Source organism: Clarias gariepinus, chromosome 25 (assembly GCF_024256425.1).
Source record: "Clarias gariepinus isolate MV-2021 ecotype Netherlands chromosome 25, CGAR_prim_01v2, whole genome shotgun sequence".
Taxonomy (NCBI): domain Eukaryota; kingdom Metazoa; phylum Chordata; class Actinopteri; order Siluriformes; family Clariidae; genus Clarias; species Clarias gariepinus.
The window spans coordinates 12,113,306-12,185,394 of NC_071124.1; the positions used below are offsets into that span (position 1 = coordinate 12,113,306).

Genomic DNA, 72,089 nt, shown 5'->3' on the forward strand with positions numbered 1-72,089 from the left:
AACCACCTACTATCTTCATCTTGTGAGTTATATTTTTTGTGACGACATTCTCATATTTCATTTTTTTTTATAATACCTGGTATTCCATTTATTTGTTACACCATGTTGGTGTAAAAAAAAAAAAAAAAAAAGTCCAATTATCTATATTGCAATCCTGTTTTTTTTTTATTACTTTAAATAAACCATACACGATACACAAAGTGTGAATTTGTAATAAAATTAGTTTTGAATAAATGTACCCTTCATGTATTCATGCATCAAATATACAAGGGACTTAATTCAAAGGCAGCATTTCACTTAATGTGGAACCCCAAACAAATTCAGTTTAATGAGGTCTCTGTACGATGCTTCTAGCATGCCTTTAACATTAATCAAGAGTATCACCAAACATTTTGTTTACATCTCTATTGCCCCAGCTTTAACTATTTAGGCTTTGGAGTTTAGACATTTTGCCCCCACATCGTGTCCACAAATTTGCTACATTTTGGACACATTGCAAAGCTTATCTTTGTGAACTTGTCTATTATTTTTGCTTCATTTAAAGACATGGGGGTCATAAAACTCAGCAGAGTCCTAAACTATCAAAAACACCACCAAAAATTAGAACTGTATTGTTTTAGAGAAGAGGTAGGCTCACTGAAATACTGTAAATAAGAAGTTGGAGAAAGCAGCGGCTTGGTTTAAATCTGATTTCTACAGAGTTAAAGACGACAAAGAAAACTGATTTTGACTTGCAAAAGTGCTGACAATGGATTAGATAATAAACCGGCTAAAATGATAACTATCTGAATTATAACCTCAAAGATCTGCCTAGATCTTGAATCAAATACCTATTTACAATGATTAATAGCTTTATCGTTATGGGACAGTTTCCACAGTGAGGATAAGAACCAATCAACCTCAATTCAGACAAACACTAAGTCAAATAAAGGCAAAGGTGACATCAAAAATATTAACTTACAACTAGGGCTGCAACTAACGATTATTTTGATAATCGATTAGTTGGGCGATTATATTTTCGATTAATCGGATAAAACCTAACCGCTTCTTTCATTAGATATTTCGCTTATAACTATTTTAAAAAAACATAAATCAGGGTATTATTTATGTATAAAAATAAACTTTAAAAAATGCAAAAGCCACATATAGAGTTAATAATGTTTAATTTGGACATTTTAAACCTTAAATGAAATGTAGTATATAATATATACAGTATATATATATATATATATATATATATATATATATAGTTAAAAAATACACTGATATATTCAGTTGATAAGACAAACAGCTAAAATAATGTAATTTTGTATAATAAAATAATGTATGCATAAGTAAAACCACAGCAAATTACAAGTTAACTTTGTAGTGGACTATAAAAAAAACTGTATAAATGCAAAAAGCTAATAGTCACAAATGTACTATTATTTGCATTCGCTGAAAATCACAACAATCACTAAATGTAATATTCTACTGTTATTCACACCGTGTAAATTAAGCTGATCTAAAATAGCGCCATGTAACTAATCACTATTGCTCGTGAGGTGATTGCGCAATGTAATGCTCGCGAGTAGCGCGTGAACAGATCTAGCGCGACTGTCCCGAAGTTAGCAAACAGTTTAAACTAAAAGCACTTAAACTATACAACTTTTACACGATAGACATAGTTTTTACTGACCCTGCTGACGTTTCGCTATCCGTAACACCAACACGTTTTCTCTTTAAGTGTTAGTGCATGACATGCCGTGACAGCTCGGTCTTGCATAGCGTGCAGGTTACCGTCTTCTTAGAGGCGTTTAATGTAAATCACTCCCAGACCCTGGAGGACTCGGGGCGCGCGCTTTTTCCTGCCGGCGTTTCTGTAACCTCCATCGCGCGAGCGGCTGTGTGTATTTGTGCATCTTGGGGTCGCGCTTCTCAGTAACGTGCGCAGCCCAACTAATCGATAACGGCATTCGTTGACAACGAATTTCATTATCGATAATTATCGATTTTATCGATTAGTTGTTGCAGCCCTACTTACAACTTAAGGTAATTTTCCTTCTTAAGAACATCCCAAGGTCATACAACAGAATGTGCATTTAAAAGTTAGGACCCCAAATCAAAAGACATTCATGTATATACTGCATTAGGAATGCCTTACTGACGTTTAGCAAAACAGATTTGAGTTTAAAAAAAAAGACCTAAACAACACTGCCATCTGAAACAATATCATTTAGCAGCTTATGCTTCTATATATTTGATGTAAAAGAAAACAAATTATTACCCGTGGCGACATACCTCCTCATCATCTAGGAAGGGTTCAAACCACTCGATCAGGTCCGCAGGGGGTTGTGTGTATCTGCAAAAGATGATACAGATCTGCATTACATAATAAAACATCATAACATGAACTATCTAATACAAACCATATATGAAAGTGTTGCATTCACATGTTCACTCATTTACTTGACAACAATCCCAGATGATGGATCAGTCACACTCATTGGTCACACTTGCACAGTGTAAAGCAAAACCAATTCACCAATCAGACCAGAAATAAGCAAATGATTCAGTCATAAAACTTAATCACTTGTCCCATCTCTCAGCTGTTTAAACTTTTTTAAAAAATTGAGTAATTAAATGTAGCCCATTCCTAACATTAGTTCTCATTCATTCACTCACTCATCTAATGTTGCACCAAGTTTACATTTATTAATTAGAACTTCTACAGGTTAATTATTCAACTTGCCGAAGTTCCCAAAAGCAACGCACATTTTGGAAATCGTTTTACAGAATCCCTCACCCACAAATTGGCAAAAAATACATGTATCCAATAAATTTTAACTTTCATTTATCGTGTCATCTGGTGTTCTGTAACCAACTACTGCCTTCTCCCAAAGTAACTTGCCAAAAGTAATGTAAAGAGAGTAGACTCTTACCGTATATACATGAAGCCAAGTGCTCGGATGTACGGGGAGTCTGTGTGTGTAATGAGACCCATCACCTGTTTTCGGGTCAACTTTAGTGTGAACAGCTTATACAGCAGACAAAAAGCTGTGGAGACTATTCCGCCTGTGCCTACACCTCGTACCTGCAAAAACAATTTGCAAAACACTCAAGAGATCTGTTGAATTGATCATACCATGAGAGATTTAAAAAAAAAAAAAGGTCACAAATATTCTTGAGACAAATATCAGGAAATGTATCCAACAATTTTTCCTCATATTTTTTTTTAACCTTAGAGGGCTCCAGACGAACAAAATTCTTTAAATCCTTAAAGGTTTTAGGAAATTCACTTCACCAACTGCTTATCGGCACGTGCATGCCTGATAGTACAGAAGAGCTGTGTTCAATGACAAAGGTGCTTGCAAAACTTTAACAAATGAACAACAGTTAAAAGGTTTAAATGCAGGAGAGGAGAGTGTATCACAGGTCGCTGTAGCCTTTTTGATATTTTTTTCTGAGAAACTGTTAGCTGTCTGAATAAAGACTAAATAAAATGAGTAAAAAATTTGGAACACTGGCAAAAATTATCATCTGGAGCTCTGAATTATTTTTCTGTGAAAAGGGATCAGCACTATCCTTCCATAAACACAGTAAATTCTGTTAATTTTGAATGAAAATTTGACTAACGACTTGAATTTAAGTATTTGAGAATTGACTATCCATCTGCTCTATGACATCTTGAAAAAAGTTGTGGACAACTCATAAGACCATTTCAAGCTAGTGACAACAACTAACAATTAGACTGTAATAAATCTATACACTGTCTTGTTATTTTGAGAACAGAGAGCCCAAGAATGTGTTGATGTTTGCAAGTTGCAGTTGAACTGTTGTGGGAGGCCACTTTCTGTTTAACACAGCATGCAGAGAAATTCCCACAGTTTTTATAATTGGGTTCAGTTGTTTTAGAATAAAGTCTCATTTTAAGCAAGTACCCCCATAACCCGAGATAAATGTACATATCAGATATAAATGTGGGACAGATCAGATATAGAAATCAATGTGTTTTTCCTATAGAGTTAAGGACTACAAAGAAATGGGTTTTGCAAAACTGTTGACAATTATCTGAATTATAGCCTGAAAGATCTGCCTAGACCAGTGCTATTTACAATTATTAATATCTTTATCGTTATGGGACATAACCAATCAACATAAGTTATGTCAACCTACCATTCCAGCCCTAATTTTATTACTTGTGAACATCTCTGCCCCGAACACCATGTGAACTTCTTAAGAAATAAGAGGTAACTTGTTGATATGATAAAAGGTTTAAAATGAACACCTTGCAATAGGTTTTTCATTTCATATTTTGGTAAGAGTTTTCCTTTATTGCAAATGGTAAAGGAGGTACAAAAGCACATACTTCTACTTACCCCTCCGCACATTCCAGTCTGCCCTGCTGTCTTCCTACTGCCTTTTTCCCACGGCTCCGCATGGGTTACCTGAGTAAAAAATAGACAAAACAACTGTATCACACACTCCAGCGGTATGTTATTGCAGAGAAAAACAAAAACTTATAGAAACCTTTCAAAGATGTACAAACTAATAGATTCTATTACTATGCTGCTTTGAAAAGCTACCTCATTGAATTTATTCTCCTCATTACCGAGCAATGAAGGGTACAAGTACTATATTCCACAGTTTAAATATAACTAATGTAATGTTATAAAGGGCTTATATAGTCGATGTTTAAGACTGTCGGAATAAAGCTACAGTGTGGAATTCCTCTTCCAGCTGTGTTTTTGACACTCTAAAGTAAATTGATATGTGTATGCTAACTACAGGCACTAGCTCAGAGGTTTGCTTGACATTCAAATTCAAAGTTTTAATATCAGGTTTAGCTCAGCGTGAACCAATCCAATGGGAAAATAACCCGACAACACTCATTCATGTCATATAAAAATGTAAAAACGTTAATCATAAGGTGTTCTAAACAAGACGGAGACAAGTACAGAAAGTCTTGATTTATTAGAATACATGCAGTCTTGTAAAAGAGAAATTGCAATGTGCAGCCTGTTGGCATGTCAAAATAAACAGTGTTTTAAATAGGTTGCTAAATTAATTATAGGCAGCAAACATTTTTTTCTTCTGGGTAACTCTGTTTGGTTGTGAAACCTCCCATGAAATTGTAAAAATCCCTAGAACACACAGATATTTTCAACCACAGTCATGCAGACAAGACGCTGCTGAAAGAAAGCCGTGGCCCATACAAATCAGCACCACTCTGTAGCACACTAATGGAAATGTTCAATTTTTTTTTTTTTTTTTTTTTGTGTTGTGCAAGAAATAAATGACCAAATGCTTCAGTGTGTGCACGGAAAACCTCCACCATCCTATTGCCACCATGCCTGAAAATGTTTCTAGGGGAGACACTGGCCTGCAAATGGTATTCCTGGCAACTTCAAACCGTCTGGTGATGCCTACCAGTGTTGCGCCAAGTTAAAGCATTCTGATAGACCTCTACTAGCATTGTCTATAAACTATGTATAATAATGTAAAAACAAAATGCATGTTTTCTTTACTTTTGATACCAAGCCATGTCAGCTGAACATAATTACACATCAAATTCCTTGCATGTGCACAGCTTCCCATAGATACAGTCGCATTACTCTGGCAACACAAAACTCTCGGTTGCTAACCAATACACACAGATGTGTAAAAGCATGTGCTTTAATTACTACTGCTTTCAGTTTCTGAAAACACTTTAAAACAACAAAACTCATGTTTTCGAACAAAAACACTCGTAGTTTGGCTTCTGCTATAAAAATCTTGAGTATATATTTATTTTAAAACTAGAAAGCGAACATATCAGGTATATATATATACACACACACAAGTTACAAATAATCCCTTATATAACTGCTTGGAACCCTAATGCTAACTGATCCCGATAGAGAGTGAACTCAGTTAATCGTGCTGCTCTACCGCTAACAGTTCGCGTGTTCAGGCTAACACTCGAGGCTGCGGTATCGCGGGCCCGCTAGCTAATTAGCGTTAGCTGTGTTACCTTGAAATAGATCTCGTCCACAACCTCATGGTATGTCTTCAGCTCATACAACTGAACCTTAAAATACGGAGATGATAACACGTTTGTGAGAATCATAGGGTTTAGGTTCATGGTCTTCTCATTGCCCCACAGAGGTAAAACGTTGCCGTGTTTTCCTGAAGGAGGTTTGCTCACGGCCTGCTGCTGCGGATTCCCCGCCATAGCGCCCGGATGCGGCAAAAAAGCTGCTTAGCTAGTTGCTTTACACAACCAGTTTTAGCACTAACTATAGTGGCATTAAAACTAGATTTACTTCCAATGTCGTAAAAAACAAGTATTACACGCTATCAAACGCAGTTTGTTTAAAATTTAAAACAGTATTTGTCCAAAATAAACGATATTTTTTTATCAACGATGGATAAACACAAAACAAGATAGCTAACGTTACCAGAGACGAAGCGGAAACGGAATTTCGTCTTTTTCCTTTTTGGTTTTTTTTTTTGGCGGCCGGCAGCCGACTTATAGGTTTATTACTGCCACCTGCTGGACTGGAGTGTGGACCATCAGATTGGAAGCGACACAAAAACATAATACACAGTATATTAAAAATAATATTTCATCAAGCTAGCTAGTATTTAATCAGGCTACTATACTATATTTTCCAGGTCATCCTTCCCAGGATATTTTCTGTTGTAATTTCTATACAAGTTTCTTGCATGCTTTCTCTAAGATTTTGTCTTTCCTTGCAATTTTGCAGTTTATCAGTGTATGTTTATTACTCTTAACACGTCTCCAATTGTCCACAAAATTCACATTCTCCAGTTTGGTATTTGCCACCTACTTACTTTTTCTTATTTTCTAATGTCGGTAGGCAACCAGAATAGTAGGAGGTTGGTGCAAATGTAAGTCAGTGTTCATATTTTTACCCATTATGTCTGTCCCAAATTCTAATAAAATTTGACTCAGACCACTCGTCAATTAAATTAAACAGTCTGAAATTAGCCCTTCTTCTCTTCTTTGTCTTTCGGCTGTTCCCTTTCAGGGGTCGCAACAGCGAATCATCTGCCTCCATCTAACCCTATCCTCTGCATCCTCTTCTCTCACACCAACCAACTTAATGTCCTCTCTCACTGCATCTATTAATCTCCTCTTTGGTCTTCCTCTAGACCTCCTGCCTGGCAGTTCCAACTTCTACCGATATATTCACCATCTCTCCTCAGAACACGTCCAAACCACCTCAATCTGGCCTCTCTGACATAATCCCCCCCCCCCCAAAAAATAGCCCTTCTAAGTTGTTCCTACATTTGCTGGCTTTCCTGTTCATATTCATGATAGTAACATGTTACTGACTCCTCTGACTTTGCTCACATAATCATGTTGGGTGTTCGCATGCTTTTGAATGTTTCCCATTCATCCAATGCTTTCTTTTTGTACTCTAGGTTGTTCCCAGCAGTACTAAATTATACTTTAGTTGGGTGTTGCTTTAATGTTATATGTCCCTTAGGTTAGCACAGTATTTTGTCATCAACTGCTTACCTTTAATTAATAGCCAGAACTTGCAGGGTTTGGAAAGGAGTTCTATAGCATTGCCATAGGTCTTGTGCTTGAATCATAATAAGCTTTTCCAAGTGAGTTTTTGACACTAAACCATAAACCACACTTCCATAGTCAAGAGCGTAATAATGCTATATAAATCACTTTAAAGCAGAGAAATATGTAACTAGTCTATGAAAACCCAGCTTACTGTAAGTCATTTTTTGTGATTTTTTGTTGTCTACATAAATCCATTCTACATATGATTTTATGAATGAAACAACGCACAAAAAATAAAAAGCTTGGTTTACAGACTCTGGGTCACATATGCTTTCAATTCAGTCCCATTTAGGTACTTCACTTTTTAACAATTTCCTGAAATTGAAAGGCTCAGTCCATGTTAGTTGGACTAAGTTTTTTTTTTTAGTTGAAAATTTCAAGCCCCTTTCTCTGCCTGTATGAAGTATCTTTCTCTGCCTGTATAAAATATGTTGTGTTCAATATTAATCACAGACAAATATGGGTAACCTAAATGGGGCCTTATTTACATGGATTTTAATGAAACAGCTTCATGGACTTTAACATTTAACATGCTCAGTAAGGCTGTAGGGTCTGAGATGTAGCTTTAGGATTTTTGCTCTAGGAGCATTGACCATCTGACCTTGGTGTAAACTGGAGCAGTGGCGATTTCTTTAAGACTGCAAGGGAAGCTCAGCTTCCCCTATAATTTCACAAAATTAATGGTCAAATTATGTACTATTGTATTAACATTTTATTGACTAAAAATGCGTTAGAAAACGTTCATCTCAAAGACGAGTTCGTTCAGAATCAGTTAGATATAGCAGGTCGGCTGACTTGATTTTCTTCTCATACATTCCCGTAGCGTCACAGTGCATTTCCCCATTGAAGCCCAGCGTCCATTGACTTCAATGCGGCTGCTTTGAACGTTTTTTTTTTTCAGTGCTTTGAAACTAGACGGTCATTGGATAAACGCTGCGATTATGTCCCGCCCACGGACGCTCAGCGTCTCTGGTGGTGAATGAGGAGCAATGAGGAGTGGGCTGGCCTGGACTGATTGGTGGAGCTGTTTAAAGGGCGGAACCCCTTTTTTTGATTGACAGCATGTCTTAAGTATACATCAGCGCTACAGAGATTCTAGTTCAGTCCCAGTGTCAGGTTATAGTACAACCTTTCGGGTGGCTCCCGCACTTAAATCCAACTAAAAAGTGCTGAAAAGAAAACAAAACTCAGGCTTTATATCCCAGCTTACATCTCGCATTCGCGTTCAACCTCACACACACCGGACTGCATTACCCACAATGCATCTCCCGCACTGGACTACACTGCTACACTCGCACTGGACTACACTACTACACTCGCTCTCTCGCAACAACACGCTCTTTGTCGGCGGCGCCTGTGCGATCGACGCACTCATTCATATGAGTAGAAAAAAGATGCGATATTATGGTTTCCGTCATTTTTATATATTTGCGTACTGACTGGGCCGGTCCACACTGGCCAGCGGCCACCGGGAAAACTCCCGCTACTCCAGATGGCCAGTCCGCCACTGCACATGCGGACTCGCAGGTGAAGTGCTACGATGAACTGCTGCACTCTGTATTGTTTGCTGGTGATATAAACCATTTCTGTTTGTCCAAATCATTCTTTAAATAATTTTAAAAAACATATTATAGCCTTCTTGACTTTGCTCATTGTTTCAGCATTGTAAAGTTAGTTCGTTCATATAATTAAAGTAGCTCGTGGAAGGGGAAACTAGCCAGAATTTACGTACAAATAACGTAATGAATTTTATGATGAAGTCCTAATATGAGCTTCCCCTGTTTCAAAAGCTAGCAGCCGCCACTGAACTGGAGTGATTGCCAACTGTCTTGAATGCTTTCCACTTGTTTATTATCTTTCTCACTGTAAAAAAATCTAAATTGTTTGGAAATTATTTGGTTTTATAACCTTTTCCATAATGATGTGCAATAACAATTGGATCTCTAAGGACATTGCTTACTGTATGCCTTCCCTTTTGGCATTGTGTTAACCACAATGCTTCCGACCACCAAAGTGCCAAAAGTTCACGCCTGCTGATGATAAATTGATCAAGGGCTGATGATGAGCAGGATATGGCTACTACTTACCCTTTTAAATCCTGTAGAAGCAATAAGGATTGCTCATAGCATTTATTTTCGTTTCATTTCCTTTTTTAATAATTAAAATTATTTGAAGAACTAAAATGAATAATTTTAATAAGAATTAAAATAAGGGGGTACTAACTTTTGAACATGGCTAATGACTGTATGTAGAACCAGATTCCACTATCTTTCATCTTCTCCAATAGCTCCACTATGCAATCTGCTCATGTGTATGGAAGCTGAAACAATGCAATGCACTGTCAGGCATAGAAGCACTGAGCCAGGTTTCAGTGCAACAGAGGGAAGCAAAATGCACAAAGTCTTTGTTTGTCCCATTGAGAAAGAGCAGCTTATCTATTTTGTTTGGCAAGGAGCAGAGATTTGTCAGGTGAATCAAATGAAGTGCTTCCCCATCTGCATCTCCTCCAAGTCACACAAAGAGATGTTCCTCTGACTAGGATCCCCCCAAAAAATCTGGGGTTGTAAAAACCAGGGACAATATCTAGCGTGAACTGCCTGATATTAAGCAGTTCTTCTCTAGTGAATGTAAATGTATTTGGGTAGCCGAATGCACAAATAGACAAAAGCAAAGAAAGTTTGAAAGAGCATTGTACACAGACTGTCATCCATGGTGTTTATAATGTAGACGCATGTGTAATTTATGTTGTAACAAATATGGATTAAATAACTGCACAGGTTATACAGTATTTAACACAACATCAAAGAAAGTATCTTCAGTCCAACCAAAACCCCCTAAATCCCTGGTTAACCCAGTGAGGAAGCCCTGAGGCAAAAGCTGTTGTATTACACAAGATGCATTAATGAGCTTGACCTTGCGTTAATGACCCAGTAATGCCTACTGTGTCTGATGTATTATTAATTGTTTTCTCAGTTTCATCACATCATAAATGTTAAATGTTTCATTGTTGTAGTTATTTCTCTTGTCTTTCTTTCTCTTGTTATTTCTTCCTGTCCATCCAGACATGCAGTCTATATTTGCATTCATGTACAAATCAGGCCAGTGTATCTGGACACATACAGTACAGTATGTCCCAGGGCTTCGCGCGTTTCCCTGCTGTCTTCTCTGGCTGGGTATAGATTAATTATCTGGGCTTACCATAACGTCAATAATACAAGACATTAAGTCCTCCATAGGCAATAGAAAAATTTAGGGATACTGTATATAACAAACCATGTTTGTCCATGGTTACAATAAGACATCAAGTTACAACAAAGAGTAAATATAAAATTCTGTGTGAAACTGGGCAAATCAGCCACAAAGAGGTTTGACATAATTCAGCAAGTTTATGGCGGTGCTGCAATGAGTCATTTCTGGTGTTTCAAGTGGCACACTCTTTAAGAGCTGAAAAGCATCACTGGAAGATGACAAGAGATCAGGAAGACCTTCAACAAGCTCAACCCCCAAAAATGCCGGAACTCAGTAGCCAAACCGTAAATAGCGAATTCTGCTGCTATTTTTGTGGCGTGCAAATCAAAAAAATTATACCTCCTGTATATAATGACAGAAGCTGCAAGTGGTCGAAAAATTCCTGAATCTCTTTCTGAGTCTGTCTCTGTCCAAGACAGTGAAACAGGGTTTCGTGTAAGGCATCATTGTGTCAATGTGTCAAGGTTTCAAAATATGTCCTGTAAATTTACTGCATGACTGCACTGGAGATAAATCATCTGCAGATTTGTTTGGAAGGTTTGCCCAGAACAAAGCCTATTTTGTCAAGGAAAAAGAAAAACATGGAATAATGACAATAATTATTTTTAAGTCTGACAATGTCAGCCTGTCTTGTTTGTTTGCTATTTCAAACAAATGTTGTGTGCGCTTAAACAATAAGATTTCTAAGTGATCCCAAACTTTTGAGCGGTTGTGTGTGTGTGTGTGTCAGCTTGTGTCAGAGTAAGTTTGCATACAGTGAATAGAAGTGTGATTTGTTTTTCTTTATACCATATTATTACTTCCTATTTAAGAGGAAATTCATCCTTTTGGGTCACAAAACCAACCAAATAAAAATACTGTATATAAGCTAACTTCATTTGCTCCAGAGATTTATTTTTCTTTATGACATATTAATACAGTCTGTTTGATTACATTTGATATGATTTATTTTTTTATGACATGTTATTACTCCATATTTAAAAGTTAACCTCTTAAGGCAACAAAACTTTATAAGCCAACTGTTACTTGCTCTAGAGATGCAGGCCAAACTGGTGATGAGATGCAGTCCACAGTTTCTAAAATATAATGTGTGTGGCTTCATGTAAATTGTATCTTTCCGAGAAATCACCACAGACAGTCAGCCACTGCAAAGTTTACGACCAGGAGTTGGGACATTTATCAGAACATTATTCTTTGTTATCTGTCCAATAAATTATGCCTGTATTACTGTTATCTTAGACAGTCATTTACTACCACTATATAGTTTATATTCATTTTCTCTGAACTTGCTCTTGAGGTGTTATCCAACATTTAACAAATGTTACAGCTATAAGCAGGTTGTACTCTGTGAATTTACTTTCACTTTTACTTTAACATGTGGCCTTAGTCCTAGAGGTTACAACTGTGGCTTTTCACCTCTAGGACTGGGATACTGATTCCCATCTCGAGTTTGAGTGTTCTTCATATGCTTGGTGGGCTTTGCTTCACAGTCCAAAGACATATGCAGGATAGTTACACTGCCTCATCTGTCCTGCAACCCTGTACCGGATAAGTGGTAGATAATAAATAGAGAGAGAGAGAGAGATTAAATTATAAATGTGCAATACTCTCCTCAGTCTGTAATTAAAACTTTGTTTATTTTATAAGGGTGGAGAAAAAAGATTTTATGCAAACATAAAAGACTAAGAGACTGTATGCAAACATAGGGCATAAATAGTCATCTGTAATTTCTAACACACTACAGTCAATGCATTTTACCTAATATATAAGTGTGTGTGAGGGTACTCCTTTTTTATCATTTTATTTGAGACTATATGCACACATAAATCATAATAGTTCAGACATAGAGCCTAAATAAATAGTATATCCTTTAATAGAGCTGTCGCATAAGATCTCAAATCTGCTCTTAGTCCGAACCATCATCAGAGGTGCGTAGTAATGAGTTACATTTACTCTGTTACGTTTACCTAAAAAATGTTTCTATGAGTAGTTTTACTGCACCATACTTTTTTATTTACTTGAGTAGATTTGTTATTTACGTTTGATACCAGGCCATGTCAGCTGGACATAATTACACATCAAATTCCTTGCATGTGCACAGCTTCCCTTAAAGACCATGTGAGTGAGGTTATCCACGATAAAGTAAATATCTATATAAGAACATACACACAAACACAGGAATAGCCAGTCACTTCCCAAAATCACGATACCTAGGTGCTTTTTTTTTAAATATTAATTTTTAAAACATAGATACAGTCGCATTACTCTGGCAACACAAAACTCTCAGTCGCTAACCAATACACACAGATGTGTAAAAGCATGGGCTTTAATTACTACTGCTTTCAGTTTCTAAAAACACTTTAAATCAACAAAACCTGCGTTTTCGAACAAAAATACTCGGAGGTCAGCGTCTGCTGTAATCTAGAGTATATCTTTATTTTAAAACTAGAAAGCGTAAATATCAGCTTTTTATATTAGTTACAAATAATCCCTTATATAACTGCTTGGAACCCTAATGCTAACTGATCCCGATAGAGAGTGAACTCAGTTAATCGTGCTGCTCTACCGCTAACAGTTCGAGGCTGCGGTATCGCGGGCCCGCTAGCTAATTAGCACCAGCTCATCTTACCTTGAAATAGATCTCGTCCACAACCTCATGGTATGTCTTCAGCTCATACAACTGAACCTTAAAATACGGAGATGATAACACGTTTGTGAGAATCATAGGGTTTAGGTTCATGGTCTTCTCATTGCCCCACAGAGGTAAAACGTTGCCGTGTTTTCCTGAAGGAGGTTTGCTGAAAGACAAAACTGCCTCTGATCAAAACACAAGACTTCTTGAGAAATGTTTCTTTTAGAAAAAAAGAGAGCAAAGTGTCATTTTTTTTTTTTTGTGCTAATGCCCAGCGCCATGTTTGTTGAAAACCAAAAAGCATTTCAGCAAAATACTTCATATCCACTAATGTCAGTGGAGGGTGATGATTTGGGCTTATTTTGTACCCATATGGTCTGGGCATCTTGCGTTGACATTGAGTATTCTAAAGGAAAATGTGAGGCCACCAGTCCGACAGCTACAGGTTGGTCGAATTTGCGTCATGCAACAGGGCAGTGATCTGATGCACACCAGTAAATCAACATCATAATGGCTGCAAAATAAAAGGATCAAGGTTTTGGAATGGCCTAGTAAAAATCAAGACCTCAACCTAATTTTAGATTCATTTCAGGTGCACCCAACAACACAGACAACAGTGAAGGTTGCACAGAGGGCTACATGGATTCATGGCATTTCCAGTCATTCCAGAGGGCACCAGAGCCTAAGGGCAGCTGGACAGACAAGTATCACCAACGGCAGCAAGTAAGTGTTGAGGTTTGTGGTTCAGTGACACATCTGTGATGTAGTTGTACAGCAGAATAGTGGGGAAGGCATTTAGATGCTCTCAAGGCACAGACACCAATCAAGAAACGTTAAACTTCACCACATGCTAAAACACCCCCTGATGTCCAACAATGCAATGGATTTTCTTCATGGCGAAATTCATCTCAAAGAAAGAAGCTATCCATTATTATCCATCACTAATTATAGAAAGAGAATATAACATCACACTCACAACATTCAGAGCACTGAAAGTTCAAGGTCCAGTGATTTCCAAAAAAAAGTTCAAAAAGAAAGTTCAAGGTGCAGTGATACACTACTGCTCAAAGGTTTGGGTCACTTGCAAATTTCTTTCTTTCAAAACCAAATTTTTATAATGCAATTTACAAACAATTTTATCCATTTCACAAACAATTACAATTAAAGTTATCCGAAATTCTGACTGTAATGGTGTGGCCAGCACAGTCTCTGGATCTGAACCCTAGCTGGTGTGGGAGCAGCTTGACTGTATGGTCCGATCAAGCCAATCCATCTTGTAGGAAATGGTCCAGGAAGCATGGGGTGAAATCACATCATATTATCGTAAACAGCAAGAATGCCTATGGTCTGCCAGGCTGTAATTGCTGCAAATTGAAGGCAAAGTTTAAAGGATACATTCATCATTTCCAATCATTATTTTTTAATTTTGACAATGTCAGCCTGTCCTGTTTGTTTGCCATGTCTTCTATTCAGCAAAATTTGTGTATTTTTCCTTGGAAAACAATAAAATTTCTAAGTGATCCCAAACGTTTGAGCGGTTGTGTGTGTGTGTGTGTGTGTGTGTGTGTGTGTCAGCTTGTGTCAGAGTAAGTTTGCATACAGTGAATAGAAGTGTGATTTATTTTTCTTTATACCATATTATTACTTCCTATTTAAGAGGAAATTCATCCTTTTGGGTCACAAAACCAACCAAATAAAAATACTGTATATAAGCTAACTTTATTTGCTCCAGAGATTTATTTTTCTTTATGACATATTAATACAGTCTATTTGATTACATTTGATATGATTTATTTTTTTATGACATGTTATTACTCCATATTTAAAAGTTAACCTCTTAAGGCAACAAAACTTTTTAAGCCAACTGTTACTTGCTCTAGAGATGCAGGCCAAACTGGTGATGAGATGCAGTCCACAGTTTCTAAAATATAATATCACAACATGCATGGTAGTATGATGTGTGTGGCTTCATGTAAATTGTATCTTTCCGAGAAATCACCACAGACAGTCAGCCACTGCAAAGTTTACGACCAGGAATTGGGACATTTATCAGAACATTATCCTTTGTTATCTGTCCAATAAATTATGCCTGTATTACTGTTATCTTAGACAGTCATTTACTACCACTATATAGTTTATATTCATTTTCCCTGAACTTGCTCTTGAGGTGTTATCCAACATTTAACAAATGTTACAGCTATAAGCAGGTTGTACTCTGTGAATTTACTTTCACTTTTACTTTAACATGTGGCCTTAGTCCTAGTGGTTACAACTGTGGCTTTTCACCTCTAGGACTGGGATACTGATTCCCATCTCGAGTTTGAGTGTTCTTTAGTTCAAAGACATGCAGGATAGTTAGACTGCCTCATCCCCCCTGCAAACCCTGATAAGTGGTAGATAATGAATGTGTGTTTGTGTGTGTGTGTGTGTGTGTGTGTGTGTGAGAGAGAGAGAGAGAGAGAGAGAGGAGATTAAATTATAAATGTGCAATACTCTCCTCAGTCTGTAATTAAAACTATGTTTATTTTATAAGGGTGGAGAATAAAGATTTTATGCAAACATAAAAGACTAAACAGATCAGATTACAGTAAAACTTCGGATTGTGAGTAACACGGTTTGCGAGTGTTCTGCAAGATGAGCAAAGATTTTTAATAAATTGTGACTTGGGAAACGAACAAGTCTTGGTTTACAAGTACCGAGTGTTGTGTATCACACATGCGTTTCTTGTTTTGACGCCGAGCGTCACGTGATCACAACGGATTTTCTCTCGCTTGCGCTGCGGAATTGTGGGTAATCGTCTCCCCTCCTTTTACAGGTATCATCAACATCAATGTCAATTATACAGTAGCGCTTTATGGCACAACAATTACTCCACTTTTAAATAAATAAATATGCAATATGACCAATAATCAAAATATATTTATTATATTTTGTGTGCACATACAAAGAGACAACTATAACAACTGTTAGGACATACAAGTTTATTTGGAGCAACCATTTCAAAAGATTCCCTTACAGGATAATTTCTCCTATTTTTGCAGGCTCCAGCTAAGAAAGAACTCTAACAGACAGAAACAGAGAATGGAATAATTAATAGTACAATAAATACTAATTATTATTCTTTATCACTATCGCTAATAACGCTTAACACTACAGTATAAATGACATATTTCTTCATTTAAAACAGTTTCTATTATCAGTTTCAATTGAACAACTAAACTTCATGTACTCACAAACCAAAATACCTACAACAACCTAAAAAAAGGAGCCGGTTTTAGGGGCTTCTGTCAAGGCAGTGCCACTCAGAATGTACTGGTGATGTGTACCACACAAACCGGGGCCTTGTGGTCGCACAAGGGTTTGTCCATACTGTAGGTCCAGGAACATTCCACAAGAGCTGCTGTTTTTGAGTTGCTCTGACCCCTTCATTTAGCCATCACAATTTGGTCATTGTCAAAGTCACTCAAATCAAAATACATTTGCCCATTTTTCTGCTTCCAACTCATCAACTTCAATGACAAATGAGCAGCTCATGTGGGATGGTCCCGGTCTGCAGTTAACAGAACAAACTGATCATTCGAAGGCTGTAGTTCCATCCAGTAAAAAAGCTACTATACACACACACACACACACACACACACACATAGGGTACATACAAACATACATACAAACATGCGTAACACACACACACACACATGATGTTCTTATGTCTTTGGAAATTTTTCCTTAATCCCTTTATACTTCATGTACACTAAGAGCAATTCCTTAGCAATGTCAAAACCAGGAACGACATAATCTTTAAAAAAACTGCGAGAAAGTTCATCTTTTTCTTTTTTAAGTTGCTCCATCTCTAGTTGCATCAGCTGGGCTTTCTCATTAAACCCTTTCTGAATAAGTTCTTTTTGTTCGTTCACTTTGCTCTCCAGCGCTTTCTCCAGCTGCTGCTGCTGCTGAACTTTCTCCTCCTCAAACTTCTTCTCCATCTGCTGCAGTTGTTGCTTCTGGTTCTGTTGTTCCTCCTGCATCAGTCGCTCCATCTCCACCTTACTCTCCTGTTCTACTTTATATTGCCTCTCTAACAGAGATTTTTGTTCTGTTTCCTCTGTTTGTAATCACCAAGATGGCAAGGGGGAGAAAGACCAAAAACAGAATACAGAAAAGAGGGATAACAATGTTATATTTAACTAGTTATTTAGAAAATGTGGAGAAAATGACATAAAAAATATTTTTATAAGGATGGAGAATAAAGAATGAATTATGAATTTTCCATCACCAACATTTGGCCACATGGGGCCAGGGGTAGCTCAGTGGTTAAGGCATTGGACTACGGCTCGGAAGATCCCAGGTTCAAACCCCACAACCACCAAGTTGCCACTGTTAGGCCCTTAACCCTCAACTGCTCAGATGTGTAATGAGATAAAAATGTAAGTCGCTCTGGATAAGAGCGTCTGCCAAATGCCTAAATGTAAACATTTACTGAGTGTTCTGAGTGCAAAAGCCAAGAGCCAAGAACCCTTTAACCAGTTATAATCAATCAATCAATCAATATTAAAAATAATAACTGTGATAAATTACTATCATTATCAGGTATGATGGATTATGGGTTGTGCTCAGCTTACCTTGAATCTTTTTCTCACTTGCAGTCAGTTGTTCATCAGTCTGGAGAATTAATTTTGTCTCCATACACTTCTCACTCAGAAAGTTCTTCAACACCTCCTCAGCCTTCACACAAGTAATACATACACAGTCATATAGTGACAAATGCCTGCTGTATATAGAAATGTAATCCCTTCCTAAAAATGGGGTTTACTACAGTATTAGCTAGCATTGTTGTGTGTGCCATGAAACACTTACAGATTCAAATGCATATAATATATCTGCTTAAGCCTGTGTTTCTTACCTGGATTCCCTTATCAGGATGATTGTGATACTGGATAATGATGTTGTCTTTTTCTGTGCAGTAAAGTTTATATCCTCCAGGCTTTGCAAATTCACCATTCTGCACACGCTCGCTTATCTTCCTGTTTAGATCAGACAAAATCTCCTGGCACTTCCTTTCTGATGCCATTAGGTTCTGAGCAGTTAGTTCACAATAGTGTTTATTTACTGCCTCCTGAAAATACATTAGTAACATGCACATTTAGAACTGCACCACAAAACTCATTCGCACATTAGAGCTGTGAATCAAGCTGTTAGATTTTCTTTTGAAATGAATTCACTAATGTTTATTGTCTGATTTGTTTCAAGCAGCTATATTTTTATACTTTATATTTTAAGTATTACAAACTACTGAAAGTATTTAATATGCTTTTATGTGAATGTTATAAATGTTATTGAATGTAATTTCTCCTCAAAGCAATACTATTTTTCCTTCTTTGCCACACCAGTCCTGTATGTGGCATTATTGCACCAACTGATTTTAAACATGATAGTAGTAGAAGAAGAAGTAATACTGTCTTATTAGTCCCTCACTCTTACTCACTCTATACCACTTTATCTTGTATTCAGGGTGGCAGGGGGCCTGGAGCCTATCCCAGGAGACTCAGGGCACGAGGCAGGGCACTCTCTGCACAGGGTGCCAATCCATCAGAGCACACACACACACTCACTGACACACCACAGGAAACTTGGGAATGCCAATTAGCCTAATCTGCATGCATTTGGACAGTGAGAGGAAACCAGAGTACCCGGAGGAAACCCACCAAGCATGGGGAGAACATGCAAACTTCATGCACACAGAGACGGGAATTGAGCCTGGGCGGGAATTCGAACCCGGACACTGGAGAATTAAGGTGAGAGTGCTAACCACTCCATCATTTATTCTAAAATAATATGCAGCATGTTGAAGGAACTGAGGTACATTTGCACCAGTACTTAAGAGGTTCTTTTGTCAAACTCAGCAGTTTGGATTGTCCTCTTTACCCTGCATGCACCACTGATCTGATTAGAGATTAGTGATAGATATATAGAAATATGTCGATAAATACAGAGATAGATAGATAGATAGATAGATAGATAGATAGATAGATAGATAGATAGATAGATAGATATAGTATTTTATTCATTCCAAATGGAATTTGTGAATAAATGTATAAATGTAGTAATGTGCACTTTCACATACCATGGGTCAGCATGCTACACTGCAAGGCCTTTTTAAAATTATTTTTAAATACACTAATTTTGCTGCTGGGGGGGGGTGTGTGGGGGTGTGTGTGTGGGGGTGTGTGTGGGGGTGTGTGGGGGTGTGTGTGGGTGTGTGTGGGTGTGTGGGGGTGTGTGGGGGTGTGTGTGGGGGTGTGTGGGGGTGTGTGTGGGGGTGTGTGGGTGTGGGTGTGTGTGTGTCAGAGAGAGAGAAAGAGTGTCCAAACCTTACCATCAGTTTTCTAAAGTATTGCCCTTCTGCATCCTTAAAGGAGAGTTTAATAAACTCAGTGTTGGCCATGTTGCTGAGCGTCTTGTGCTTATCAGAAATTACACTCAGACTGACAGGAAACAAACTCTTCACCTGCATTAAGATACAATTATATAATTAGAGAGAAAGAGAGCGAGAGATTGAATACTGTGCACAGATGAGTGTGTGCATACAGTAAATGTTTGTGTGCAGACATATGGGTGTTACCTCTTCCATCCCACTTTGGTACAGTTTAAGCCCCTCCTCCACAGCTGTCTGGTTTTCTATCCTTGCCATTTCAACTACAGCGTTCTCCAGACAAGGGATTTTTCCACTAGAGATTGTCTCCACATAGGACTGCACTAGGTGACCAAACACTGTCATTGCGCATACACACACACACACACACACACACACACACACACACATACACACACGCACAGAGCCAAAGTACAAAGATTAAAATATCAAATTACTGAATCACATAGACAACTTTTTATAGTGATAAATTATATTTAGGGGAAAATAATAGAGTGCTCACTTCTTCCTGTGACTTTGTATCCCCCTTTAACTGTTTTAATTTTGCTTACAAAAAAAACATAATCACAGAATCGCTGTGTGACAGTCAGAAACTGTGGCCAAATGTCACTTTCATCCAGGTTTTCAAGCTGAAGCATTTTGTCCTGGGAGGCAGGAAACGGGAAAACAAAGCACTTGCGGGTTGGAAAATAGTTTCGAATACACTGCCTTGGAAGATTGTAGGCGGTGTCCTTCTTGCTAAATCCTGCAGTTAAGAAAAAAGTTCAAAATATGTTAACTGCTGAGTCAGAAAAGAATTTGGCAAAATACTTAAAACCATCAACTGGATAAATACTGCTGTGATTATTGTGTTTCACCGGGGAACAGTTCTTTTCACTCTAATTGATGCAGTGAGTAGCTTCTTATTTCTCAAGCAACAATGTCAGACAAAATATCCTATGGTCATGGAAAAGATGTTACCCTATTTAAAAGAGTCAAATTATTGGCCCGCATTAAACAAAAAAAGAACTAAGGAGATTGCTGAATTGACTGGAAATGCAGACACTTAGTCCTCCTTATATTTATGAAATAAAAAGTCAAACTTAAATTATCCACCTGCAGCAAACCAAAAATGGCGTCTGATTCTGTGTGCCGTCGTTCTTTTATTGCACGTACTGGAACGTGCAGTCAGCTGTCAACCTGAATAAAATTAGGGGTCGAAAAGCGCAATAAATTGCGTGCCAGTGGGTGTCGCATATCGGCGGGTGACAAGTGACAATGTCACCATAATCTTCAAATTTAGAATTACATTTAATGAACTAAAATAAAATTGATGTAAATTAAATACTCATCATTTATTTTCCAAAGCCACAGGGATAAATGCCACTGTAAAATTCTTCGAGTTTTTCCTTGGCCTCCAAATTCCCCTAATTCTGCTTGAGTATTTGGGGGATGCATTGGGCAGACATGTTTGATCCAAAGAGACCCAACCTTACAACTTACAGGACTTTAAAGAGTCTGCTGTTGGGATCATGTTTCAGATACCACAACAAACTCTCTGTGGGGTCCATGCCTTGACAAGTCAGAGCTGTCAGGCAGCACAAATGGGGCCTTCATAATATGAGACAGGTGCTTTTAATCGATACTATACTGTACATTTAGAGTTATGGTAACTTTTTTAAACAAGGGATCTTGACCAACATATTTTTGCAACCTGGATCTCAGACAAAAATGTTTTTTATACCTTTCTTCAGCTGTAGCGCAAAGTCCAGGTACTCATCCTCAGTCACTTTGCCCTTTTTTTCAATCACCAGCTCCAGTGAAAAATCACGAACTGTCCAGATAAAGTTGGGAAAAAACTGCACAAAATGAGAGTCATTTTCTTCATCTTCCTCAGCTGCTCTGGATGCAGGTGATTTGATCTTAATCTGTTCTGCAAGTTCAGTGACATAGCTGCAGCATGGTAAGGAATCATGACTGAATAAGAAATTTCAATCTTTACTACTGACTGCTATGTTTACATCCGTTTGTGTAGTTGGGTTTTAAAAGGAAGGATACTGTAGATTTTCCACTGCAGTGTTGTCGATGGTCCCACGGCTGTTGTAGACCAGAGTGCTACTAAGTAGAACAGCCAGACAGAAGATCCAGGTGTCATTTTTAGAGTCTCCCTAAAACAAAATAAACATTTTACATCAAAGTTACGTTTACTCAGAATTACAGAATATTACAGGATATAAGTAATAAAACATTGTATTGACAGAGAAAGCTAATGTTTGTGGAATCCAATTTAATGATCTAACTACTGTCAAAAGCCCTTTTTTATTGCTTACATAACTTAATCTTCTCTTTTTTATGACTCATATAAATGCTTTCCTGCCTTGAACCTTGTGCAAATCAAAGTTTTATTCGTAGATTACGTTTTCAATGTTTTTGTCACCATCCAATGCTTTTTTAATACATGACCTAATTATATTGTAATTTTTTGTAATTTGGTAAAGATACAACTGTGTAATGTGCATAATCCCTGGAACAGGAATTTATTGTGTTGCCAGGGAGCTTATGTTACCACCTTGTCAACATCCCCCAGTCCTTCAGTGTCAAGCAGCACCAGTGTATGTCCTGGTTTTTGAGGATGTGGCGTGCACCACATCCAAATACCTTTAGTCTTTGATTCAACTGTGCTGCCCAGCGCAAAGCCTAAAAACATACGGTAGGCATTATTAATGAGACGCACAGAATAATTGGACAGCAAAGAGTTCAAACATATTTTTCATGAAGCCAAATTGGAGCACAAACATCCATATGTACTCATTAGTTTACATAACTAAAACAGTAAGTCCCTGACTTATAAACAAGTTCTGTTCCCGGAGTACATTTGTAAGTTACATTTGTTTGAAATTCAAACAAAGTAATTTCTCATACATCTTTTACACAAATATACAATGTAAAGTAAAAAAAACAACAATCACAAAGGTTTGGTGTTTTGGTTTTAGATTTAGTTTGTAGATTTAGTTAGAGCTTGTTTAAATGGAGCCCGGGAAGATATCAGGAGAGAACAACGTTACATGGTGTTAATTGTGCGCTTAAACAGATGCCATTTTGTCTAAGAGCTGTTTCGGACTGTGTCTTTGTAAACCTTAACTGTCTCATTGAGGATTTTCCAAAATTAGGATTATTCAACATCAGGACAACTTTACAGGAGAGCCATTTTTATCATCGTGCTTCCGGACTCGTATCATAAGAAATAATGGAGACTTTGGCGATTCGTTCCACAGTCAGAAAAAAATTTAATACAAAATAATAAATAAAAAAGAAAACAAATTAACCGACACTTTACCTTTGAAAATAATTGTGACTGGTGTTATAAGAGTGCAGAAGCAGGGGGGCTACTGTGTAGGATGACTTTCACACACTCGCGCACACACACACACACACTAACTACCAGAATCACTCCTCTAAACAGGTTAATCTCCCACACTGCTACAGTCTTTTAAAATTTTTTCTCTTCATGAGGCCGTTCTTGCAGTATAGTTACTAAAGAACAGAAATCCTTCACACATAGATGTTGACCATACAAGTGACGCACCCACATGGGAGTGAGCATGGTTGACAATTACTCACAATCCCACAGAGCAAGAGAGAGAAGAACAATTGGCTCAGTTGTGATCATGTGATGCTCTGCATACAAACACATGCAGACTACAGTCCTCGTATATAAAGTTAAAATTTATTTTTAAAGTTAGCTTGTTTTGCAAAACGATAACAGACCAAGTTACTCGCAATCCAAGGTTCCACTGTATCTGGTTCACTGTAGTGTCTATTTTTTGTACATTGCATATGAGCTACTTCTGTGATTGGTTCACTGAATGTTCGTAATGGTCCATTCGATCTGTGAAAATCTGTAACTCAAATGTTTGTAAGCCAGTGACTTACTGGAGTTATATTTGCACTAGTGGTAAATTTCCATCAAAATTACATATGAATTCTCCCATAATCTTGTGTAGCTAATGTCTTTTCTGTCTGTTTCTCAAAAAAATAGTCCTACAAGAAAAACAAGTAATTTCAGTATCATTTGTTTAAATCTAGATGAAAATTTTATTCCATTAAAATAAACTTACCAGTTTGTTTTCCTGCCAGGCGGTTCATGAGGTACGACTTTCCAGTGCGATAGAGTCCCACAACAGACACCACAACCACCGGCTGGTTATTCCTGGACAAGTACTCAATCGCTCTATCATTTACACGCAGTGAGTTGTTCACATTTTCCACCAAACAGATAGGCTCTGGCATTGGGATGCACATGGTGCTCTCCATTTCCACAGTCTAGAGATTGAAAATAACCTTGTCTTTTAACTCATTTAGGAATCAATCAGTTGAAATGCTTTTTAATCAATATCAATTAAACCTTTCATTCAACCCATAAAATTCATTCATTATCTAAATTGCTAAGTCTCATTCAGGGTCATGGTGATGGCAGGAGAAGTAGAGATTTCTTCAGCAACCTCCTTCAAGTCTTCCTGTGGGACACCTCACTCTCCCAGGCCAGCTAAGAGATATTCCCTCCAGCATGTCCTGACTTGGGCCATGGGGCCTCTGCCCAACTGGCTGTGCCTGGTACACCTCCAACAGAAGTTGACCAGGGAACATCCATATCAGGTGTCCGAACAAACTCACCTGGCTCCTCTCAATGTCAAAGAACAGGGAGACTACTCTGAGCTCTTCTGGATTTCTGAACTTCCCAACTGATCTGGAAGTGTAAGCCTAACCACTTTTTACGGTTCCAAATAGTCTAGGTGAGTACCACAAGGGAATTATATACGGTAGGTTGTAAATGAATGTGCAGCAGCAGAGAAAATGCCATTTCCATGCCAGGAATAACTACAATAACACAAATTGTAGATTACAGCATAAAAGACTCTTTTTTATTTACATACTTCAACAAAAAGCCAAAATAACAAACATTACAAAACTAACTCCTTCACAAACAGCTAATCGTACAAAGAAACTATACAGAGAAAACAAAATACAGAAGGCTAATCTAACTCCCTATCTAACATAACCAAGAGAAAAGAAGTTAATACGAAACAAAAATGTCACCCAGCGTCCTACTAACCCAAACCAAAGAACAGAAGCTCTACTACCCAGTGCTGTAATGTATATGTGACAAATAAAGGCTTAACTTAAATCACCAAGCTAAAAGCTTTACAACAAAAGCAGGTCTGGAAATGAAGATGCAACATCAGCAGTTGCACACCACCAAGCCACCACTGAAAACTGTTCGATGGGTAGCTGATGTTGAAATATTCTCTCCTCTCACTCATCAACCAATCACAGCAGAGCTCAGATTAGCAAAGTAAGGTGATGAAATCTGTTTGGTGACGACTTTGGAGCAATTGATAAGGGTCATGCCTGATGAGTCCTATATTGACCCTATTTGAGAGTGATAGCCATGTCAGGGTTAGAATGGAAGCATATGAAGTGATGCTCCCATTATTGATAGTGCCTACTGGAAAAGCCTCTGGAGCCAGTGTTATGATGCAGGGTTGCTTCACTTCACGTCAGGTCAGCGGACACAGATGGCAATAAAATAAAGTCTGCTGTGTACCTGAATGTACTAAATGGCAAGGTTATCTCATCAATTATTTTTTTCTTCCCTAATGGCATGGGCATATTCCAAGACAACTATGCCAAAAATAACAATGCTCAAATTGAGAAAGTGTGTTTCTGGGAGCACAAGGAATCATTTCACATGAAGTGCTAGAGATGACTTTATAGAGTGGTTCAACTCTCATTAAACAAGATCTCTGCCAAAAGTTAATGCTTGATGGAATGATGAAACTAAATGGACAGGCGGGGTACATATATAACTAATGTCTTTTTCAGACCATGTTACACCCAGGTGAGGTTGCAGTGTACACACACATATACAGTGTACACACACACACACACACACACACACACACAGATGTGTATGCGTGCACACAAACACACAAACCCTTTTGTATTATTTTTCTAAAATAACAGCTGGATAATCTGGTTTGTTCGGCGTTAGATTCTTTCTCCCTTTTATTTTACTAAAGCCGCAGAAATATATTATATTTGCACAAAATATTCAAGTATAAATGATATACTGTATATCCAGTTGAAAGCAATTTCAAGTGTGCATGTAAGTTCATGCAGGCATAAAAATAAAACATATTGATGAATCTAAATATAAATAATAAATGCTACAATTATCACTTAATAATGTTGCATAAAAAATATATATTTATTTGTGAATTGTGGTTAAAAACAACCACTACAAGAAAGCCAACCAACAAACACTTACCTAATGCTATGACTTGGTCTTAAAATAATGATGTTAGATCAGTAGCTACGCAAAACTGGCCCGGCAACAGCACTGAGAGGCTTTATATAGAGGAAATCAACCCAACCTGTTCTTATAACACAGAGCTTTCCGGGAAACCACAGCTTAGGATTGTTTTTTCCCCTTATACATCAGTAAGCAATTTCGTAATAGTTTTTTGATGATTCACCATCCAGCTATGAAAAAAACCAAGTCGCTTTAGTCTTCAGCTATAACAGGAATACAAATAATGGACTTTTAACTACTAACCAGTCCAAAATACCAAGTCTTTGTTTACTTTCACTTTTACTTTATAGTTGGAGGGGGTTGCATGTGCTACTTTATTATCATGTTAAGCCAAAAGTTAATGCTTGATGGAATAATGAAACTAAATGGACAGGCGGGGTACATATATAACTAATGTCTTTTTCATACCATGTTACACCCAGGTGAGGTTGCAGTGTACACACACACACACACATACACACAGATGTGTATGCGTGCACACAAACACACAAACCCTTTTGTATTATTTTTCTGAAATAACAGCTGGATAATCTGTTTTTTTCGGCATTAGATTCTTTCTCCCTTTTATTTTACTAAAGCCGCAAAAATATATTATGTTTGCACAAAATATTTAAGTATAAATGATATACTGTATATCCACTTGAAAGCAATTTCAAGTGTGCATGTAAGTTTATGCAAGCATAAAAATAAACATTGATGAATCTAAATATAAATAATAAATGCTACAATTATCACTGAATAATGTTGCATATAATGTTGCAGGGAATATTTTACATAGATAGATCACCCCAACCTGTTCTTATAACACAGAGCTTTCCGGGAAATCACAGCTCAGAAGTGTTATTTCCCCTTATACATCAGTAAGCAATTTCGTAATAGTTTTTTCGATAAATCACCATCCAGGTATGAAAAAAAACAAAAAATCGCTTTACTCTTCAGCTATAACAGGAATACAAATAATGGATTTTTAACTACTAACCAGTCCAAAATACCAAGTCTTTGTTTTCTTTCACTTTTACTTTATAGTTGGAGGGGGTTGCATGTGGTACTTTATTATCATGTTAAGTTGTGTTTAGTTCATTTAAAAAAGTTGCTTGTTCTCGAAACAAATAAAATTTTGTATCATTCGACATTGATCTCTTTGCCATGAAGACTGTGCTGAAGACGAAATCATTGATCAACGAACGAGACAAAAAGCAAAACAGACAAAAACAGCTGATCTCTCAAGGGGTTGTTCCACAAGACCTCTGTAGGTGCATTGTGGTATCTGGCACCAGGAAGTTAGCAGCAGATCCTTTCAGTGCTTTAAGTTGTAAGAAGGGGGTGGATCCTTCATGGATCAAGTTTGTTTGTGTAGCACATTTTGTGGATGCATGAGATATGAGGAATATTTAGGCCAGATCAAAAACATTGACTTATTAACTACTAAGCCCCATACACAGCAAGCTGTAAAGCAGGATTCCTTTGAGTATAAATAGTGACAAATTGTTTTGTGTATGATTAAACTCAATGCAAATAGTCTGATTTTCTCTATCCTGCATGTAAATAATCCTGCATGTAAATAATTTTACTGTAAATACTGTTACATGGCCCTGTAGTTTCACTAAAATATACAGAACCTGAGCCTTGGCCTGTGCAGTTTGGGGCATGTGCAATGAGGCATCATATGCGTCTACATGCAGAACCGATGCCCCTATTTTGAGAATCCCACTTTTAAGCTTTTCTGAAAATCTGCCAGCTCTGCTTGGAAATAAATAAGAGGTTTGATGTTCATCTGTAGTTGGACTTTGCTTATTTGTAATCAAATGGCAATGCTTTGACTGGGCAATGAAGTTCAACAAGATAAAAATAAAACATAACCAGGATCATGATCTGGTTAATGCTGGCATTCTAAAAGACTTATCTATATACACAAAAGAAAGGTTTTGTCTGTACAGTACATTTGGTCAGAACTTACTCTTTCAATTATATCTTTATATTTCATACACTGGAGGACCTGAAACCAGTCAAAATTTCTGTTTATATGTCTGTATTTTTGACTGTATGTCCGTTTATCTGACAAAATGTAATAAATCTGGCACGGATTGCCCCCCTACATAATGACTCTAAAAATTTCTATTACAACATAATTTTATCATGCATATTTGGCTGGACAAAATTGAATGAAACTTTTTCAGTATATACTTTGATATCTGCCTGCACCAGAATTGAAATCAAAATCTTGAGTAAAAGCCATTAATAGTTATGTGCTAGATTAAATAATCAGCTTTAAAATAAGCTACTAATAAGCTACTTAGCTAATAAGCTTAATAATATATATTAATTAGATAAGTTAAATTCAATATTTTACTGGGATTACTTAATAATTTTTATCGCTGAATAAAAATTTAGGCAGAGAGTCCTGTCGCACAGAAAGACAGTTAGACGTACAGTATGTGGGCTTCAACCTGAAATAATCACTGATTACATTAAAGAAATTCAGCATATTTTTTGCTTTAATTCTTTTAACCTATTTATAAAAACTCTTCTCCTGTCTGAGATGGGTAATAATGCTAGTCATGAATAAGTCCTTTAGAATGCCAGGGTTGACCAGATCATGACCATGTTGATGCCCTAATCAAAAGCAGCGTTGTTCCACTAAAAATATTACTTTTGCATATAAATAAATAATGCATTAATATTTAAATAATGCATAAATAAAATATTACATTAATACATATCAGTTATGACGCAGGTAATCTTATTTTTGTACAACATTGATTTTTGTTTTCGTTTGATCATTTTGGCTTTCCATAGAAAAAGTGCGCGAGCCGGCCTCTTCACTTACAGTAGACCCGCCTCGCGCACTTGTAATCGTATCGAAAGCAACAGTACAGAAGACCTTCGCTTGACTGCACGGCAATCATCTGTGAGTTACTCCTATCTTCTATTTTTCTCATTCGTCTTTATTTCGTAAATTTTTTTCTGTAAGAGTATCGTCGCTTATTTCCATATTTATATCCATATGTTCCAGGTCTAGAATTTCTGAGTAGACGCTCTTATCATTATAGAGCATTCTTTATGTATAAACACATTCTCGTATTAGTTCACTAATGTGGTGTACATAAATCTTTTATCTTTTATTTTTTAAATCCCCCCAAAAATTTCACAGAGTTTCTACAGTGATGTACAGGCAGCCGGTAAGTCTCGTTGTGTCGAGGTTGTTGTTCTCGCTGCTGCTCCCGGCGAGTCGCCACATTAAATGACTAGTATGACGAGCCTTAGTCACGTGACAGCCTTCGCAAACGATAATGAAATATGGGAATATTAACTTCATTTTTGACGTATTTATTTTGATCTGATTTGACACCACCCCCGCCTGTCCACTCTGAACTAAAAGAATAACTAAAGATGTGTGCTTTTAAAATCAGTATTGTGATCAAATGCAATCGTATTGATATACAGCATGTATATTTTTATATCGTTTAGTTATTTATATTTATATATTGTCGAATTCCATTTCTAAAGGTGTTAAAACGTTAATTAATATAACAATTAACAATATTTATTCAGTTTAAACAATTTTGTATTGAATGACGAATCTCTGCAAAATAAATGTGACAAAAAACCTTATATGACCATTTTTAATCACCATTATATGACCAATATGGCTTTGCATATTATCAGTTGCATAATTATTCATAATTAAGTACAAATACTATATTTAATTTCAATAACTTCTAGGTCATGTTACCTGTTGCCTCAAAATCCTTTCTAAAATGTGTGGCCACCTGTCCTGCAGACAACCTTTTCTTATTAAAAATGATAATTTGCATATTTATACGTAACTTTTAATAGAAATATTAATGGGTTCTTTTCAATGACTTCCCGATCATGTCGATTTTCTAAGAAAACAATGACAGAAACACCTACTCAATCTGACTTCTTTCTCACAGAAGGATTGTACAGAAGGGGAAGAGATAAGACAAACATGTGACTTATAATAGTAATATAGGAAAACTAATTATGTCTAATTAATTAGTGTAAAACATATTTACAACACAGCTACTTACCCCCTAGAATTACACAAAATTCTGTAAATAAATAGGTAAAAAAAAAATATACTCAATACTACAAATATTACAGGCCCAGGGGAAACGAAACTGCACAGACTGGCCTTTAGACCCCACAGATAGGCCATACAATTATGAGTATTACTTACATAAGAAAAGAAAATACAATTAATGGAGAAATTGTGAAATAGTGGCCCACCACTTTTCCTGAGTCAATATATAAAATATAGTCTTGGGTACAATATGTGCCATTTTGTGCATCCTTTCAGCTCCTTGTTAATGACACGCTTCAGCTTTATCTCCCTACAATGTGGCACTGACACAGAGCTGGGAATTCCTATTGTGTGACTATTCCTTTGGAATCCTGTGGAGCTGGGTGCTTATGATATTATGGACTGTTAAACCTTAATGTTTACTAGATTTAGCTTAAAAAAAGAAAAATATAGAAATTTGGATAGTGAGTAATTATTTTCTCTAGAGGAGAGTTACCAAGATACAAATGAAAATATTTAAATGTTTCAAAGCACATTTGACTGGATTGTACTCTTTTTACCATTAATAGATGCAGTTTGAATAAAAAAAAAAGTGTTGTTCCACCTTTTGCATTATGATTGACAAGATTTCGGTCACACCTATGACTGCTTAGGCTGACATAGGTGAGAACACAACTAGAATACAAAGGCACAAATGACTATAAAGTAACATATGAAATGATGAAGCATAAATGGCTTCTAAATACAACTACAACACAAACGCAGGCCTTAATGTGGTATGTGTTTTCCTAGTTAAGCATCATAACAAATAGACCGTAATTAAGTAATGGTGTAGCTGCACTTTTGGCTGGTCTTTATGAAGCTCATGGGGTTCAGGGCTGAACTTACTGTATTTATGCTAAATATGCACATAGTTTGTTTGAGTGTACACCGTGCCACACACACCATCCTCTTTTTCTGATGCTATTTGATATGAAAATACGGACATTTATATCCTGCAAATCATATACTGTACAATATCATGGTAATCAACCCCTTCGACTTAGAAAAGTGATTGGTTCATTTATTATTCAAAAAGTGTGACTTTTTGGAAGCAAAATATGAAGAAGAATTGAGTGGTGGCTCAGAATAATTGATTGGAGATCTGAGTATGTAGAGAGCCTACATCAACAACCCATTCACTGTCATTGCATCATAAAGAACCCCAGAGCTGTCGCATCATATATTTCTACTTTGGTCCTTGTTCTAGAAATCATCCTAAATCAAAAATACAATTGTGTAAAACAAGTGAACGAAACAAAGAAACATGAAAAAAATATCACCTGCACAGGTTGCATATAGGAACTGTATACAATTAATTCATATGAATGTTGGGTTAAGTGAAGTGGAGTATCATACTGTAACCACAATGATTTTGAGTATGATTTATAGTATAGCCTACAGGCTAGCAGCTTTTTTTTTTTTTTACAGACTTTGAAGAACAATAAATTACATAAAGGATTTAAGAAGTACTAACCATCTCTTCAAGTTGTGTTGCTTATTAACTAAATGTAATTTCTCAAAGAAAATGATTAACTTTTTTTCTCCTGGCAGTTTTCCATCCTCCAGTAAAAATTCTCCAGCTGCCATAAACTCGTATGAAGAAGCAATCCTCTCACAGAACACTGATATTTGTGGAAGGTAGAAGCAGTTTGTATTTTTTTGGCAAATTTTATTTTAAAATTAAAAATTAAAGTTACAGTACCTAAGAAAGTTACCTAAATAATAAAAGTGTGAATCGATTCTGAATTAAAAACTGAACAATTGATTGAATTAATTGAAACGACCAATCCAAAGATAAAACTGCATAATCGATTAAATCACACATCTCTATATTGTCTTTTTGTTGTTGACACTTACGCTAGGCAGACATAATAAACTGCAATAAGAAAACTTTGAAACATGAGGAAGTTCATATTCTTGTTCGATCACCAAGTCCCATCAATAAGTCACACTCAGGGTGAAGCTCACTAGTTTAATAAATGATCAGTGAAAAGTTAAGGAAGGAGAAAAATAATAGCATTTTGTGTTAATACTATTCAGTATAATCTATTATATTGTAAAAAGTGTCTTTGCCTTTGTGTTGCATTGAATTTAAACATCATTTTTCAACTGGCTGTTATTGATCAGATGTTCAAAGCCATGGAGGCACCAGTATGTCTGATTGGCAGCGATTCTGAAGGACAGCTATGTGTTATGAAAGAAGCTAAAGAGATATTGGATGAAATCACTCAGCCAGTTGTTGTAGTGTCTGTGGTGGGGCTCTACCGTACGGGGAAGTCTTACCTCATGAACCGTCTCGCAGGGAAGCAAACAGGTAAGAACCAACATGGTAGGAAGATGAAATAACACAAGAAACAGTCTAGGTTCATTTAACACTGGTCGGTTCTACTTTATTTAACTTCCCATCAAGAATTTTTTGGTTGTCAAAACATAGTGCTGATGTTAATCCTCCAATGGTACAGACAATAGGACAATATTGGTATTAGGTTGTTTTGGAAAGTTAGAATCACATGAAATGACGTCAGTCATGTGTGTCTGTTTTCAGGCTTGTTTAAAACTGTAACGTAATATATAATAATAATAAATATAATAATAATATAATATAATATAAATAAAAAGAAGGTTTGTCTGCACATTGGTCAGCACTCGCCCTTTCAATGATATCTTAACATTTCAGGGCGAGTGCTGACCAATGTGCAAACAAACCTTTCTTTTATTTATCGTCTGTATGTCTGAACAGACATACAGACGATTTTGTCACAGCATCACGCAAGACTGGCTCGACAGGATTTCATAAAACTTCAGTATTTGCCTAAAGAAAAATTTCTGCCATGAATTAAATTAAAATGTTAAGTAGAAGGAACGTTACGAGCAGTTTTTTGCCAGATTACTTCACAGGAGCCAGCACTTTTTGTGACGAATATAGCATGGGCATGGTTATTCATGTCACTGAACAGGGTCAATGAACATGATAGTTTACCGTAAATGAACAGAGTATCCGGAAGCTGCAGGAATTACTGTTATGCCCCTACAATATATATACAGTGAAACCTCGGATTGCGAGTAACGCAAAGTGTTCATCAAGACGGGCAAAGATTTTTAATAAAATTTGATTTGGAAAACGAAAAAATCTTGGTTTTACGAGCACCGAGTATCATGTATCACGCATCGGTTTTTCTCTCTCTTGCGCTGCAGAATTGTGGGTAATCGTCTCCCCTGCTGGGTCTTAGTGCTCGTCTCTTACTGGTATAATCGACATCCTTGAACACGTGTACTGTTTACTATAACAATGTGACCACATGTGTGTGCATAAAACATATTTTATTTTGTGTCTGTATGTGTGTGTGTACAGCACGCATGTAAAGCAAAAGCAAGTCTTATTGGTGAGGGTAAAAATCCATTTCCTCTTTCTGTATCAGCCCACTCTTTGTGTCTGTGCGTATGCATCATTGGACACCGTGCCCCCCCCCCCCACACACACACACACACCCTTCCTACTTTTGCTGTCACAAGTAAAGTGCAAAAAAAAAAATTGTTTTATTTTTACTTTACAGCAGTAATTCCGTTAGTCGTTCAATCGAGTCTCATTAAAAAGATTTCTTGTTTATTTTTTCAATAAAACAGTATTTCCATTGTGTGCACGCGTGTGTGAAAAGAGTGGAGGAAGGGTAACTGTGTAAGACGAGAAGGGGGAGAGGGGAGCTTACTTTAGATTCACACACACAGACAAACACAGCACCTGCGCGCACAAACGGAAACACTTATCTGTCGGGATTTATTTTTACTTTTTTTTTTAAGGTAAAGTGCAGGTTAATTTGTTTTATTTTTACTTTATATTTTCTAATTATTTTTATGTATTTATTTTTTTGGGCTGTGGAATGAATAATCTCTGAGTGTTTTGGAATACGAGCCCGCTTCCTGAATGAATTATGCTCATAATCCAAGGTTTCACTATCTATATCTATCTATCTATCTATCTATCTATCTATCTATCTATATATATATATACATCCATATCTATCTCAATCTATCTATATATATATATATATATATATATATATATATATATAGCCAAATACATGCCTTTGGTGTTCTGAATTAGAATTAGAGCAGAGTCTGCAAGCCAGGCCTTCTCGTCCAACATCAGTATCTGACTTCACAAATGCGCTTCTGATAAAGTGGTCAAAATGTCCAGGGTGTACCCCTGCCTCGTGCATTAAGCCGCCTGGGATAGGCTCCAGGTTCCCTAATTACAGGATAAAGCAGAATAGATGATGAGTGAGTGAGTGGATTAAGAATTGGATGTTACTTAAGTTCATATGCATGTGAATGCAGGAGAGCAAATATTTTTGCCAATATAGTACTATATACGTATATATAACATTATACTTCAACACGTGAAGTGAACAATGATTATCTTGGTAAAATGTTATCTGGAAGTATGTGGGATATACAGTATTAAACATCAAGTAAACATTTAGTCCCTAAGGTTGATGTGTTGGAAGCAGCAAAACTGGGAAAAAAATAAGGACTTGAGAGTTTTTATGCTTGATTGTTGTGTCTACTGGGGGATAGACTTTTTTTCATTCTTTACATATAACCTTAAATATTAAAAAAAAAATTCATAAATACATAAAGTATCTCAAGATTTTAGCATATTTTAATCAACTCAAATATTCAATAAAAAAGGATGTACATTACAGAACATACAACTCTTTTTTTAAGTCCTTGATTTTAAATGAAATGCAAATTTTACTTTCAAAAGAGGACTTTGCAGCACTGACCACTGAGCAGCAATACAGTTTTATTTCTCCTTAGCCCAGGAAGTCCTTCTGTCATCTTTTGGACAACTGTCAAGTCAGCAGTTTTCCTCATGATTGGGGTTTCTTGTAGTGAAGTAGACAGGGAGATAGACAGCATTTATACTGTATGAATAACATATTACTTAAACTTGAAAATAAACATTATAATATTTTGTAATACTAGGATTTAATTGTCATGAGCTATAAGCCATAAAAACCTTGTGCCCTACTGTTCATCATGTGTATGGTTATGAGATACACAGAGGCCGCCATAACCAACTGTGTAACAAGATAAGCAGTATAAAAAAATTGATAGATAATGTTATAAAGCATTACATAATGCACCTCCCAACAATTTCCAGTCCTGTCAACAATAAACAAGATTTTAAGGTTCTGTGGACAAATGCTCATCAATACTGATCAGTTGAAGACTTAAATATGTAAACATTTTTTCAAATATCCACTGTTCAGTTTCAGTGAGCCAGTGCTCTCCGTGACTTCAGATTTCTTTTATTTTTTACAATACACAATTCCAAGAGTATATATAAAAATGTGTGTGATAATATAGTTTTGTTTTTGTACTTGTTTTAGGCTTTGCTCTGGGCAGCACAATAGAGTCAAAAACTAAAGGCATTTGGATGTGGTGTGTTCCACACCCAAAGAAAACAGGACATACTCTGGTGCTGCTGGACACTGAGGGACTCGGGGATGTACACAAGGTATGAACAACTTCATAGAAGAACAGTGCCATAAAAACCCCTGTGACAACCTTGGGCCTTATATATTGCTCAATAGGAAGGAAACATTGACAGCTTAAGTAAATCACAGTAATTATCTGGTTACAGTGCCACCTAGCTGTCAAAGGATGAGATATGTTAGTCAGAAAAATAGCAGTCAGTTTTGTGAATTTATGTTTTGGAAGCAGAAAAAATAGGCACACGTAAGGATATGTAAAACTTTCACGGGCCAAAATAAAATAAAAATAAATTCCAAGCAGTATATAAAGAAAGCAAGTCAATCCAAATTTGTTTCATGATGAATAGGGTAGTTCAATTGGAATTAAATGTGTAAACTGGTTTGAGCGAATTTTTTTTATGCTTAAGTGATGATTAAGGCAAAAGGATGGTCAGATTAATTGAATGTGAAGAACTGCGTTAGATCATTTAAACACACCGAATATCTTTTAATGGATTTTTAGGGTGATGAAAAGCATGACACATGGATCTTCTGTCTGGCTGTTCTGCTCAGTAGCACTCTGGTCTACAACAGCCTTGGGGTCATAGACAACAATGCACTTGAAAAGCTACAGTATCCTTTACTGAGTAACACACAAGTACAGTACACAGACACAAGATATACATGATAGTATTGTTTTCTTGAACAATACGTCCTGCAGTTATGTGACAGAACTGACTGAGAACATCCGGGTGAAAGCACAGACAGGTGGTGAACATGATCACTCAGCAGACTTCATGCGAGTCTTCCCCTCCTTCATCTGGGCTGTGAGAGACTTCACTCTCAGGTTGGAGAAGAATGACAAGGCCATCACAGCTAATGAATACCTGGAAAGTGCTTTGGAGCTTAAAATTGGTAAGCAGACACAGGTACTATGGTTTCTAGGTATTTCTGCATTTAAGAAATGTTCATTTAGGAAATCTCAGTAAACTGTAAACTGTTATCTAAGCATCAGAGTTGAGAAGGTTGTGATTATTACTTAACATTATCACAAAGCAGCTTTACAGATGTTTACATTCTGGATATACAGTACACTCACTGACTCTCTATACTCTCTCTATACATGGTGATGGAGTCTATCCCAGTCTATCCTGTATTCAGGTTCGCATGGGACCTGGAGCCTATCCCAGGAGGCTTAGGGCACAAGACAGGGTGCCAGTCCATCACAGGGCACACACATGCACATAAGTGCCAGTCCATTGCAGGGCACACAGATGCACTCACTCACACACTACAGGCAATTTGGGAACGCCAATTGGCCTAATCTGCATGTCTTTGGACGGTGGGAGGAAACCAGAGTACCTGGAGGAAACTCACCAAGCACGGGGAAAACGTGCAAACTCCATGCACACAGAGACAGGAATCGATCCCGGACCATGAAGGTGCAAGGCGACAGTGCTAACCACTACACCACCGTGCCGCCTCACACACACTCACTTATACATTAATGTCAGCCTCACTCTGTGTGGGAGCATCACTCTGTGTGGGTCAGACGTCTTAGCAGTAAATTATGATTTCACAGTAAACATGTTTTACAATCAGTTACCGGACATGCCACTGGTTTTAAAGGAACCAATGGTCAGCATTTTTATTCTCTTATCTAGTGTGGCGTATGTTTATGGTACACTTGCAAAAAAACAAGTTCAATTATAAAGAATACTGTCCTCACTCATTCAATTCTCATTCACTTTTTATTCCAATAAGTCATTAAGTGGTGCGGTTATATTTATATTAATTATATTTGCTTCTTTTTAAAAATCCATGAACCTTGGGTAGGTCAACCTTTTAGAGTCAACTAGAAATCCATATTCTCTTTTCCCTTTTTTAATATTTACATAGGTTCTTCCAGTAAAATCGAGAAGTTCAACCTGCCCAGACGCTGTTTGCGTAGTTTTTTCGCGGAACGGCAGTGTTTTGTATTCCCACGGCCAGCTACAGATGCTGACCTGGCAAGAATGGAGGAGCTGTCTGAGACGGATCTTAATGGATGGTTTTTGCATTGTGCTGAGGACTTCTGCAGCTATGTGTTTAGCAATGCCAAACCAAAAACCTTAACAGGGGGTCGGATGCTCGCTGGCAGTGGTGAGTAAACACCTGTTAGAGTGTGTTAGACTCTAAATGAGTGTCAAAAAAGTCAAACTTCGGCCCATGTTAATGGTGGCTTTTTTAAATGTTTGGATGTTTATTTGTTTTGTCAGCTCTTTGCAATCTGGCAGAGGTGTATGTGGGGGCAATTCGTAGTGGTCAAATTCCCTGTCTGGAAAATGCAGTGGAGACTTTGTCCCAGATCCAGAATGAGCGGGCTGTGGAACAGGGGCTGCAGGTCTACCAGAGTCAGGTTCTTGAATTAGTGTGCTTTCCAATTGACCCATCCAAGCTATCAGACATCCACAGAATAGCAGAGACAGCAGCTGTCGAAGTGTTTATCAGCATTTGCTTTAATGACACAGAGCAAAAAGCACAGCTGAGGCTCATGGTACATCACAAACACAAAGCATACACACAAAGAAATAAAAATCAGTCTGTAAAACTTTTAAGAGTTTTATAAATAAACATCTAACATTTATATTAGTTTACCTTCACAAACACACATTTTCACTCTCATCTCTCTCTCCACTCCAAGAAAGAGATCCAGACTGTGTATCAGGACTTCTGTGGTCAGAACAATGAGGAGTGTTTAAATGTGTGTACGCTGGAGTTAAAGAGGGTGTTTGCTGATCTGGATGAGCGTATGAATGACGGCTCATTTATGCACCCAGGAGGATATAAAGAGTACTGCAGTGAACTCCAGAGGCTCGCAAATGAATATAGAGCACGCACACACAAACAGTCGATGGTATGATGCTTATACTGTAAATGTACTTTCTTGTCATCTGTATACACAGCGGAAATACACAAAACATTTCTGTGTTTTACAGAGTGAGAAAGTGTTGACCGAGCATCTGAAGGAGAGGGAACAGTTAGGGAGGAATATTCTTTTAGCTGATCAGTGCCTCACTGAAGCAGAGCAAGTCACGGAAGGTACAGTATACTGTATATAATAGCTATAAAGCTGCCATACAGACATGGAGCCGAATAAAGCAGTTTCCCTTTACCTGTTATGTATCACTTCTGTCTGACACTTTAACAGAAATCTATAATTTAACATAAATTTAATTTAATAGTTTAATTAAATTCAGTATGACCTTTATTCATTTACGTCGGACCTTTCAGACTGCAAATACAGTGGTATTTCAGAAAGTAAAAGTGAAGTTTTAGTTTTTTGCCATTAAACATAAACTTGCAAGAGAGTGGCAAAGAGAGAAAAGTACAGTGGCATAAAATTTTCACTTCCAACTAGTGGTTTGCCTGTGTAATTGCACAGGCTCTGAATAGCCACTCTGATGCCAACGTCAGTGAGGTGTATGCATGATGTCTGGGAATTAAATCTTTTATGCAGTATTTGAAAGAAGTAGTCCACAAATGCCAACACCTTTGTCTATAATAAAACATTTAATTTGATAACCCCTTAATAACCTCATTTGAAAAGCTTTAAACTTCCACATTTTGAGAATAGTATGACATATAACCACCAGATTTTCAAGCAAAAGCCATCACGTTGTTGGAAGTCAATTGCGTGTATTTCCGTCATGTGATCAGTGAAGTGAAGATACTATCCGGTACAACACAGTGGCTGCCTTGTGAGGTTGAAGTGTTTTGGAGAATGGAAAAGGATGTTCACACTATTTTACTGCCATTGCAGTCACTCCATAATGACAGATATCAGTCTCCTAACAACAATGATATGTTTAATACTGTATGTGGGAATGTGCGGTGTAAGCAAAATAGAGAACATATGGTGAAATAGAGAATATATATACCCTTACGACAGTTAAAATATGCACTAATGATGTGTGCGGAGCTGATGGTTAAATGGCGCATACTTGTGCGATGATAACGAGATGTCCGTAAACTCAACTAAAACTAAAACTGGTAGAAGAGTAAAGTGAAGTTGTTGTATTGCTTATAAAAAGTGCTAGATATTTTGTATTAGTGTGCAATACCTTTATTTAAAGAAAACTTGGCAAAAATGGAGTTGTAATAGTTCAAAGACAGCAGTTAAATGCTCATTCAAACATTAGATCATATGTTTAATTTACAGTAAAGCTTGCATGGTTGTTAGTAATCAAATAGCCCCATCTCTGGATCCACCTCTCTACACATTGTCCAGTGGCCAAAGCTCCATGTCTGTGTGTGTGTGTGTGTGTGTATACATATGTACATGTTTGTTAATTTTCTTCTTAGTGGAGCGTTTGAAAAAGGATGCTTTAGAGCAGAGGAACAAATCTTTAGAGGAGATGAAAACCCTTCAGGAGCAGGTGTTTAAGGACCAGCAGAGGACGTATGAACAGCACATGACCCATTTGCTCGACCGCATGGAGAAAGAGATGGAGAGAGCAAGGGAGGATAACACACGAGTGCTGGAAGCTAAACTTAAGGTAAACTATAACAGACGTCAGTACAGTACATCAGAATCCAACTTTAACTTCCTAATACATATTTTTTAATGTCAGTACCAAGCATTTCTAATTAACTATTTAAGCAATAATACACGTTTTTTATTGCACATAAGGCTATAAAACAGTACGATATTTTCAATGTAAATCATAATATTTTAGGTGGGGTATTTTAATTAGTTTTTACCAGTTGGTTTTCTAAACCTGCTTATTTTTTCATTCACAAATTGTCCTAGATTTTACTTCCTGTACTACACTATGCTTTGTTTAGATTGTCTCCACCTCTTTGTATCCTTTCCCCTTGAAAAGTATAAACTCTTCATTGTTGAGTTTTAGTCAGACTTGGATGACTACAGTGACGCTCAGCAAGTTCTCAATAAAGAGTAACTGCTGTTTAAAAGATATCCCAACGTCTCCTGGTCTCTGCTTCGGCAAAGGAAAAAAAGTTCCCAACAACAATAAACATGATCTATTGGTTGACTAGTGACTTTAAAAAAGTGGATTACACAGCCTGATATTATTGAAATTCTCTGATTTGTTGTGTTTGAGAGGACAATGCATCTTGGAATTCCTAACCAGACGTTTTGATGACTTTTTGTCCCATTGTTTTTCTGGAGAGACCTCGTCTTCTTGACCTTTGTACTTTGGTTAAGAACATCCTGCTTGTTGGTCTTCCAGATAACTTGGGAAATGATTAGGTTAACAACAGCATCTATCCTAACTAAAGGTCGAAAAATATATCAAAGAGAGCTCTATCAACTTTTTTGTAAAATTATAGTCTCCTTGTGTTTCCACTTGTTTTTAATTACAGACACAATTTTCTTCCAACTAATTTAGTTTGGGAATTTAATTTACTTTACATATATTATATTACATTGTTCATTATTAGAAATTATCATGGTTTTGAAAATTACTATTTGCACTTTGACATATGGGTGTTTTTTTTTTAAATAATTAATCTACTGCTAGAGAAAAAGGAAAATAAGCTTTAATAATATTGCAGAGTTACATCTGAAAGGGCATCTGGTGTAAAACTTGTCACAGATTGTGTGCAGATTGGATGTTTTACTATGGCTTCCCCTTAATGGAAGCAGACAAAAAAACAACGAACAACAACATTATTACGAAATAATTAAACAACAAGCAACGTATAAAGTTATATATTGTTAAACAAGTAATGTTTATTATTTTAATGTAAGGTACAGTATGTATAATACAAAACACTTGTTAATTTAAGTGACAAAAGGCCAATGTTTTACAAAAAGCATGTTTTGTACTGTGTACATATGTTTTAAAATGTATTAGTGATGTCATCAGATTACAGTAACGGTTAAGGGAAGTAGACAGTCAGGGCTTTGGGAATTGGCCATTTTTCAAAGGTTTTAACATTTTTTATTGTAGCAGGGGTATATGGTGCTTTACTATCAAAAAAGCTTTACTTCTGCTGTTCAGTTGATCTCTGTACCAATGTCATGGCTAAAGACAGTATTCTTATTAATCTTATAACAGACTTATAATCTTATAATTCTGTCTGAAGTAAATTTTCATTCTAGCAATTGAATGGGACACCAATGTACTGTGAGAAGTGTTAGGTATTGGAATTCAATCTTGGAACTCTAATAAAAATACATGAAGGATAGTCTAACATTTTAAAAGTAAGTGAGCATGTTGTTTTCTCAAAATAAATAGGATATAATGAGGATAAAATATGATGAATGATAAATTAAAATGCATCAAAATGAATAATAATTATATGGTTCACCTGAAATATAATACAGTCAAATTATGGCAACAGCTACATACTTTTAATAACGTGGAACATGATAAGCAAGAATGTTCATTTTTGTTATTTGTGGAGTCTCCCTGCAGTTTGTTTCTAACAACATAATGTGTGGCTTTATAGTGAAGGCAACGTTGTAGTAAATTTTGAGGCCACGTATCTACTGGTGTGCGTTTCTGTTTTGCAGGAACAGAAGGCTCTGTTGGAGGAAGGGTTTGAGGAAAGAGCTGAGCTGATGAATAAAGAGATTCAAAGTTTGAAAGGAGAGATGGAAGATGATGATAAAACAAAGCAGACTACACTTAGTAAGGTAGTGGACGCTGTGGGCCTGGCAGCAACTCTGTTCCTACCTGGACTCATCCCTAAAGCTGCCGGTATGGCTGCATCATTCCTGTCACGATATCTTTGATATTCTATTTTGGTAGTGTAGGAAATTCCAAAATTAAAATTTTTAAAAATAAAATTAACATAAGTTTATACACGTAAAATAGCAACAACTAGAAAGTGGTAAGTAATATTACAATGGAATATACCGAATATGTATGTAAATGATGATATGGGTTGAAGCACTAGGACTATTTAAGGTAACAGGAAAATTTTGTTACATTTTTGTCAGTTTGGGGTTTGTGTTTATCAGTTTTTTTATGTTTCCTTTATCCTTGGAATTGTCTGATATTTAATTTTCAAAACAGCTTTACTGCTGTTCCTCTGTAAAATCAACAGGAATTTTATAAAAATTCAAATCTAAAAAAGTTATTGTAAAATAATGTATAATTTTATGTAGACTCAATCAAATTAAAGAATTATAGCTATCATTTCCACTAGTCCACTAGGTGGTTTAGTAATGTTTATCCACTTAACATTTTATAATATGATAATATTATAAGTGGCTGCCACATAACTGGGTAAATATTTCTAACACCCTGACTATGTTCTGCTAATAAGAACACACACAACATTGATTTATACATTTTTTTATCATGCCTTCATTTCACCCACTGTTTTTTTATGGATAAGTTCCATATTACTGACATATTTACACACCTTCCTAAAGTTAACTTTCACATTTTCTAAATTCTGGCTTGCTATACTTGTATTTCCTCTGCTGCTAAAGTTCTGGGTTATTGTCAGATCTGGTCAGATGGTATTTCAAACTAATGTTTGTTTAAGCACACTTTCATTACTTTGCTGCCTTCATTAAAGTCTGATTTCCTTTTAACAAACATTGGCTTATATGGTTTATAATCATGAAGGTGCTTATTTTATAATAATGTTTCTTACAAAACATATACATTTGATTAATTGATTTTTTTTCCTGCTTGTATCTATATACAATAATACTATATTTACATGCACTTACTTATATACATTATATACTGTACACATGCAAACAAATTTTTTATGTTTTTATTGTGCAAAATGATGTGTTTTCATATCTACAACATTTGTCCTAAATCTTTTACACTTGTCAAAAGCTAGCATGTACACTGCCTGGCCAAAAAAAAGGATGAGTCTAATTATTGTCCGGCATCAAGCAAAGAAAACAATAAAATTACTGATAACTGTCCAACACATTTTTAAAACAAGGAAGAATTGTGCTGATCTATCAACCTCGCAGAAGAAATTATTTGAAATTTAAGCTGCATCATAAAGAAATCAGCTGTAGAAATCACACCCATGTTTTATTAGCAAAAGTAAAAGCATTTTCCAATACAATGAGAACTCCCAGAACTGGGACTAGACAATTGTGTGAAAAAAAAGAAAACCATTTGTTTTTGGGTATGAGTATTTTCTTGTTTTTGCTCAAAGGAAATAATTGAAAATTAACATTAGCAATATACAATATATTAAATAAATAAATAAATCATGCTTCTTAACAAAAAGTGCTACTACCATCATTTTGAAATAAGCATGCATTGATATTCGTGGGTATAATTTCAAAAGAGATCAAAGAATCTATAGAGTCTAGTGATTATAAAATTTTAATAAAATGATTAGACCTGCAAATGAATATGTGCACTAGATTATTTGTTTAGTGCAAAAGTATTTCCTAAAGACAAATATACAAAAGCATTCTTTAAGATATATAAAGGCATAAATAATAAACCAAAACTGCATTTATTTTTAATTTCATACTAAAAAAAGGAAAAAGCACATCATTAAACAAGACTTTTAAAATATGCATGAGTAAAAATTTATCAGAATCACGTTAGAAGAATCAACAGTTCATCAGGCACATTTGTCAGCTATATGTTATCAGATTCTGGATAAAAGACTATTCCACCGTCTCTCCAACTAAGTGTATAGTTGATCATTCTCCTACTTGTCAGCATTTCTTCAATCTAAAAAGAAAATGTAATTCTCTTTCATTTTATATGTTTGGATCACTGTAAAGCTTAAAGCTTGCTAACTCATTAATGAAATAGAAAATCTTTAAAAAAAAACTATAATTTAGCTTCATGTCATGGATATAAATTCTCCTGCACGGATCTTTGATGGTTGTATACCTACAATGCCAGCAAAATAATCAATTATATATTATTGCAGTATATTATACAATATTTTAATATTTCTTCAGTCTAACTGAAATAATTCTAAAACCATTAGACAATCTATTTTTACTGTTAACATTGGTGCTGATCTAAAAGACTTGTGTTCACATTGTCAAAGAATTTAATTGGAATCTAATGACAAGCTCAAAGTGATTCCATTTTAATCTGCAAATAGAATAAGGGTGAGAAGAACAACAAGAAGATAAAATAAAATATAATATAAAATAAAATTATTAAAAATTTTGCCCTTTTTATCCTACAATTTTTAACCATGAGGAGAGTGTAAAAGGACCTTTGCGGTAGATTTTTTTACAGCGAAAATTCTAATCTAAATTCATATCATACTGTACCACCAAACAATCCGTAAGGTGAAAATCCAATACAGCTCACCCTCCAAATCACACCATTCCAAATGGAGGTGGTAATATCCTGTTTTTTGTAATTGCTGATGTCCATATTCATCTATGTGTGTGTGTTCAAGTGCATGTACGTTTGTGCATTTATATATAAAGGCAATCTAAAAGCCTTTATTATTACAATTATTAGTGGGAATTTGGGTACATGTAAACATAAAAGAGGATACATATGATAAATACATTGTAACTCACCATTTTCAAAATGTTTGCCTTCATGTACGGGTCATTCAAGTCTGTAATTCCTTGTGATCTTACTTTAATTCTCACTATTTGCCTTTTCATGGGTATAATCTCTGTAGGTCATAAACTCTGAATTATAAGTATTAAAGTGAAAAATGAAATGATGCAATACTACTACATGGCAAAAAAACTGCCTGTGTTTTACAAGCTAAGTATGGAGGCAAGTACACACAATTCATGACTAACACACAACTAACCTTTATAACAGATGAATGGCAACTGTCTGTCACAAAGTGAGTTATCCCACATCCCAAGATTTTTCATCTGCATGACAACACAATTTGAGATGTTAAAGAGGCTAAGGGGTTTTCCTGTTCCCCAGTATCGGAAAAATGAATTGGACTCATCTGACCATTTCCAGGCATCACCAAACAGCCCGATCCACGTATATTCTAAGGAGGTGAGGCTAAGAACTTTTTGCTGTTGAGCTGCGCTGTAGATGCTCACCAAGTCAGTGTACTTCGATCTGCAGTATGCCTGAGCGTCTCTCCAAGTGAATATATAAATCGGGGAATATATTGTCTTACTGTATTCTGCCTCCCCACCATGCATGCACGCACAAACACACAAAAAATTATAATTATAAACTTATTATAAAATTAAACTGTGAAAAAATGTGTATCCCATTCAAATTTATGTACATTTAATACAATATTTGGTTTCAAACATATTTTGCAATCCAAAATAAAAATAACCAACACAAGCCAACATGTTTACTGGCCAAGTTGTACTTAGGAAAACCATTAACCAAAAAGGACTTACAAAATGGCTGGAAATATAATACTGACTAAATTTATCGCAAACAAAATAAGGAAGTAGTTTCAGTAGGTGATCACAGTAAATATGACAAACTTGTGTCTTGTCTTAATTAACATATTAATTTCTCTTACCCTTTTGTGTAAAATTATATTTTACCAATTGGCATTGTGCCATGTACATTATGAGTAATTATCAATGCAGATAAAAGCACTATCATGTCTTACAGGTTGTTACATATAGTACTGTGGATAGTCAATACAGGGTAGAGCGTTTTTAATAACCCAATGAGGCTGCTCTGTTTTTACAGTATTTTGAAAGCACCACATTTTTCAGATACAGTGTTGTATATAAGGACTGTGCTCGTTAGCAAACCAAACCCATTACCTCATAGAACTGGTGTAGCTTGTTTTGACATTAACTCTTTGACTTTTTATGTATCCAATAACTGCCTGGGTTTCTTTTAGCACCGTAAAATTCAAGAGATATTGTCTTTGTATAGAAAATGTAAACATACCTAAAGACACTAATATTTAAATAGCAGCTCTTTTAACCCACCATCATAGCAGATAAAGTCGTGCTGGGAATAACAGTTGATTGAATACCAGTATCCATCTGGACTGATCGCCCCACATGACCCATTGTTAAACAATGAGTTTGATGAGTTAGTGGTCTGAAGCATATTGTACCGCTGCGTGTTGTTCCCTATAGACCAGCCCCAACTGGTCCCTGCACCCTTCCTTAGTCCAATCCACACATCACCCAGGTAAAACAGATCCACTTTATTTATCACTGTCTGCATCTCCCCCATGTTCTCAACAGTAGCCAAGTCAGTGTGTTTTTCTCTACAGTAGCTTTGAGCCTCTAGCCAGGTCTTAGCCATGTCAACATAAAAATAGTCTCGAGCAGCAAGAGAAGATACACCAAACCAACCTGTAAGTTGTAAAACTCAATAAAATGAGAAATGGATGTAAAAGCTCAGATTCTCCAAAAAGAAAAGAAATATGAAAAATGCATCATGAATACAAATTCATGTAAGGGACTGTACATACCTGAGAGAAGTAGTAGTGAAAAAACATGTTTGTTAATAATTGTATTCATTTTCAGTATCATCTACTTAGTTTAAGTGTCTTACTTTACTGTATAACCAGCACTGAATTCAGAGTGCCTTCACATCCTGGCCTTTTCTATGATGATTTTCACAGCCAATTAGTACATATTTGCAAGTGAAAGGACTGCTGTGTGCTTAATGCTCTGGTGCTTAACGAGAGCTTTACTTTTCCATGAGATAACCAAAGATTTTTGCTGCTTGTTACCTGTTTATTATTATTATTTTTATTATTATTATTATTATTATTGTTGTTTTTTTTGTTGTTCTGTATAGTTTTGTTCACTGCTTTGATATTAGCTCATACACTATAAATTTGCTCACTTTACTTAAAAAGGTATTGGAAACATTATGCACTCTAAACTTAATTTAATTTTATGTAAAGTTTAATTTACATGAAAGTTAGTGTGTGTGTGTGTTTGTGTCATCATATACATATAATTAAGCTGTGCATTTGAATGTTGGGTCATTTGTGTTCATTTGTTTAAACACTAAGGTGAATTTCCATTAAAGTGGAAAATACATGAATGGTTTTTTGTTGTTTACAGGTAATGGGCTTAACCAAGTTATTTACTTAATTAAAACCATTAAAACACAAGCAGGCAACACAGCATAGGTCAATGACAATTAAAATACTATATATATATATATATATATATATATATATACTGAACAAAAATATAAACGCAACACTATTGTTTTTGCTCCCATTTTTAATAAGATGAACTCAAAGATCTGAAACATTTTCTACATAAACAAAATAACCATATCTTTCAAATATTGTTCACAAATCTGTCAAAATCCGTTACGATGAAGAACTGGAGTCAAGTCGAGACCCCAATGAGGACGACGAGCATGCAGATGAGCTTCGCTGAGACTGTTTCTGACAGACCTGCTGGATGTGGAGGTCCTGGGCTGGTGTGGTTACACGTCGTTTGCGGTTGTGAGGCCGGTTGGATGTACTGCCATATTCTCTGAAACACCTTTGGCGACGGCTTATGGTGGAGAAATTAACATTCAATGCACGAATGTCATTCATTTACAAATAATTTCAGTTGGTATTTATGGAAGCTGGTGTGTAAAAATATTTAAATATTAAACACTTATTATTTAATTGGAATACAAAGAACTTTAAAGTAGTATTTTCTAATATTTTATGTTGTTTTAATAATTAAATTCATGATTTGATGATTTTTTTATTCATACACATATGTAAAATCACAGGTGGTCACATGGGCTTGATTTATTTGCCTGTACCTTGTTATTTTCTAGTTATTATGTCTATTTAAGGTTTTAGTCTTTCAGTATGTTCATGGACTTGTGTCTGTTTAGCTCACAAGTTCTACATTCCGTCTACTTTGTGTTCTGTTCTGTTTTCGAGCTGGCCTGCTAATGATAAGTTATGTTTCTATTTTGTTTGTACTATAATTTAAATTAAAAATTAAATTAAATTAAATAAAGTTTAGTGAAACACCTGCACCTACTGTACATACTCACCTTCAACAGGGCATCATGAAACCATGAGCATCTACCAGCATCTAATACTACACTACGTCAACAGGGTGTTTCTAACTATTGTAATGATCAGGGGTCATGTTTTCCTGATGCTTGTCTTTTTACTTCTTTTTTGTAAGTTCAGCATCAGTAAGTAGTATATGAGGTTATGGTTGGTGAGGTTATGTCTATAATAAATCAACATCATCACACATACGTTTAAAGATTATTATGCTACTGATCTTTACTATTGGAAGGTGCACCTTTTGTCACCCTGTTCACTGCAGCCTTTGTCTGCTTATGGCTCTTTTTAGCCCTGGTAGTGAAAAAAGTACAAACAATATTGCTTAAGTTAGCTTTCTCTCTCTCTCTCTCTCTCTCTCTCTCTCTCTCTCTCTCACTCACTCACTCACTCACCCATCCACACACACATTCAGACACAAGAGTGTGTGTGTGGGAGAGAGAGAGAGAGATTGCACGATACCTCCTTATACTGAGTTGGCACAGTTTATCTACTGAAATATGAGCATGGCTACCAACTAAATCTGTCCTTTCTTTTTTTTTGTCCCTGCAGGGAAAAATGACCTCAAAAGAACTCCATATTTATTTGCAGGGGTATTTCATAAATTGAGTCTGCAGTTTATAACTGCACTTACTCACTCAAATTCTAGAGACCGTTGACAGTGAAAACCCCAGAACAACCATGGCATTGTTAAAGTCATAGAGATCACGCATTTTTCTCATTCCGATGTGTGATGTGAACATTAGCTGTGTGAACACTGACCTGTATCTGTATGTTTTTATGCATTGTGCACCTGGCACATGATTAAATAATTCCATAACTGCATTAATGAGCATGGGGGCAGGGGTGACTCAGTGGTTAGGGTGTTGGACAAGCCCAAATGTTTCTTGATTGCTGCTGCTGGATCTTTGAGTAAGGTACAAGCCTACAACAAAATTGAAAATGTCGGGCAAAAGAACTCAGGCTTTAAAACAAGACAATTTAATAAACATTGATGCAGGTGATAATCTAAATACTGTATATCAGATTAGTTCTTCAAGACACTGAACTCATTTCCCTAATCTCTTCAGCAAAATCAACTTGTGTACTAGATCCTGTACCTACATGTTTTCTCATAGGGATAATACCAAAAATACTGAACCCCTTTAAAAATAGCCACATCTTTACTCAACAATTGTTCCTTAATCTTTTAAATTAGAAGATATTAAACCCCAAATTAAGAAACCTGACCTTGACCATTGTCAGCTTCTCAACTCTTGGCCAATATTAAACCTCTCCTCCACCTGAGATCCTAGAAAAGGTTGTAGCTTCACATAGTGTAGGAATAACATTCATCAAATGTATCAGTCAGGATTTAGGCGATTTTAGAGAAATGTGTGAAAGTCATTAGACACTGGATGCTTATTAACTTCCTTCACCTTAACTCTTAATTCTTAAGACGTCATACAGCTAGAAGTAAACTTTTTGATTACACAGTAACTCTGGATGGCCTTTTTAATTTATCATTTACGACAGTAAAAGACCTTGGTGTGATTATTGTTTTCAGTTATAATAATAATAATAATAATAATAATAATATTTCATCAATAATAATAATTTGAAACTCATGTAGATAATATTACTGTGCTTTGCATATTACTAGAATAAGGAATATGTCGTCGTTGCTCTTTTGGCTGCTTCTGGCAAGTGGTCGCCACAGCAGACCTAACTGGGAATCGAACCCATCACTAAATGATGCAGAAAATTTTTTTCATGCTTTTGACACCACACTATTAATATTTATTAACTTATTTTCATTTTTTTTATTAAGTAAAGCTGTTGTGTAATAATGATAATTGTTAAAAGCACTACAGAAATATAGTTGAATTTAACTGTTATTAAGGACTCGCTGTTGGATTTATTAAACCCAAAAACCACCTGTAGGTAATGTAGACAGGTGACAATTAAAGGAAAAAAGAACATAATATATCTTCTTGTAGATTAGAGGCTAAGCAGTAATATTTTATAAGTGTTCTCTGCTGCAAAATACTGCAAGTTTATGTTAAAATAAATGTGCATATATAATAAGTTGAAAGAATTATCGATTCATCATATACACTATGCATTCATCATATATTGATGTTAAGCAAAAAAAAGATTTTTGTTGAGATGTCCCTTTTCTGTTTGTTTAAAGTAGACAAAAGCACAAAAATTTGAGTGCTCCTTGTCTCACACAATTTAATATTTTCTCTCATCTCAACTACTCAACTTAGTAAGAGTTTTTTCTGTGTTGATGTGGTGTGTTAGAACTGTAAAAACACTAAAGTAAAGGACTGTAGGACTATAGGACTTTCTGCTTTTTTATTGATTGCAGTGAGATAGGAGCATGAAGAGAGTGGATTGCTCGCAGAACAAGAGAGAGGACATCAAAGCTCACTCCTGCACAAATGAGGTTGTTCTGATCTTGCCATTAAGCACAGTGACAAGCTGAGATGATCTTTAACAACTTATTTATGACCGAAGTGGCAAAAAAGTTCTCATGAAAAACATGTAGGGTAAAGAACTTTATCTATATTTTACTATAAGTACCATATTTTCAAAATGCATAAAATCCCAAAGCTGGGAGGTCATGACAAAAGGTTGCAGCACCGCCAAAGATTAAATGTAGCATGAATAGTGATGTTTATGATAAAAAAAATCAAAAGATGTTTTTCTAGTAGTCTTCTAAGAAGTAGGAAAGTCAATAACAAAGATGTCTAGTACAATCACCATAAGAGTCAAGATTCAAAGACCTTTATTAATCCCAGAGGGAAATTGTTTTGTCTTGGTTATACAGCTGCTTTGATTAATTTACTAGGAAGCAAGGAAAAAAATAGAAAGGGAAAAAATAAATTAAAGAATTAAACAAACATTACAATAAATAGAAGTAAAAATAGAATTAAATATACCACACAGTACTGCACTTGCACTTGAAATGTTGTGTGAATGAAAATAAATATATATAATAATAGGATATAATAATTATATAATTAATAGGAAGACATAAGGGACTGCAGTGGAAATTGTTGGGAGAAGAGTGATCTCTGTGCATCAGTGAACAGTAAATGGGTTGCAATTTTAACAAAACATTAGGAAGACTATTTGACTGCCAAAAGGAACACTTGCATATTTTTGTAGGGTAGATTTTGTGGCTAATGAGCAACAGATGTTCACTATGTTCACTTTTTTTTACATGGGTTTAAAAGCCTTTTCTTTAGAAGTAAAAAATAAACAGTATGGTAAAATGTGTGTAGACATTATATAGAGAAAACATTTACAGTAAAAGTATTTGCCGACATTAAAGCTTTAGTTTTTTAGGACATCAAGAACCATAGAATATGCATTCCCTCAAAAAAATATAATAAGAAGTAGAAAAAAAGAAGAAGAAGAAATTGGTGTCCAAGATTTCAACTATACTGTAGCATGCGAGTGGTGTTCAAGTTAAACTGGGACTTCTGCTTGTGCAGAATCACAGAACACATAAGAGTAAAAACTACCTTTATTTCACTATATAATCCTCTGCTACGCTAATGCATTTATACCAGAGTTTCTTAGTAAGCTAGAGTCATGATCAGACTGCCTACTTCACATCTGACATGCTGGTTTCACAGAACCTCCTTGAAGCTCCTAAACATGCTGGGTACGAGTGATGTGGAAATAAGACCTAGCTCCTGCAATTGAGTTTCTGCAATGCAAAAGTCGTGTTTGTGAATGATTGTGTGTGCAGTTCCCACAGACAGCTACGTCTCTTGTGCAATTTGGAGACAAATAAGGTGACTTTTTTGAACAGCCGCTGACTCTGCCTTCTTTAAAATATTTGCACCATTAAAATGTTTTACTGCGACTAAGAGTCTCATCACTGTCTTCTTCAAGATTTCATTTGACACCTTACGAGTCCCAGTTGCCTTGTGTGCAAACAGATGGCCAGATTTTGTTTAATCTTATTTATTATCAATATTAAACATCACAAACTGCCTCGTACAAAAGCAACATTCCTATTTCTGTCACTAGAGGGCAGAATATCACTACATAACTACTGAATCACAATATGACTCTCTGTAACTAGATTTTTTTAGTAATTATAGTTCAATGATGTCCTCCAGTCTTTTCCTCGCTCTGCTGTGTATGAAGGGTCACAGTAAATGAATTCAGATTTATTCTGACTGAACACCTTCGTCTTATAACAGAACACCTTTCTCCTTTATTCTTATTTAATGACTGTGTTGAGTAAGTTTGTTTTATTTATAGGAATTCTCAATCAGGAGAAAGAAGGCATTGTCATTACACTCCTACATGGCTAAGAAATGGCAGCCGGAAAGAACATACTGTCAGTGTTGTTTTGGCGAAACATCTTGGTCCAACTAGTGTGCATGTTGGCACACGGCATAGCGTTACTGTCTCACACCACTCTGGTCTTTGGTTTGATCTTAAGCTCCTTCAAATGTCTCTAAGAGGATGTAACATACAATAGAAGTTTAGTAACACATTTCATTGATATAAAAATAAAATATTTTCCAAACTAAGCTTAATAAACACAACATTTTTTATCCTAAGAGTACAGCCAGATCAAAATCCTTTTTACTATTATTTCAGTGGAATGTACTGTTGGTGTCAGGTGGTGCTGTTTACTGTATATAAATAAAATCACATCCTGTTCTGTCTAATTAATGTTAATCTTAATGTCGGTCTGCGTTTGTGTAGAAATACATAAGAAACAGAAATAGTATGTAAACATGCAATTAAATGCTTTCTACTTAGAACGAATGCCAATAAGTGACATCATATTTTTTTTTATAAAGCAACTGCATATTTAAACAATAAGGTATTTTATAGATAAAATAAGTATAAACATTCCCCAGATGTTTTTCTATTTACGCAGAATATAATATATAGTGTATACAAGCCATACACTGTGAAATCGTATGAAAGGCCGTACTAGGCAGTGTTTTTAACATAGTTGCAGATCATTCATGACCTTGGTTGACAGAGCAAGTCTGTACCCAACTCTCACACATCATACAAGATGTTTCTTTGAGCAAGTCCCAGTGTCCATGGTAACGAAGGCTGCACGCTGACAGTAAATGCATTTTGGTGAGATATCAAGATGCACCAATGGCACTGAAACTGAAGGAAGAAGGAAGAAAGAAGGAAATGAACACTGGGCAATGAAAGTGTGAGACAGTATAATTAGTTTTTCAAAAGTGATTCATGCTTAAATTCATTTGGCCTTCACTGTATCTGAGTCAGTGTTCAATCAACATCATTCTTGATGTGAGGCATGGGAATTATACAACTGGTGCTTGAAAGCAATGTTTGGACATATTGAAACATCAACGTCGGGGGAACATAGGATTGTCTGCACATCTATGATTAATGTAATTGAAGGGAACAGAACGTTATTATTTAGCTCTTTTTTTGCCTCATTTTGGCTCATCTGCCTTGGTTACACCACATGCCCATTATTGGTACCAGTCTGTAGTCTGGGTCTTACCAGCTGTGTATTATTCTTCTGGAATCCTGTTTAATGTATTTATACTCTTTTTTTTATTCACTCTTAACATTGTTGACAAACATTGTTAACAAAATTCAACTATCACTTACTAAGCAGGCGAACGTCAACATGCAAAAGACAGCAACAAAGCTAAAAGGTAGCTTTTTGTAGCATCATTCCAAACTAAAGTGAAAACTGTATTTGCATTTATTTGAAAGGCGCTTTCACGCAAAGGATCATCTGTGTTGTGGATGCACTAATATTTTTGCAATTTAATGGCAATTTTTAAAAATACTTATACAGCCTCACCTTACATTACCGCTGCATCAGGACAGTATTTATTTTCTAAATGTAAAAGTAAAAAAGAATAAATCATTAGCAGACTGCTACTGGACCGGAGAGACCTAGCCACCTGACACACATGTCCCTGAAATATATCATGGCTGGAGATTATAGGATTATCTAAGGTTTTTGCCCATCTTATTGGCCAAAAAATAATAATTTAATGATATGATGCTGTGAAAAACATGTGCCGAAGATAAAGACCCCTCCCTAAAGACTGTCTTGTTTCATTCTCCTCTAACTTCTCTTCTCCCTCTCCCTTCCTCTCCCTCTTTCTGTCTGTTGAGCTACACATAATGCTCCTGAGCTGCCAGTGAAGCAAACCCCCTTTGCCCTCCGGACCTGTTTGACTCATCCTGGTGCCCCGGTTCTTGTTAGAGATCTTGTCACATGGAGGCCCCATGTGGTCTGCATGTGCACGGTGACCGGGGGGGGGGTTCCACTTCACCATGAAGACAATCTTGGACTCGGCTGATGCAGACAGCTGTTCTCTGAGGACGTGTGACTGCATTTGTTTAATAGTTCAGGACTGGATTTTCAATTATGTACCCGAGCCTCAAATAACGAACCAGACTCCTGCTCCTGCTGAATTCGCTCTCGAAGTGTGCTTCAACCTTAGACAATGAAAAGGGGCCAGGCATGGCTAGCACACCCTGGGGTCTGTCTCTGAATGCAAGACAACTGCACTACACTTGCTCAAGCTCTGTACCTCTGCTGCATCCCTGCTAACAGCCCTTCCATTCAGTTTGACTGAACACAATGAAAACATACATGGTAGATATCAACATAAATATTGGAAAATATATATAAGATACACAGAGCTGTAACTTCAGACACCCCCTGTGAGTCACAATAAGGTTGCCAGTTTCACATTTTTATGCATAATTGGTAAGTTTGACACAAGCTTGTTACAGCACAAAGATTAAAAAAGAGAAGGGTGTCTCAGTGTTACTTATAGACTTTTCACATTTAGTTATTTTGTAGGGTTTTTAAAAGAGAGTTTTTGAGTTTTAATCTCTAAGTTGTTGATTTTGACACCGCTTACCTGGATGTTCTTGTTCTTGTTCTCTTGCTTTAGGGAAAGGATATTTACTGGTATTCACCAGTTGGGTTTCCCTAAGCTCACCAGGGCATTTTTTGTTTATAAGAATGTAGACAACAAATGTATGTGGCCTGAGCATTCCTGAAACCGCTGGATTTTCACACACAACCATGTTTAGCGTTTACAGGGAATTCATTAAAAAAGAGATAATATTCAGTGAGGGTAGTTCTCCGTGCAAAAATCTTGTTGGCAGACTGGTTCATGCTGACAGAACGGCAACAGTAACTCAAATAATATCTTATTACGACTGAGGTATATCGAAGAGAATCTCTGAATGCATATCACATCAACCCTTAAAGTACAGTACATGAGCTACAGCAACAGAAGCTCACATTGAATGCCAAGAACACAAAACTTAGGCTACAATTCACATGGGATAACCAAAATTGGACAATAAATGTTTGTAAACATGTTGCCTGGTTTGATAAGTCTTAATGTCTGCTGTGACATTAGGATGGTTTGGTCAGAATTTGGTGTAAACACAAGACTATTGGGCCTCTGAGTGGCGCAGTGGTAAAGTGCTCGCCCTATCATGCGGAGATCACTGGTTCGGTGATGCTGTAACCTACCGCAGCCGGAGGCCTAGAGAGAGCTGATTGGCTGAGCTCTCCCAGAGGGGACTGATGAGAGGTACTTCGTGCTCCCACATTAATCACGGCTCTACAGCCAATCAGGGGCATCTGTGAGCTCACGCACGTGGAAGGAGCGGATAGCGCTGTCCTCCGAGTGTGTTACACTGAACCCAATGGTGCGTGAGCGAGTAGTTCGAAATGATGTGGTCAGCTGGCGTGGTAGTAGTGGCCTGAATGTGGGAGCCCCCTAGTGACGGGGAGGAATTGGACACGACTAAATTAGGAAGAAAATCGGGAAAAAAATATATATATAATAATAAATATTAAAAAAAAGAATTTGGTGTAAACAACAATAAAGCATGGATCCATCCTGCATTGTAGCAGTGATTCCGTTAGTTCATTCTAAGGAATGTTTCCAGCACCTTGTTGGAAATTAAGACAGATCTAAAGGCAAAAATGATCTAACGCATAGCAAGGCACCTAATAAAGTGGCTGATGTATAATTGACAAAATATATATCCAGGATAGATTAATTCAGAACAATCTGATTAAAAATTATTTGGTGATTTGGATTATTGTTCACGAATAATAATCTTTTGACCTTTGACACAAATATACAATGTAAAGCATACCAATCCACTTGGCTAAATCTGAGCGTTGCAACTGTCCCCTTTTCCCACACCGCAATCATGTGGCCAAAAACCATAACCGCATCTAAGCCGTTTTAAACATGCCTAACAAGTCACCTAACTTGGTCAAATTCAACCCGAGAGGAATGGAGGTACATGAAGTACTCGGGGAAGTATACTGCACAGAGTGTTCAGCCATGTTAACTGTGATTCCAAACCACAGGGAGCGAAACTTCACTGGAAAAGGGAATGAAAATTTTCAGTCATTGCATCTTGCTGGGGGATGAAAAAAATGGAGCTTGAAAAAGGGTTTATATTTTTATTATCATTATTATCAAAGATGACCTCACATTAATATCACAAAATAATTACATTTTTAATTATATAAAAATATCCTTTGCATTATATAGACTAGTAATCTGTAAAAAAAAAAAAGTAAAAAACTCTCCATAATTATTGTAAATTCATCAAATAATTTATTTACAAGTAATAAATATTTCAATAGTATATGTTTTATAATTGTATAATTTTTTTCAATAAATATTCAACATTTAACCAAATATTCAACATTTAATCCAACATTTCTTAGTGTGATTTTTATTTTTTTTTTTACAGCAGCAGCTACAGGTATCCGAGGTGTATATGTTACCACTGTAGCGCACAGAGGAAGGGACATTGGCACAGGTGACTTTGCAGGGTGTTCTGAATGGTGGAATTTTGCTGAAGGAAGTTTCCTTCACCGACATTCCCTGTACACAGAGCAGGGAGTAGGGAGCACCTTGTGAAGTACACTTCGGAACGGAAGGTGCCCAACCAGGCGTTCTGATCCTATCCCACAGAAATGACAATGCAGCATAAACGTCCAAAAAAAGTCAATAATGTCCATGACAGAAAGGTAGAAGGACATTCAGTGCATAATAGCCTGCAAAAATTTGTCTCAGCAGGCAAATAATTCAAGGTTGTTGATCTGGCCTCAACATTCCCCAGATCCCAATCAAATCGAGCATCTATGGAATGTGTTGGGCAAACAAATTTAATCCTTGGAAGCCCCACCCCTCAACCTCCTGGCCAGTCACCACAGCCCTCCCATAGAAGTCCCATGCAGCCACGCCCCAAGAATCCTAAGCTACCCCAGCAGCACAAGTGAAACCTAAACCTAGGTCATTTTAATGTAAATGGTTTTAGAATTATGGCTGATCAATGTATAAACAACTTTCTTTGAAACTATATATATATATATATATATATATATATATATATATATATATATATATATATATATATATATATATATATATATATTAAACGTCTGTATGGGTAATAACCATTTACACTCAAGTTTCATGTGCCTTTTCATGTGTCTTCTCTTTACTGACTGATTGTGCCAAATCTACCACAAGTATATGTAATATCAAAAACAGAACAATGTGCTGTTGTTTTGTTACCAGAACACATCCAACAGAATGCATCCCAGACCATACTGACAAGCAATCTAATAAGCTTCCAAGCCAGTTAATACCAAGGCCTGGGGGGATGGGGTCTTACCATCAATGCATTTCAACCTGGTCGCCTAAACTCACACATAATGTAGTCAACAATTCTAAAAATCCATACACATAACGATATGAAGGATGTCTAAACAAGAGCTACTGTGTCTCTGATTGTGCAAAGGGCCCATGACTGGGGAGATTATTACGTCTGGTAGATGAATCATCAGTGTGAGATATTTATAGTCCCTCCTCAGGAAAGGAGGGGGGATCGAGGCAAAAGCTCTACAGGCAAGCCAAACAGCGTCATCACATAACTTCACACACAAACACACACATATACACAATATATGTAACTACACACTGTGGTTAAAATTAAGACTCTCACAAAAACCCGGCATAAAATTGCATTAGATAAAAGGCTAATTGCTGATCTACTGTAGACCACAGAGCAATTTAAACACATTCACTGTTTGAGTTATTGATTGGCAGGAAAATGTGCTTCAGATTTCCAGTAATAATACTCTGAAAGCTGCCTCTCTGGTTTGAACCTTCTGTGTACCTATGTACAAAGTATTAAGCATGTCATTAATGGAATTACATACGGCATTTTAAAAGAAACAAGGAACAAACTTCCTCTTAATGTCTGTATATTGTGTTGGTGTAACACATTCACAGCCAATGTGGGTGATTTTGCAGAAAAGAAAATCTTCCTTTATGTAGTGTCACGCCCACAGATATCATTCTCATCCTCTCCCAATAGCCCCCCAAAAATAACCCAGATTTAATGAAACTTTAGCTTCAAAACAATACAGGACACACATACACAGACACACAAAACAACTAATAATTAGGTGTTACTTGTTTTGCCTTGCCATTTGTCAGTGGACAGTGATAGGAGTTTAATTGCTATGTAGTGTTGGTTCTGTGTGGGAACTATAAAGATGTTCCTGTTATTCTGAGTGGGAGTTAACCTTGAAACGATTTGCCAAACATATAAGTCATGCTTGCAAGAACTGAATGAACCTCATGCTTATCACTTTTAATAAAATAAATTAGCAACCAAAATCTTACATAATTGTAACCTGTTAAAGTTACATTTTTTTGAAAAATCATCTCAGATCTTTTTTGTGATATACAAATAAAAACATTGGGGAAGAAACGACACACCTTAATTTGGTCATTTAATTCTTTCATTTCTTGCCAAAATTATAGAGACATATCAAATAGTATCCTGTGCTTAGACATTTTAAGTCTATGGCCATTTTTATGTTGACTTTGTTGTGTGCTTTTGGTAATTATAACGCTGGAAATGCCTGATATATATATATATATATATATATATATATATAGCAAGATACAGGCACCACCATGGGTAATCAGAATCACTATATTGATGATGAGTATGTGACAAATACTTTTAAAACATTTCTTTTTGTTTTTCACTTTGATATTGTTGGGTCTTTTATCACATTAAACAGGAAAAAGTTATTTATCTTGAGAATGTTTTTATATCACAGGTCAATCGTAACAGAGTGTTAAAACTTTTATACTCACTTTATCTACACCAATCAGCCATACTATTATTGCCGCATAACATTAACACATTAATATTGATTCTAAACTACATACCAGTCCATTTGACCAGGAATTAATGACTACAGACCAGTCGCCCCAACATCTGTGGTCATGAAGTCTTTTAAAAGACTGGTGTTGGCCTATCTGAGGGACATCAGAGGACCCTTACTGGACCCCCTACAGTTTGCACATAGAGCAAACAGGTCTGTTGATGATGCAGTCAACATAGAACTGCACTTCATCCTTCAACATCTGGGTAAACCAGAGGCTTTTGGAAGGGTCTTGTTTATAGACTTTTCATCAGCTTTTAATACGATCATCCCAGCACTGCTTCAGACCAAACTAAACCAGCTCTCTGTTCCTAGCTCTATCTGTCACTGGATCACCAGCTTTCTGACAGACAGGCAGCAGCTAGTGAGACTGGAGAAATTTATGTCCAACAGCCAAACCCCCAATACTGGAGCCCCTCAGGGATGTGTTCTCTCCCCACTGCTCTTCTCCCACTACACCAATGATTGCACCTCAGACTCCACTGTCAAGCTCATGAAATTTGCACATGACACTACAATCATCTGCCTCATCCAGAACGGTGATGAGTCTGCATACAGAAGTGAGGTTGAGCAGCTGGCTGTCTGGTGCAGTCACAACAACCTGGAGCTGAACACGCTTAAAACAGTGGAGATGATCGTGGACTTCAGGAAAAACCCACCTGCACTTACCATCATGAACAGCACTGTGACAGCACTGGAGTCATTTCAGTTCCTGGGCAAGACCATCTCTCAGGACCTGAAGTGAGACATTCACATTGACTCCATTGTTAAAAAGGCCCACCAGAGGTTGTATTTCCTTCGCCAGCTGAAAAAGTTCAACCTGCCACAGGAGCTGCTCACACAGTTCTACTCAGCCGTCATTGAATCCGTCCTGTGCACTTCAATAACTCTCTGGTTTGACTCAGCTACGAAAGCAGACATCAGAAGACTACAAAGAAAGAATTGTACAATACCACTGATATTTATGTAACTTATTTTAAAGTATCTCCCACCCTACTCCATTTGATGTCAACCTTTTTTTATTTTGTCATACTGTCTTGTCTCTTCATTTGTTTTGTTCTGGAAGGTCTGTCACTAAAACAAATTCCTTGTACGTGCAAGCGTACTTGGCAATAAAACTCTTTCTGATTCTGATTCTGATACTGTACCATTAAACTGGTGACAGAATCATGGATGCCTGAGGCAACCAAAGTCCAGCCAATTTGGTCAGATCCTGCAGAAATCCAATGCAGCAAAACTCATGGAAAAAAGGCTGCAAAACCAGGCTTCAAAACTCCCCAGATCACAGTCTAATCGAGCAACCATGGGATATACCAAGTCTGATCCATGGAGGCCCCACACCACAACCCGTAGACACAAAGGAAATCAGACTGAATTTCCTGGTGCCACACACCACAGCATACTCCCAGAGGTCTTGTGGACTCCTGATCCTATATTTTTGCATACTGGGGTAAAACGTAAAGGGGAACACAAAAGTCAGTTTAGCTTATCTCCAATGGGTTAGAATCAGAAAGTGTGCAGTGTGTCTAGTAAGTGCATCAACATGGAAATATACTTGATAAAATGGTCAATAACTAAAGGGACAAAGTGAGTTTAGTTTGTGGGTAAAAACGGCACAAAATAAGTTAAATAATTAAAACAGTAACTCCATATTGCTTAATGTACATACTGATTAATATTCAGACTTTAGACATAAAAACGGCCTAAGTTTACTTTCTACTTTCAACTACTATTTATTGATGGAAATCGACCAACGTAATGGTGATGATTTTGCATATTTTCACTCTGCCTTTGTTTTTTCCCAGTTGTAATATTTCAGTCATTAACTGCAGCTGTTTTATACATCTAAACAAAATGATACGGAAAAACAATTATATCTTTCTAAAGTGTAACATGTGCTTCCTTTGAGAAACATGAAGCAAGCCTGAATCTACATCCTGTTTAAACTGTCACACACAGCAGCCGCTTAACACTATCTACCATATTCCACATACATGATCTAACAGATGTGCCAGTGTTGCTGTGATCGACAGGGAAGCGATAACCTGCCACCCCTTCCATGCTAAAAGCCCAGCTATTTTTTCCCCTTAGCTCTCAGCTACAGGTCACTGCGGCATCATCTGGATTCTACGCACAATCTTAAGAGAATACATTTTCTGACGCTCAGCTCAGGAAAGACATTTTAATGTTCAAGGCCATCTAAAGGTAATAGATGAATTAGTCATCTATTAATTAATCACATGCTCATGAAAAAAAACAAAGAACAACATAGTCCAACATTTTTGTAACCCATGACTGTGAATTTAAAATCAGATCTCTATCTACCTTCCCCAAATTATCTATAACATTGAAAAGTGCTGTAGAGTATTTTAGAGTATCATCTTTAAATATCCTAGTAAGTTAGGACAGGATTGTAGGAAATCTATGACTGGTTTGGACTGGTCACTGAGAATCATTGCTCCTTATTGAAGAAATGGTAAGGCTGTTACTCAAGATGAATGATAGTGCTTTCTCTCTCTTTCTCTCTCTTTCTCTCTCTCTCTCCCACACACACACGCACACACACACACACACACACACTTACATGCGTAAGGAAATGCGTCACAGCCAGACCATGAGTCAGAGAGAGAGAGACTGGGAGCATAAAGGTATGAATGTGAAGGACCAATAAAAATGTGCATTTAACAAATATCTACAATATTTTGCACAATCATTAAGCTATTAATCTAAACATGCACAGGAAATGAAAGAAACAAATCTGATAACGACATTATTTATTCACACAAACTCATGGTAGCAGTGTAAAATGGATATAAAATATGTTTCTACTGGAATAACAATCTATTTCTCTAAACAACTGACTTTACTTTCATACAAATGAGGCATCACAGCTGTGTGTTTGTGTGTATGTGTGTGTGTATGTGTGTGAGAGAGAGAGAGAGATCTGCTGGTCCCCTCATTAGAATCCACCTGCTGCTGCCTTTCAGTTCACCTTTCAATAAAGATGATAGAAAACAGAAGAAAAGCTGGGATCACCATGGAGACAGCGACCAGAGGAAGGCATGAAGAGGGAGAAAAGGACGCAAAGGGTGAGACGGAAAAAAGATGGGGTGTGTTGATAAGCCGCATGTTTCTGCTTTGCTGATTGCACAGTAACATAATCATTTATTTGTGTGCATAATGAATATAATAGTGTGTTAATTAAAATTTCTTTAACACACAACCCACAAACACACAATACATCCCCTCATCTAGCTATGCTTTTGCCCTTCACATAGCCATGAGTCATCTCCACCCAATGGTATTTTTATACTCTCTCTCTCTCTCTCACACACACACACACGCACACACACTTGTTCTCTCTTTCTCTAATATACATAGCCTCAAAGTTCAGATATGCTGCTTTTCTTTGATAAATAGTGAAATTTGTTGACTGACACATGACTGCTCTTGACTGACATTCCATGAAGCACATTATGGAGCCCTTATTCAAAGGTCTAACTTCAAGAAGGAAATGAATATGAGAATACGAGAGAGTGAGACAGAGCCAGAGACAAAGGGGAAATAAAAGAGAGAAAGATTATTTTATCATTCAATAAAAAAATAGGTAAAAACAGCTCAAGCAAGGGGAATGTATAATGAAATCGCACAACAATCTATAGCATAACCGCACACACGCTCTGGGTTGCCAGTTTATTAGAGAACACCCTCCCCTAATGACAGCTGACCAAATATGGTTAGTTCACTACCATGTTTTTCAATCTGTGGGTTTATAGCACACATCTCCCACGCATAGTTCATGCTATTAATCCTAACCCTTATCAGAGAATAATACTTAGTAACAAATGGGTTAGAATCAAAAAGTGTATGTCTACAAAGTGCGTCGACATGGATGTACTTGATAAAATAATCAATAACTCAAGGGACAAAGTGAGTTTAGTTTGTGGGTAAAAACAGCACAATATTAGATAAATCATGATAACAGTTGCTCCATATTTCTTTATAGACATACATATTAACATTCAGACGTCAGACATAAAAACAGCCCAAGTTACTTTCTCATTTGTTTACACTCTCATGCTCCCTCCCGATACACTGCTGTTTTCATCTGTCACCATGTAGCTGGACTGTTTACTTTCCGATGATATTTCACTTATCTGAGGTGGTCCATGACATAAAGAATTCTGCCAGTTTTGACCTGCCAACCTTAATGAAGCACTGATTGTGAATGTTCTGGAGAATCATATTATAACATTTTTCTCACCTGACTCAACAATCAATGTTTTTTTCCCCCTTTTCTTTTTTAAACAAAAAAAAATCAATACATTTATTCATGCACTTTCGAACTAGCCTTTAAAAATATTAACAGAAAAAGAGCTGTCACTGATATGTAAAAAAGGTTCACTTGGCACACAGTGTAACCATGACAACGTTTTTACCACCTCTGTTGACTGGCTAATTAACTAGCTTCTCTATCTGGAACAGAGATTAGATTTAGTTCTCTCGGTGTTCCGTGCTGAAATACCTCTTTTTTGTAAATCTCATACTCTGTCACTAACAAGGCATTGTTTTTCTAGTCACTGTTTGTGTTTGGATAAATTGACACCCTGTAATCAGCTGACAACTGACTGTAATTAATCACTTTGTCATTTTTTTAAGGGTTTATTTAAAAAGACTGTGCTGCTTTCTCCATCTGTTCTTCACTTGAGACAGCTAATACAAATTCTGGCTGTGTTAAGAGAATCCCCAGTTGGCCCACCCACAGACATCTCTGCCAATCAGATGCATTATGGTCTAAAAAAAAAAAAGAAAAAAGAAAGCAGAAAACATGACAACAGTGACACCTCCACAACAGCTATTTATAATCAGTTCCATTCTATTAAGAATGATATATCTGAGTCATTCTTATTCCCATGATTTGGGCTTGAAATGAACTGACTTGGCTTGAGAAAAAAATGTAAATGATGCATACAAATGAGGAAAATACAGTGAGAGGCAGAATAAATATTGTCATGCCAATAGTGTCATGCTTTGTGTCAGTGTGTGACAATATGAACACCCATAAATGAAAATAACTGCAATGGAGTCCCAGTAATGGTTATGCGTCTCATTTACTGTAGAATCCTGAGTGATAACGTATATATAAGAGGGAAATATTTGAATTTAGTAAAATCGTCCTATGCAATCAACTGAGACAATTAAATGTAATAAGTGGCTTATAATAGTGATGCATTTTCCAACCACTATTCCTGTGAAATACAAACAAGTTTCACTTGCTGGCTGAAAGCAATGATATGCCATTGTCAGTAAAGCATTATCTCTTTTTAAGCAAATCAGGTTTATCTGGCTTCATTTATTCAAGCAACCTTTTCACTGTCATTTTAATTCCCCTGCTGAAGTGTGATTGGTTGGAAGGCTTTGCACTGGTGACTCATGTCGATTTCTTCAATCTCTTCTCAGATCCCCAGAGCTCAGACAGCTCAAACAACCACATATTATATGTCCAAAAAAATGTTGCAATACCTTTGATTAGACATTTTTTGTAAATGCTCTTTTACCACCTCATAGTCACTAATTTACAAGACTCATTGTTCTCGACAAATAAGAAGAAGAAGAAGAAGATTGTTCTACCCTCATGCTGTGTTTAAGGCACGGCTATATTAAAGTAAGCTTCAGCACAAAATATTCTAAACAAATATGCAAGTGCCATAAAGCTTAGGCCTGCAGGCACATGTTTAAGTTAGTTAGTTTATTTATTTTTAGCCAAAGCTTAACTTGATTTTACTTTATTGCCTCAGTGGCAGCCTGGGACTGTGGGGGCTTGAACTGGGGACCTCCTACTCAGCAGTCCAACGCCTTAACCACCAAGCCACCCCTGCCCCCATACTACTACTTTATAATAATAATAATAATAATAATAATAATAATTAGGAAAACTGAATCTTTTCTTTTAAGTCTGCTAATGGCAATAGTAGATGTACAATAGTAATATACTGTATTGGGCATAATAGAGTCCTGTTGTACACTGTGAGTGATAAAGCCCTTTAAAATGGTTCTTTAATACATGTGAAGTGAAACATTTACATACTTCTAGGTTTTTCACTCACTCATTAAATTAATACATTTTTTTATGTCAGTTAGGCCCTCTACTCTAAAACAGTTGATTAGGGACCACATTTATTTCAGCTTTTGTTTATTATCTTAGAATTTTTGTCCATCAAATTTTTGGGAATGCACCTGTGGTTGTACAGCGGCCAAAATTTTAAGCTTTGCATTTGACCACTAGCATTTCAAAGGAGTCTTCTCTGGTCAGACAAAACAAAAAAATAATAATAAGTCCCAAGACCAGCATTCCAAACTGGCAGAAGGTAACAATGTCATGTTGCAGGGTGTTTTAAAAACATGTTTTCTATTAAATTAGGTAGTTACATTGCTTCTTATTTCTGTAAAATTACTACCAGGTGGTGGCTATTTATGGTATGTCGGGGCACAATGACATCTGTATTATTCATTTATTTTTAGTAAAGTCAGAACATTGTACATTGTGTGGCTAGTTTCACTAGTCACTCCGCCCTGTTCTTCTGGTTTTTCAGCTCTAAGTTAAATTGCAGATCAGACACTGAGGGACTATGGCAAGCAGTAAGGAGAAAATTCTTTGAAAGTTTTTTTTTTTCTGCAGAGCACAAATTTTCCTACAGACAGAAGGGGTGCTAAAACAGCTGACCTCTTCCACAGAATTGTGCAATAACTGTCTGGTTGATCATTCACGATATTCTATCGATTTTTAGGGACAGAGTGAGAAACTTGATCATCACCACAGCATTTATCAGTAGCGTTCTTCCCACTGCGGAGGATGGATCCGCCAGAACGACTCTGTCGCTCCCAGTGTGTGTGCGCGCGTGTGTGTTTGTGTGTGTGTGTGTGTGTGTGTCTGTGAGTCATCGCCAGAGGATTTAACTCCATGACTCCCGTGCGTCAGAATGAAAACACAATGTATTGCGCAAATCTAACAAGGTTTCTTACAATATATTTACACCTCCAGTTAAAAAACCCATTATCTTTATTTATGGAATTAAAGAATGACTTCTTATTGTCAGAAATTTTGCACGTTTTCGTTTTTATCTCAGGGTTTATGCATGCGCGTCACGCAAGAAAAATCAGTTATCTTAAAGGAAAGCAGTTTTCCCTCCACTGCAATGTCCTCATTCTTCAACTCGAAACAAAAATAGAAGACCACCTTCATGAATAAAGCAACAGAAATCATAGAAAAGTCTTAAAATGCTTAAAATAAGGACTTCTTGCTCCCTGCGTTCTCTCATCTCAGGGAGACGGGGACCGGGCCGTGCATTACGTGTATGGCTGTGACGCACGCGGTCAGGTGTTGCCTCATATAGCGCGCGAGGGAGCTGTCCCGGTGCTGAAACAGAAGCCTACAGGCACACGCAAGAGTCTCGCGCGCACGGGGGGAAATGCTATTTTCGCTGCCATCCATTCTCTGAGCTCCTACCTCGTTAAAAAAAAAACAGGTAAGGAAGGCAACTGTAAACGATTTGCATCGTGAATCTGTTTTGTGCAAATAAAGTATACAAGAAGCCATAACACAGATGGGGAAGCTCTTTTTTTATTTTTTACATTACTCTTTTGATTGTATCAGTGGCGCTGCTGCGAGCTCATTACCTGCATGGATTTCATTTCACTTAGAATTCACCGTTACACGGATGCAACGGATTTAGTTTAGCTTTTCTTGTATTTAGCGACGTGTAGAGATAAAACGTTAGTAGTCAACAAAAATATCACTCCAACCGAGTGACGGTAGCCACAAGTAAAAGGTTACCTTGACAACAGGGGAGGGGGCGCGGGAAGGGGGGGGGGGGGGTGTTGTGAGTCATCCGCCAGATACTGTAGTCGTTTAAAAACATGTTATGATGCTACACAGCTCAGATCTGCTCAGGATTTCTCAGAGTTCCTGATCTTGTAGGGGAATAAATAATTTGCGTAGTACTTTAACACTCGGTGCAGTTAGGAGCCTGAAGTGAGTACTGATTTTTTTATTTAGTGTAAATAATTGCATTCCCAATAGGCTGCTGTGATGTTAACTATATTGAGTCTCTCTGTGTGTCTGATTTTTATTCCCTTGTTTAGGCGGTATGACGCGTTCATTAAGCAAGCTCTCATCGCTTGCTCTGGTGGTTCTCCTGCACTCTGTGGCTGTGCATGGCGCATCCGTCACCCGTCACCACCGACTGCGAGGAGGCAGCGGCACTCAGGACGCGTATATGAGCCCTAACTCTGACATGATCAAAGCCTTGGAGTACATCGAGAGCCTGAAACGGCGCACCGACGACTCCGAAGGTCCGACCGGAGACTACGACGAAGTAGACAAATTCCGCCTCCTGGTGCAACTCGCTTCGCTTCGGGACGAGGACGCGCCGGTCCGCAAGGACGCTGCCAGCTGGCCTGATAATAAGGCACCGGAATGGGTTCGAGCTCTGCTCAGGGTTCTCGATCAAACCCCGGACGGCGCAATGACCCCTGGAAACGAGCGCCGCTTTCATAAAATCAGACGGCCGGTGACTGAAGTCGAAAGTCCCGCGACCGAGACCGGAGCCGTGGTGAGGCCTCACAAGAAATATCCACTCATGTTTGAAGACGAGGAAAACGTCCGGGGCAACAAGCGAGCCACGGAGGACCTGGACGGGCAGTACACGCCGCAGAGCCTCGCCAACATGCGCTCCATATTCGAAGAGCTCGGTAAACTGTCTAACTCACAGAACTTAAAGAGAGACGAGGCAGAGGAGGAGAATGATGAAGATGACGAGGACGGGTACAGGCCTCGAAACCTGGCGTATGAAGACGTGACGGGGGGTGAGGACTGGGTGCCGTTAGAGGAGCAGGTCGAGACCGAGGAGATGGTGAAGGGCAGTCATGAAGAGTTTGAAAGAGGATTAGAAGACAGCGAGGAGGCGCGCGAGGTGACGGACAGACGAGCAGCCCCTGCGATTGAAACCACCGATAATACAGATGACGACACAAAACTTGTGGACTACGTCTTGCTGAAGGTGCTGGAAATGAGCGATCAGGCGCAGAAGCGCGATCTGGCAGAAGCGCAAAGCGGTAGGAGAAGACTGCTGAACATGCCCTCTCTTCTCGACCCGCGGGCCATCAAGCAGCTGCTGTCAACTGTCTCTATGAAGCTCCAAATCCCACCTGAAGATTTGGTCGGCATGCTGTTTATGGAGGAGACTCGGAAACAGCAACGACTACCTGAACCGCAGGAGGCGAGGAAACCCAGCACGCCTCGCTACCGGAGCCGCGTCATCAAATATTACAACGGACGCCAACCGGAAGTCACAGTAAGCGAGATTCCTCCCGATGTTAAGACTGAAGATATCCTCAAAGTCCTGGGTCTGGGAAACATGGCCAATAAAAACGCAAAATATTTCGTTAAACCGAGACCATATAAAACGCCCATGTCAAGATATTTCGCGCCAAGCGGAAGACGCGGGAGTTTCGCGGTGTCGGAGCTAAACAGAGCGCCAAGCAAACGGAAAGATGACTATGATGACGCTGTGGATGAAGACGAAGTGGCCACCTTCCTTGCCGCCAAACTTTTAACCGAGTACCCTGATAGCAGTTCACCAGATCGCAAAAGAGCCGTGGACTCTTCTAATGCACTCTTTCCATACGAAATTTACGAGGAGGCAATGAAAGATTACTTCGATCAAGTGGACACGGGGAAGGGCGCACCTGCGAAGAGAGACACGCAGGGCAAGAACGAGGAGGAAATCCAGCAAAAAACACCGACCGAGATCGCGACACCAGAGCAGGCTGATCAGCAAATCCCCGAGTCGGTAACCGAGGGAGAGAAAGAGCATCATACTAAACTGGTCGCTGGAATGTAGTGGGTAAGAATGAACCGCAAGGGAAAACATTCCCCACCCTCTCCTTACAAATGCCTCGATTTCCTCAAGATTAACCAACGTTAAGTGCTTTAGGATGAAATTCTATATTATGTACATAATACACCGTATACAAACGTGCAAGAGTAAACGACATTTTGTCTTTTTTTGGGTTATTAGTGTTTCAAGTGTATTTTTGCAGCGTGCGTTTAGTATGACGTGCTCTCCTTATACTGAGCACTACGGAGCTATAGCGTTATTAGGCAAAGGTGGATGTGGTCCTGTTCCAGTCATTTTGTACCTGTTCTGAAGTGTGAAATGACTCAAAGATTAATAAAGCATTACTGTATTATTTTTCCTCTCGCTGTATTGTGTTGAATTATTAACCATAACCAGTCTGTATTACGGTTTATCATCATTCAAACGTAACGTTTTCATGTGGAAAACTGTTCATGTTGACATTAAGATGATTCTGAGCGCATCGCTTTTAAAGATCCCTCAAATAAGCATATCCAGATGTTACACTATAATGTTACGCCTTGCGCTCTTCACCAAGCAGTCTGCGAAATCCTGAATGGAGAGCTGCCTTCGTCGTCACTGCATTACGTCACGTCAGCACTTGGACAGCTCCGGTTGGAACAAGAACACGAGTGGACCTGAGGTGTATCAAAATACATTTTAATGTCTCTATTATTAGCGTACGTTTTTACTATTTAATCATCATAGCATAATCGAAAGTAATCAGATCAAAGCATATAAAATCATTTTTCAAAATTCAAACAACTGCTTTGATAAGACCCAACATACTCATTAAAAATGTGAGACATACAAAGTAGGCACTTTACATTAATTTGAGGTTCAATAGAATTATTGCAAATCATTCTATTAATCTGTTATCCAGGTAAAGAGGATGTGTATAGTGAAAATTCCTGCCACATTGTAAAATCTATAACTAACAACAGAAAGGATAATACACTTGCACAGTGTTCTTTACTCAAATTATCCCAAATCCATACTCTGTCTGTAATGTTTGGAATGCCTTAAGTTAACTATTCAAGTAACAAACGAGCTGAAGAGGGTATAAAGTGTTAAAGGCAAGCACTGCCCAAATACATAATAAAGAAAGTCAGAACAACTACTGTTTAAAAAAGCATAGAAAATGTTTCTCCCATATGTATTAGGTATAGAGATTTCCTTCACATACAGACTTTTAACAGCAACTTCATATATTCTTAGCTCCTAAAATAAAGGTGTAACCAGAGGCCATGGTTTGTTGAGTGTTATATGGGGAGAAATTTCCTTTTCGTTCCACTGATGAATGCAGCTTTCCTCTGAGACGCTGCTAAAAGGCCGGCTTGCTCATGTATTCTTCCATCGTCTGGAGAAGAGAAACTGCAGTGAACTGTACATTCATAACCTTTTTACAACCTTCCATCTGCATTAATTAAGCTCTTTTTCAGAACTCATTAGTGGGTGTGTACCATTTGTGAAACTTGTTCAGAAAGCCAGTATTATTAAATAGGGTGTCTTGCTTGCTCATATGTTCAGTGAATGTCTCATGTTAATGAAAATACTTTTTTTGTTCTAATTTAACAAATGCAATAACATTTCTAACTTGGTCTCAACTAAAGTTCATGTTGATGTATTGGCTAGTGATCAACCTCCCTTAAGTGAAAATAATATTATAATTTATAATTCCATGCAATACCACCGACTTACTGAACTGAATCACTCACCTCTTGCAGCATGTCTGAAGCCTCGATGGATTTAGCGATAGATTGTTTTGATGTTTCCTGTATTTCTCCCCCCATTAGAAACTCATCCAAAATGAAATACGCCTTCTCAAAGTTAAAGATGATGTCTAGCTCACACACCTGTGGAAACAGGCCAAATTAACCTTTAAAATCTCGAAGTTGTACAATTTTAAACAAAGCTAAAATGTTTAACATTACTCCGAGATGTGCCCCTTTTTCTGATAATGATGAATACTCTAAAATTAATCTATGTTAGTAAGAAAACTGTCTATGAATATATTATTCAACTGCACCTTGTATTTACCAATAAGGGACTACAAGAGAATGAAATAAGCATGAAATAAACATGAATACTATTCAAGAAATCAGGCTTTAGGAACAGTATCAGACATGTTAAATTACAAGTTCAATGTTCACATGAGATTAAAAAGTTTTCATGGTTATATGAGGAT

General features: G+C 37.0%; 5 protein-coding genes across 7 annotated transcripts in view; 2 read left to right on the top strand and 3 right to left on the bottom strand.

Annotated features, from left to right (window-relative positions):
* prpf38b (pre-mRNA processing factor 38B) overlaps nucleotides 1-6,441 on the bottom strand; it is an 11,761-nt gene extending 5,320 nt beyond the window's left edge. Inside the window, exons 1-4 of the mRNA XM_053486842.1 lie at nucleotides 5,993-6,441; nucleotides 4,359-4,427; nucleotides 2,922-3,073; nucleotides 2,281-2,341 (exon numbers count right to left, since the gene is read on the bottom strand). Of these exons, the coding sequence (XP_053342817.1) occupies nucleotides 2,281-2,341; nucleotides 2,922-3,073; nucleotides 4,359-4,427; nucleotides 5,993-6,193 (483 nt within the window). The 5' untranslated portion in view covers nucleotides 6,194-6,441. The remainder of the gene's footprint in view (nucleotides 1-2,280; nucleotides 2,342-2,921; nucleotides 3,074-4,358; nucleotides 4,428-5,992) is intronic.
* Nucleotides 6,442-16,355: 9,914 nt separating this feature from the next.
* Nucleotides 16,356-26,421, bottom strand: LOC128512846 (guanylate-binding protein 1-like). Its single transcript, XM_053486301.1, has 11 exons — nucleotides 26,183-26,421; nucleotides 23,973-24,177; nucleotides 22,424-22,551; nucleotides 21,913-22,022; nucleotides 21,599-21,807; nucleotides 20,378-20,620; nucleotides 20,065-20,213; nucleotides 19,819-19,950; nucleotides 18,346-18,558; nucleotides 18,065-18,167; nucleotides 16,356-17,547 (listed from the first exon to the last, which is right to left on the bottom strand). Exons 2-11 carry the CDS (start codon nucleotides 24,166-24,168, stop codon nucleotides 17,150-17,152), a joined length of 1,881 nt encoding a protein of 626 aa, XP_053342276.1. The 5' UTR covers nucleotides 24,169-24,177; nucleotides 26,183-26,421; the 3' UTR covers nucleotides 16,356-17,149.
* On the top strand, nucleotides 24,246-43,410 carry LOC128512847 (guanylate-binding protein 1-like). 2 transcript variants are annotated; one of them, XM_053486303.1, is made up of 12 exons: nucleotides 24,246-24,647; nucleotides 31,866-31,952; nucleotides 32,442-32,628; nucleotides 35,708-35,835; nucleotides 36,315-36,424; nucleotides 36,513-36,706; nucleotides 37,691-37,933; nucleotides 38,050-38,327; nucleotides 38,475-38,687; nucleotides 38,770-38,872; nucleotides 40,136-40,329; nucleotides 42,315-43,410. In XM_053486303.1, exons 3-12 carry the CDS (start codon nucleotides 32,442-32,444, stop codon nucleotides 42,534-42,536), a joined length of 1,872 nt encoding a protein of 623 aa, XP_053342278.1. In that variant the 5' UTR covers nucleotides 24,246-24,647; nucleotides 31,866-31,952; the 3' UTR covers nucleotides 42,537-43,410. The 2 variants fall into 2 exon arrangements, with proteins under 2 accessions (XP_053342278.1, XP_053342277.1); XM_053486302.1 differs by lacking the exon at nucleotides 24,246-24,647 and adding an exon at nucleotides 29,053-29,135.
* A 23,958-nt stretch (nucleotides 43,411-67,368) lies between these two features.
* scg2b (secretogranin II b) lies at nucleotides 67,369-70,241 on the top strand. Of its 2 annotated transcripts, none has more exons than XM_053486627.1 (2): nucleotides 67,369-67,510; nucleotides 68,127-70,241. In XM_053486627.1, exon 2 carries the CDS (start codon nucleotides 68,132-68,134, stop codon nucleotides 69,884-69,886), a length of 1,755 nt encoding a protein of 584 aa, XP_053342602.1. In that variant the 5' UTR covers nucleotides 67,369-67,510; nucleotides 68,127-68,131; the 3' UTR covers nucleotides 69,887-70,241. The 2 variants fall into 2 exon arrangements, with proteins under 2 accessions (XP_053342602.1, XP_053342603.1); XM_053486628.1 differs by lacking the exon at nucleotides 67,369-67,510 and adding an exon at nucleotides 67,893-68,016.
* A 99-nt stretch (nucleotides 70,242-70,340) lies between these two features.
* The window catches only part of ap1s3b (adaptor related protein complex 1 subunit sigma 3b), a 13,414-nt gene continuing 11,665 nt past the window's right edge, over nucleotides 70,341-72,089 (bottom strand). Inside the window, exons 4-5 of the mRNA XM_053486629.1 lie at nucleotides 71,620-71,757; nucleotides 70,341-71,261 (exon numbers count right to left, since the gene is read on the bottom strand). Coding sequence (XP_053342604.1) covers nucleotides 71,226-71,261; nucleotides 71,620-71,757 — 174 coding nt within the window. The 3' untranslated portion in view covers nucleotides 70,341-71,225. The remainder of the gene's footprint in view (nucleotides 71,262-71,619; nucleotides 71,758-72,089) is intronic.

Excerpts from the sequence above, each read along its gene's own strand:
- LOC128512846 (XM_053486301.1), bottom strand. The coding sequence starts at position 24,168 with ATGGAGAGCACCATGTGCATCCCAATGCCAGAGCCTATCTGTTTGGTG. Across the intron at positions 22,023-22,423 it reads GACTGGGGGATGTTGACAAG|GGAGACTCTAAAAATGACAC; the intron begins GTGGTAACATAA and ends ATTTTGTTTTAG. Across the intron at positions 18,559-19,818 it reads AATACTTTAGAAAACTGATG|GAGGCAGTAAATAAACACTA; the intron begins GTAAGGTTTGGA and ends ATGTATTTTCAG.
- LOC128512847 (XM_053486303.1), top strand. The coding sequence starts at position 32,442 with ATGTTCAAAGCCATGGAGGCACCAGTATGTCTGATTGGCAGCGATTCT. Across the intron at positions 35,836-36,314 it reads GACTCGGGGATGTACACAAG|GGTGATGAAAAGCATGACAC; the intron begins GTATGAACAACT and ends ATGGATTTTTAG. Across the intron at positions 37,934-38,049 it reads TCGGATGCTCGCTGGCAGTG|CTCTTTGCAATCTGGCAGAG; the intron begins GTGAGTAAACAC and ends TTGTTTTGTCAG.
- scg2b (XM_053486627.1), top strand. The coding sequence starts at position 68,132 with ATGACGCGTTCATTAAGCAAGCTCTCATCGCTTGCTCTGGTGGTTCTC.